Source organism: Emys orbicularis, chromosome 9, assembly GCF_028017835.1.
Source record: "Emys orbicularis isolate rEmyOrb1 chromosome 9, rEmyOrb1.hap1, whole genome shotgun sequence".
Taxonomy (NCBI): Eukaryota; Metazoa; Chordata; order Testudines; family Emydidae; genus Emys; species Emys orbicularis.
The window spans coordinates 23,802,850-23,874,938 of record NC_088691.1 but is presented as its reverse complement, the minus strand read 5'-3'; the positions used below and the strand labels follow the sequence as shown (position 1 = coordinate 23,874,938).

The 72,089-nt window shown below is 44.2% G+C and overlaps 1 protein-coding gene across 1 annotated transcript; it reads right to left on the bottom strand.

The window, feature by feature from the left end:
- Window positions 1-31,680: 31,680 nt before the first annotated feature.
- Window positions 31,681-44,480, bottom strand: LOC135883830 (G-protein coupled receptor 83-like). Its single transcript, XM_065411086.1, has 4 exons — window positions 44,091-44,480; window positions 42,675-42,800; window positions 41,772-41,905; window positions 31,681-32,275 (listed from the first exon to the last, which is right to left on the bottom strand). Exons 1-4 carry the CDS (start codon window positions 44,478-44,480, stop codon window positions 31,681-31,683), a joined length of 1,245 nt encoding a protein of 414 aa, XP_065267158.1.
- Between the last annotated feature and the right edge of the window lie 27,609 nt (window positions 44,481-72,089).

The following is a 72,089-nucleotide window of genomic DNA, read 5'->3' as shown; positions in this document are numbered from 1 at the left end:
TGTTTCTAAACTGCATCTCTTATTATTCATGCCAGCACTTCCAGTTTATATACAACCAAGCCCATGCCATACTTGTCAATGTACCCTGTGCTCTTGGGGTCATCTGTCTCTACTTGACCTGATTGAGAGAGGGTATAGCCTTTGATACTTCTTGGCTTTTCTCTGCTCTGTGAGAGAAATGCCACAAAGCTTGAACTGTTTCATGAGCAGATCCCCAACCACTTTATGCACACGAGTTCTGCTCCACAGTGTGCAGTAAATCCTGAAGAGGGTTTAATTTGAATAGGGGTGACCCTAAATACAGCAGAATATAAACTCACTGAAGCTAGCAATAGGCCAGACCTGCAAAATGTGAGTCTGGATTTGTTTTATGTTCCTCATAATACATATACCAAACTGGGAGGGGTTGCAAGTGCTTTGGGGGATAGGATTATAATTCAAAATGATCTGGACAAACTGAGAAATGGTCTGACGTAAATAGGATGAAGTTCAATAAAGGACAAATGCAAAGTACTCCACTTAGGAAGGAACAATCAGTTGCACACACAAAATGGGAAATGACTGCCTAGGACGAAGCACTGCAGAAAGGGCTCTGGGGTCATAATGGACCACAAGCGGAATATGAGTCAACAGTGTAACGCTGTTGCAAAAAAAAGAGAACATCATTCTGGGATGTATTAGCAGTAGTGTTGTAAGCAAGACAAGAGAAGTAATTCTTCTGCTCTACTCCATGCTGATTAGGCCTTAACTGGAGTATTGTGTCCAGTTCTGGATGCCACATTTCAAGAAGGATGTGGACAAATTGGAGAAAGTCCAGAGAAGAGCAATAAAAATGATTAAAGGTCTAGAAAACATGACCTCTGAGGGAAGATTGAAAAAATTGGGTTTGTTTTGTCTGGAAAAGAGAAGACTGAGATGGGATGTGATAACAGTTTTTCAAGTAAATAAAAGGTTGTTACAAAGAGGAGGGATAATAGTTGTTCTTAACCTCTGAGGATAAGACAAAAAGCAATGGCCTTAAATTGCAACAAGGGAGGTTTAAGTTGGACATTAGGAAAAATTCCTAACTGTCAGTGTGGTTAATAGGGTGACCAGACGGCAAATGTGAAAAATCGGGACGGGGGGTAATAGGAGTCTATATAAGAAAAAGACCTAAAAATTAGGACTGTCCCTATAAAATCGGGACATCTGGTCACCCTAGTGGTTAAGCACTGGAATAAATTGCCTAGGGAGGTTGTGGAATCTCCATCATTGGAGATTATTAAAAGCAGGTTAGACAAACACCTGCCAGGGATGGTTTAGATACTACTGCCATGAGTGCAGGGGACTGGACTAGATGACCTCTCGAGGTCCCTTCCAGTCCTATGATTCTATGATCCCCAAAGCGTATGGGTGTTCAGATCTGGGATTTTGATTTGTCCTGATCTTTAGATAGAGGCCAGATGTTAAATTCAGTATATGTTCAGCTTCCAGCCATCTCCCCCCTACCCACACATATTTGGGGATGTTGGGAGACTGCATTTGAACTGGCATTAGAAGATCCTGAATTCTAATCCTGGCCTTGCCACTGACTTGATGGGTGGCCTTGGGCAAGTTACATGGTTTCTCTGTGCCTTAGTTTCCACATCTGTGAACTGAAGAATTGTACCATGTAAGTGAGATCAGAATCAGGCCCACAGAATACAATTTTAAATCCCAAAGATAACAGAAGAGGTGTCTGACACTGAGCCTTGTACCTCTCTGTTTATTCCCTACATCAATGTTGGGGATAGGTAATAGTCACAGAACCTTATCATTTCAGCTGTAGCCACATAAAGTGGTAATCGTAAACCTATAATCCTCCATCTTCACACACAAAATATTTTACAAGGGCATCAATTAGTTTCTAAACAACTTAAATTTGCTCTTGGCAGGGATTGATGGATGAGGAACATGGTGACGTCTGGGGAATTCTAATGCCTTGAGCCAAACAATTTGAATGTTTATTTCAAACATGCTTCAGTTGAAAAGTGCATTGCTAAATATTCATGGTCATTATTAACTGTGTTAATCATTGTGCTGTGCCCCTGGAGTATGAGAATAACATTTTTTGCATTATATGCTGCAAACTGTAGGGGACAGCATAGGTCTCCAGAGAATGCCAGTGTTTTCCATTAAATACAATGCATGAGCAATTAATATGTAGGGAAAAAATGAGGCATCATTGTAATCAATTACTTTAACTGATAGAGCAGTTTAACTGTGCAGTGATATTCTGACACATATGGGAACTTGACTTCAGCGAGCTTTTGTGCCCCATCTGTAAAATGGGCTGAATAATCCTTCCTTTATCCGTCATGTCTAGATTGTGAGCTCCTCGATGGAGGGATTGTTTCTGATTGAGTCTTTGTGCATTGCCCAGCATAATGGGGCTCAGATTTCACTGGGGTATCTAGGTTTTAGCTGTGATATAAACAATGAAAGGGGGAAAGAAGTTCAGGGTCCTTTCATTCACACTGTCTTTAGTGGCTCACAGACATAGGTGGTCTATTTAGGGGGAGTCATTCCTACCCACCTCTTATATGGTCTATGTTTTTGTTTGTTTGTTTTGTTTTTTTCTGTATTTCTTCTCCCTTATTCTTCTGTAGCTAAGAGTATTTGCATGACAAAAGGATCTGTTCCATGAGAATTCTCCTGATCTGATGCTTATAACTCCCCACCACCACCAGACAATCATAATGTTCTTTTTAGGAAAATATGAATTAATTTACTTTATTTTTTTTTACTTGAAATAGCCTTCTGAGATCTGCACCTTGTTCTCATTAGCTACCCAAGAAGGAAGCAATTTTGCTTGTTACTCCAGCATCTTTCAGTACAGCACAAGCAATATAAATGGAGATGCTTCATTCAAGAGAGCAGACAACAGAACTGAAACAATTACAATTTCCATTTATTTTACACTGACAAGACTTCTCCGTAATAAAAGACGTGCATTTCTTTTTCTTTTCTTTTCAAACCAGATGATGCAGGTGCCTGTTTCAATGGGACAGATACTTTATTCCAGTCGTCTGGGGTTGTTAACCCAAAAGCCTCTCACATAGCCAGCCTTAGCTCTAGGCACCTTAAAATGAATAAGTAAATTGATTGAAGGGCATAGTTGCAGCCTGCTTTGGAGAAATTTTGGACATAAATAACATTTGTATTGAGCAGTAACTAGTGCTGCCTTTGCTCAGAGAGACTAGCATTATTTACTGTTATTCTTTACTGAAGCGCTAGCAATGGTTTGGTGCAATACAGTATACAAAATGAAGATAGTCTCCCCCCAAAAGACCTTACAAATGAAAAGACAGATATGGAGAAGAGGGGATGCACTGTTAAGGGAAACCTGGGAAAAGGAATAGGTTGGAATTGGATCACTTCTTATGAACATTTAGGAGGAAGTGAGTTCTAGGAGGCACTTTAGCTTATTAACTTGAATGCAAAAGGTCATAATCCTGAATCGGTGTTCATAAGAAAGTGCAGACTTCCAGAATAAGTTCATTCTCTCTGCTATGCCTTCTGAGGCACTTAAATGTACAGTAAGCCCATCATTCACTATGGGTAATACCATAACTAGTGGTATTCTTCCACTCTGCTTTCTTGGAAGTTCATCATTACTGGCATCCAAAGGAGGGCTAGGTGTGTCCCAAGACTGCTGAAAAACATAATCACTGTCCAATGAGCTTATAAACTCAGGCCTGGATGCTGCAAAGTACTTACCTTTTATGTACACGAGTTATCCCAATTTAAATTTGCTGGGATTACCCATGTTTATAGTTAAACTCATGCTTAAGTGCTTTGCAGGCTCAGGGTCTTAATCATTATTGAGGAAGTTTCTATAACTTGAGAAATGAATCAAAACCAATGGTCTTTCTTTTATTTAATTTTAAAAAGTACCTCATTGGAATAGAGCCATGCCCCCAGTTTGTTAAAATCTGACTGCTGGTGATAGCTCAGGGCAAGGATGAGGCACTGTAGTACAACTTTATGTCAGGGTGTGTGTGTGTGTGTGTTATTTGTAAAATACTTGGTTGTGTGTGCGTGAGAGAGATCAAATTTCCTCCAGTGGCTTGGCCCACAGAGAGAATAGAGAATTTTATTACTACTATCAACCACTTTAAGGAAGACCTCCTTGTTGTAGAGCAGGGGTTCTCAATCTATTTCTTTCTGTGGCCCCTTCCAACATACTATAAAAATGTCATAGTCCACCTGTGCCACAACAACTGTTTTTCTGCACATCCAGTAGCTTAAAAGCCAGAGCCGGCATTAGGAGGTAGTAAGCAGGGGCTCCATGCAGCTAAGTTGCTCAGACTTTGGCTTCAGCCCTGGGCGGTGGGACTCAGGCTTTGGCTTCAGCCCCAGGCAGCATGGCTGGGGCTTCGGCTATAGCAAGTCTAACACCATCCCTGCTCTCTGGTTTATTTTGGCAGACCCCCTGAAACCTGCTTGCAGCACCTCCCTCCCTCCCCCCACATGCCCCTGCCCGGACCCCTGGTTGAGAACCACTGTTGTAGAGGATCTAGGTTTTCCTTCTGATGGAACAGTGTTCTGTGGTTCTAGTTGTGAATGTTTAGCGCTACTACTCATTATGGCCACTAGGGGCCATATAACAAGGAGGTAAGGATCTGCGTAGACCTTACCCAGCTCAGTGGGAATGTCTGTCTGTAGAGAGTGACATGTAGTCCTGTCGACTGAATGCATCCTCGGACAACTTAATGAAGCAAAAGTCTTCTCATAAGAATGGCCATACTGTGTCAGATCAAAGGTCCATCTAGCCCAGTATCCTATCTTCTGACAGTGGTCAATGCCAGGTGCCCGAGAGGGAATGAACAAAACAGGTAATTGTCAAGAGATCCACCCCCTGTTGCCCATTCCCAACTTCTGGTAAACAGAGACTAGGGAGACCATCCCTGCCCATCCTGGCTGATAGCCATTGATGGACCTACCCTCCATGAATTTATCTAGTTCTTTTTTGAGCCCTGTTATAGTCTTGGCCTTCACGACATCCTATGGCAAGGAGTTCCACAGGTTGACTGTGCAATGTTTGAATAAATACTTCCTTTTGTTTGTTTTAAACCTGCTGCCTATTAATTTCATTTGGTGACCCCTAGTTCTTGTGTTTTATGAGAAGGAGTAAATAACACTTCCTATTTACTTTCTCCCCACCAGTCATGATTTTATAGACCTCTATCATATCCCCCCTTAGTGATCTCTTTTCCAGACTGAAAAGTCCCAATCATATTAATCTCTCCTCAGACGGAAGCCATTCCATCCCCCTAATAATTTTTGTTGCCCTTTTCTCGACCTTTTCCAATTCCAATATATCTCTTTTTGAGATGGGGCAACCACATCTGCACGCAATATTCAAGCTGTTGAGTGTACCATTGATTTACATAGAGGCAATATGACATTTTCTGTCTTATTATCTATCCTTTTCTTAATGATTTCCAACATTCTGTTAGCTTTTTTGACTGCCACTGCACATTGAGTAGATGTTTTCAGAGAACTATCCACAATGACGCCAAGATCTCTCTCTTGAGTGGTAACAGCTAATTTAGACCCCATCTTTTTATATGTATAGTTGGGATCTTTGCATTTATCAGCATTGAATTTCATCTGCCATTTTCTTGCCTAGTCCCCCAGTTTTGTGAGATCCCTTTGTAGCTCTTCGCAGTCTGCTTTGGACTTAAGATAGTTGAGTAGTTTGGCAACCTTTGGCATGTGGCCCATCAGGGAAATCTGCTGGTGGGCCGAGACGGTTTGTTTACCTGCAGTGTCTGCAGGTTTGGCCAATTGCAGCTCACACTGGCTGCGGTTTGCCATTCCAGGCCAATGGGGGCTGCGGGAAGTGGCGTGGGCCGAAGGATGTGCTGGCTGCTGCTTCCCGCAGCCCCCATTGGCCTGGAATGGCGAACCACGGCCAGTGGGAGCTGCGATTGGCTGAACCTGTGGACACTGCAGGTAAACAAACGGTCCTATCCTGCCAGTGGATTTCCCTGATGGGCCGTGTGCCAAAGGTTGCCGATCCCTGTTTTGTATCATCTGCAATTTTTGCCACTTCACTGTTTACCCCTTTTTCCACATCATTTATCAATATGTTGACTAGTACACCGCTATTTACCTCTCTCCATTCTGAAAACTGACCATTTATTCCTACCCTTTGTTTCCTATCTTTTAACCAGTTACTGATCCATGAAAGGACCTTCCCTCTTATCCTATGACAGCTTACTATGCTTAAGAGCCTTTGGTGAGGGACCTTGTCAAAGCCTTTCTGAAAATCTAGGTACACTATATCCACTGGATCTCCCATGTCCACATTCTCAAAATCGGATGCCCAGTCTCAGTTTTGGAAGATAACACTTGCTTCAAAATTTGCACTACTAATGGCCTTCATTGCACAGTTTAGAAAGTTCTGTTTCTATCAACTACCAATTTGTTCTATTCCTAGCTCTACATATACATGTAGTTTATCTAGTAATTGTGCCAGCTGTTTACTGTATATGACCTAGACTCTGGGTCCTACAGAATTATTCAGAGACCAGAAATTCATCACGAACTTGTCTAGACTTGGTAGCTGTTAATTTTTATCTCTTTCTTTGAGAAGAAAGCTGGTCAGACCTTCCTTCATCAAAATAACAGTGGACCTGGGCTTGGGAAAAAATATTGATTCTTCACAGAGCAGAAACATGAATTGCTGAGTCAATGCTGTCTTATATTTGTAAAATAGCTTTCAATAAGAAAGATCTCAACCAAACTGATATATAATATTCTAAAAAAAACCATGGATAAGCACATGGAAATTACTTCGCCCACCATTTTAGTGTAGCCATCCACCACTTGGGTGAAACACAACAGTTTGCCAGCATGCAGCCACACAAGTTTAGAAGAGAGGAAAAATACTGTATCTGATTGAAACTGCAGGGAACATTCCGGCGAGGCAGAATAAAATAGCCCATGTAAGAATTTGGGCACATGCTGGAATTTTTACTCCAATTCTTGTGGAAAGTGCTTAGGTAGTTTAATAACTGCAAATAGTTAACTGAAATACTGCAACCAGTTCTGATGTCAACATTTTAAAAAAGGATGTGAAATATTAGAGAAAAGAGGGCAGAGAAGAGCTACAAAAATGATTTGAGGGCCAGAAAAAATGCTTTTCTGCTCGATTCTAGGAGTTCAATCTCTTTAGTTTAACAAAAAGAAGAGATGAGCTGATCAGTGTATTAGTACCTTCAGGGGAAGAAACATATTAGGTATTAAGGCTTTCCAAAGAAAGGCAAAATAAGGTCAGTGTGTGGAAATTAAAGACAGCCCTACTCAAATTAAAAATAAGGCACAAATATTTAATAGAGAGGGTGATTAATCATTGGAACAAACTACCGAGGGATGTGGAGATTCTCCATCTCTTGAAGTCTTCACATCAAGACTGGATGCCTTTTGGGAGCTATGCTTCAGTCAAACTCAAGTTATTGATCTCAATAATGGATGAATTTCTATGGCCTGTGTTATGCCGGAGGTCACGCTGTATGATCTAATGGTCCTTTCTGGCCTTAACATCTATGAATCTTTAATCAGCACCTGCAGTAGCATAGCACCCATTAATAATGTGCTGGAACACTGTTTCACTACTGACTTGGAGAGAAGAGTGCCACCTATTAGAACAGCATATCCTGCTGCATTTGGATTTTTTTGGGAGGTCTCTTGTCCATATACTATCACGGTCCATCCCCGCTTAGCGGAACTCATCAGAAATGGGGAGGGGGAGGCAGCTTTTTTTGTGAAAATGTTTGCAACCAAAAAAAGTTTTAAAAAATTTCAGCCAGCTCTAGTGCTTTACAAAGTGACAAGGCCTCAACCCAAGGTGATATTGCTACAGGCATAGCTCTACTAACAAGCCATGTAATTTAAATCAAGGTGCTAGCCAACAATCAGCGTGATGATGGGCTGTGCATGCTTTAAATTGGATGAAACGTTTGCTATTTTACCATTTTAGTCCCGCTTCCAGGAGCCAATCTTTCAGTGTGAATTCAAAAAATGAACGATCAGTTTCCTTATGGAAATGTGCCATATACTCACAAGTAATGTCACTTAGCAGTCTAGCCTTCAGTATGTCTCTCCCTCCCACTCCTCCTGCCCTCGAAACAGTTGGGTGCATTTGCAGAGTGACGATCCATTAGCGACTTTTGTATTGAGGGGGAAATTATGCATATGTAATATGACAGTGCCAAACACAAAGTGCTACATTATTAGTTAATATATGGAGTTTTAGGACTGGAAAATGTACTAGTAAGGATGAACAAATGCTATAGAAAAGCTGTTTAATTTGCATAAGTTAGGCTGACTGGGTAGGTAAAAGCAGGAAAAGATATTTTAACAAGCAATCTATGCAATGGCATAATTCACAGTGGCTTCTCAATTCCGATCATCACCTTCAGGCTATTATTGGATAATTTACCTCATGAATCCTTATAAATTCAAGGGGACAGATGATAGTGACAGGGATCAGTTCAGTAGCATTTCTCCTATGGAGATGTTAGTTACCATATAAGAGCCTAATTCATTGTGTCCCTGTGACTTGTGAAGTCATTTACGCCAATATAAAAGGGGCAGGGGTTAAGCATTGCGAAAACAGAATGGTAGCATTTTATACCCACTTCACATTCATTTTGCTCGGGTGCAAATGAGCAAACACTAGTGCAAGGCAATGGAGAATCAGGCCCTAAATGTGGTGAGCAAAACTACATGAGGTGAGCCAAATTCAGAGCAGGTGAAAGTGTGTTCAACTCTGTTGACATCAGTTGTTTTGCATCTACTTACACTTTATTATTTTTTGGCTATTATTATAGCAACAACTCCATGTACGCACTTTACAGACATGTAGAAGAAAAAGTACCTAGCCACAAAAACTCATGATCTAAATAATATACCCACTCTGCATCTGGCTCATTGTGTATCTAGATTTCAATAAGGAAGAGCACATTTACATTTTTCAGTTAGAATCAATTAGAATCTGACAGTTTGCCACCTCCCCAATTGTGTTAGCATTGATGGCTGTAAAATATACAGGTGAGATTACACTACAGCATAGCTCCTACCATCTCAGCCAATGGGAGAGCAGCTCTCTTTAGAGCAAGAGGGTCTCATATGGATTCTCTGCTGGGTTAAAGTACAAACAGTAGCTCCTGCCATTGGGTGGGGACTGCGCTAAGTATGTCCAAGTGTCTGGTCAACGGATGTATAGATGTAACAAACTCCAAAAAGAACTTAAGTTGGAGAGACTGCCCCTCTTCTACAGTGATCCGTGGAGTTGCTTGAACTGGAGCTCCCTCAAAGCTGTGGACTGTTACTTAAAATCCCAAACTATGGTATTTGTTTCTCTGCCACACTTGGTCAGACTGAATCACTCACCTCCCAGTAAATACAAGTAAATGTTTTGGATTTTGCGTCACATTTTATCCAACTCCCGGAGTTCTGATGGACATCAGAATCTGGATCAGATTGAGGAGCTTTCCTCTTTCTGCTACTTTAGTCACTCCGTTTGTCATTTAACAAGGCAATTCACAGAGACCGATTGCTCATCTTAACTGGAACAAAAGGTAAATCTCATTACCTAGAAACAAATGCTTTCACACTGTGACAGAATATACCCCTGGCTTCACACCCTATAGGCTATTGTATTAACATTTGTATAAAGCAGGGGTAGGCAACCTATGGCACGTGTGCCGAAGGCAGCACGCGAGCTGATTTTCCGTGGCACTCGCACTGCCCGGGTCCTGGCCACCGGTCCGGGGGGCTCTACATTTTAATTTAATTTTAAATGAAGCTTCTTAAGCATTTTAAAAACCTTATTTACTTTACATACAACAATAGTTTAGTTATATATTCTAGACTTATAGAAAGAGACCTTCTAAAAAAGGTTAAAATGTATTACTGGCACGCAAAACCTTAGGGTGAATAAATGAAGACTTGGCACACCACTTCTGAAAGGTTGCCAACCCCTGGTATAAAGTATGCCTTATGAGGAATCATTTAAAAACCAAATAATTTGATGATCATTAATAGCATGGCAAAATGCACGTAGGTGTGTTACATGTGAAGTTATAAACATGAGCTGAGATAATGACTAAACGTATCTTTTTCCAGATAAATGTGGGCAGTGGCCAAACACATTTCTCAGAGACAAAGGCTGATGGACCATTACCTGCTAAGTGGCCATTATTTGGCAGGAAAGGGGTAGGGGCATAATCTACATCTTAGCAAAGAAACAGCATGGAGTTTCCTTTCACGCAGACTGCCTGTCTCATTGCTCCCAACTGGGGAAATGCTTCTCAAAGGGGGGGGACAGGACTATAATAGACGTCTATAAAATCATGACAGATGTGGAGAAAGTATATAAGGAAGTGTTACTTACTCCTTCTCATAACACAAGAACTAAGGGTCACCAAATGAAATTAATAGGCAGCAGGTTTAAAACAAACAAAAGGAAATATTTTTCACACAACGCACAATGAACTTGTGGAACTCCTTGCCAGAGGATGTTGTGAAGGCCAAGACTATAACAGGGTTCAAAAAAGAACTAGATAAATTCATGGAGGGTAGGTCCATCAATGGCTATTAGCCCGGATGGGCAGGGATGGTCTCCCTAGTCTCTGTTTACCAGAAGTTGGGAATGGGCAACAGGGGGTGGATCTCTTGACAATTACCTGTTTTGTTCATTCCCTCTCGGGCACCTGGCATTGACCACTGTCAGAAGATAGGATACTGGGCTAGATGGACCTTTGATCTGACCCAGTATGACTGTTCTTATAAAAAGAAGTGGTAGTCACTCCAAGAAACCTCTCTCTCTCTCCCTGCCCATCACATTCTCTGCACCGGAAAAGACAAAGGAAGCAGCTGTTGGACTCTGGGGGAAGGGTCCTGACCTAAAGAGTTCGGTCAGTAAGACTGCCGAAAGCATGTGGTGACAAAACTTTGCTCTGAAGGCTAGGAAGCTTTGAATCTAATATAATTTTTAAGTTAAGTACCAGTAAGCGTTTTATCTTGTAACCATTTCTGACTTTTACGCCTCATTACTTGTACTCACTTAAAATCTGTCTTTGTAGTTAATAAACTTGTTTCATTGTTTTAATCTAATTCAGTGTGTTTAAATTGAAGTGTCTGGATAACTATTTAAAATAATAAACTGGCATATTATTCCCTTAAAGGAATAACAGGCTTATTATATTTGTACTGTCCAGGAGAGGGCTGGGCAGTACAGGACAAACATTTCTGGGGGAAGATCCAGGACTGGGGGTGTATTGAGGTCGCCCTGCTGCATAACCAAGGCTGGTGAGAGCCAAGGTATGACTGGCTGGCTGTAGTACACAGACATAGCTGGGAGTGACTTACATGCTGGAGGTTGTTTGTGAGCAGCCCAGGTTGGAGGCTACAACAGCAGAGCATTATAAAGGGCACCCCAGGTTACAGGGCGTGGGCGACACAGTCCCCCCCACTAGTCTGGATTGTGCCCCAGAATGTCTCAAACACATAAAAGGAGATTGTAGAGTACTTTCAATCCAACATTTCACCTACCCTCCAACTGTTCTAATTGGAAAGGGTAATTTTACTTTAGATTCTAAGGCTGGGCTTTTCAAAGCAGAGAGCCACCCCACTTCCACTGAAAATCAATTAGGTATCTACTCCAATAGGATCCTTTTAAAACTTCTCATGACAGACATCATTAAAATGTGTCAGAAAATTCCAGTGAAAATAAACATCCATATTAATTTCAGCCCCATTTTCAGAACACAAAACTGGGGGAAATTGTGTGGCAAATGTTGAATTTTTAATGGCATACACTGGATATAAATTTATTCATTTGAAATCACCCATAATGAGCCATAATTTTGCTAGAAAATGTCCTGTATGGGGCAATCCGGACTTGCGCCTGGGAGCTGAACTGGGTGATCCCACAGTTTGTTCGTTTTTTTCTTCCATCTGTAACTTTTAACATTCATAGACAGACTTAGGGATGTGACATCTTTTTATTCATTTCACATAATACATACAAACTTTCTATTTGTTCTAAGGCCCATTTCCTTGCACAATTTGACCAACGAGGAACACAGTTTATTTATTTATTAACTAAAAATCCCAGACTAATGATGAGGAAACATTTCCAGGAACTTTGAACATCAGCTGGGTTCTTGCTGTGCCAGAAGCTCCATGCCATGATGCCCCAGTCACCAAGAGGTAACTAGGAAACATCACACAGTCATGACAGCAAGGAGATGCAGTAAATCCACAGAACAGACAGGATCCTGATGCTTTAATCTCCATCGCTGGCTTTTGAAAAAATAAAAAGTTACATCTGGACAGATCAATAACTCAGACAAGCACAAGACCCTTACTGGAAAGTGAAGGTTAAAGTCATAATAAAAGGGAGAAACATCTGCTTCCTGCACAGCTCCTGTCAAACATTTTTATAAAGTTCTAAATCATTTCATTGTGATTTGTGAAAAGGTCCAAAAAAATCAGGGGACAAAGTGAGGAGAACTTTTGAAGGGAATCCCTTGCTCTTTTTATTCCATTTATTTCTCCTCCTAATGGGTGCATCTTTTTAGATTCTCTTCCCTCCTCTCCAAACCCCATGATCAAAAATGTAATTCTGCTCTTTGATCTCGCCAGTGCTTCCATTGAGTGTTGCTTGACATGGCACTTCCCACCAGAGTTGCAAAATTCATTCATCCTGAGTGAGCAGAAAATAAAAGCTGAAATTGTTAGTGACAAATATTCACGGTTCCCTCCCTCTTCTTCCCCCTTTTCATAACAAGAAGACCATATACATAGATTCAAGAACAATACAGACAGGTGAGTTGACAAGTGTTTAGGCTATTGATTAGTTATTGAAATTCTCTTGGCGGTGGAGGCCAAAGACCTGGAGGGTAGATATACTCTTCTCCCAGCCATCACTTCTCAGTGAAGCTGTGAACTCGAATAGCAGTCATATTGTGCACACGGCTATCACTGAAGCCCAGAGGTTTACAGGACTAGACATTCTGTACATATAACAAGAGCCTCCAGAGATACACTAGATAGGATATAAAATTTAGAAGGGATATAAACCTTCATGTTTCAGGGCATAAACCAATCACTAACTTAAAAAACTTAAGACAAAACTTCCTTTATGGGCAGGTTATTCCATAATTGTCACTTATAGGGTTTTATGCACCTTCCCCTGAAGCATCTCATACTGGCCACAGGAAACCAGAATAGATAGACCACTAGTCCTATCTGCTATAGACTCAATAAAGCCTGTCCTAGAGATCAAGCAGTCTTTAAAAGAAACCAACAGTCTCTTAAATAGACAGATTTTACTATCACAAAGCCAGACCCACATTTTCTATCGGGTTCAACAAGAGGAACTTATTTGTGTGCACATATAATATTGGAAAGCTGCACTTGAGGGTCAGTTCTGTGTTCCATGATGACACCATGTTGTGCAAGTAGTTTGGTTCAGGTGAAATGGGAAGCAGAGGTCAGGCTTGGCTAGTGGGAGAGCAAATTGCAAATATTTAGGCCAAATATTGTTTAAATGTATTAAATGCATCTTCATTTCTACATAAGAAAGTGCAAGGGGTGGTGAGATAGATGTGTCTTTTTGTTTTAATTTGGGGGGAAATTGTGGTGTCAATTTAAAAAAGGGGCTAACAGCAATGACTTGAGCCAGAAATAGATGCTATCCAAGCTTTAGACAGATGATATGCAAATTTCCCTCACTCAGATCTTCCAATAAGCCTCAGTTCTACTTAATCAAATTTAGCCCATGGCATTTCTATTGTGACAATCAGCATGGTTTAGATGCCAATTCTGCACCCCTTGTTATTCCAGTCCTGGTCACACACCATTAGCACTGTCCGTGAATCTCACTGCAGTTAAGTTCTATTCTAATCCTCAGACCCCCTACACAGCTTTGCCAATGCATCTGTCATAAAATATCTCTGAAATGACTAAGCACAGGCTGCTAATCATGGCAATCTGTGGTGGTTTTGTTACTGGGAAAGGTGTCCACTGAGACTAGATTGATAACCAAACTCTCTGAAGTGTCCTAATGAATGTGTGCTGATGTCTGCTTCAATCAGAGCTGGGGTTTGGGTAGGAGTTATTATTGAAAGTGAACTAAACCCTCTTACAAGTTTCATAAGAGCATAAGAATGGCCATACTGGGTCAGACCAAAGGTCCATCCAGCCCAGTATCCTATCTTCCAACAATGGCCAATGCCAGGTGCCCCAGAGGGAATCAACAGAACAGGTAATCATCAAGTGATCCATTCCCTCGCACACATTCCCTAGACTATCAATCTAGTCTCAGTGGACACCTTTCCCGGTAACAAAACCATTTCCTGAAAACAGAGAATAGGGACACCATCCCTGCCCATCCTAGCTAATAGCCATTGATGGACCTATCCTCCATGAACTTATCTAGTTTTTTTTTTAACCCTGTTATAGTCTTGGCCTTCAGAACATCCTCTAGCAAAGAGTTCCACAGACTGACTGTGTGTTGTGTGAAGAAGGGAAGAAAAAAAAAAAAGCTCCGCTTATTACAACTTTGATAGCTAAGTGCCGAGCATGAGCACTGCCAGGTCAGATCAGAGTGGCACTGCTAAGCTCATGAGAACAAACAGTGTTCTGCTACAGGGCTGGGCACTGGGGCTGTCCAGCCATCCGTTATCTAGGTGGGAAAAGAGAGTCTTGAACCATGGCAGAAGGACCTCCCAGTAGCTGGTATTAGTCAGCAGAGAGTGTAGTGTTGAACTCTCTCTCTCTCTTCCCCACAGCCTTCAGTGAAAGCAGGATTGCGCCCAGATACTGCAGTCAGTCCATCCATCCCTGTGTCAGACAGATTTTATTTTTCTCAAGGCCTTTTTTAGTTTATTTTAGTATCTCGGTGAGCCTGAAGGCCATGAGCCCTCTTCAGGGAATAGATGCTAAAGAATACAAAGAAACAACATCTACTGAGTGTGTAACAAAACACCGCTTCATAAACAACCTGGACTGAATGTTCTGACCTGTAGCTGGGCAAGCTGTCAGAAGTGGGTCCAAGAGAACTCCCTCCCCTCCCCCAACAGGCTGTATCTAAGCCCTTCACACACTAGTAGGAGGATTAGGCGCTGAGGCAACAATCAAGAAGACAAGAATATGCTTTATCTTCTGTCGCAGCCCTGGACCGGGTGATGAAAGGTAAAATACTGGATTAATAAGCAAACCACTGGCAAAAAATATCTGCTGTCAAAAGAAAAAGGAGAATGCCAAGGCCTGGAACGATGTGCAGCAGATTCAGGCAGGCAATGTGAGAGAAGAATGAAAAGGATGGAAGGATTTCAATGGGACAAATTCAGAAAGAAAATAATGACACTTTATTCAGAAAGCTGGGACCATATGCCATAGCAGTGAGTGAGGGAACAGGCTTTGTATGTGTTCCGCTCATCTGACTTTCTGCTATATCTGAGCCTTCAAAGCTAGCAGACCATCCCATAGAGCTTAGCTTCTTTAAAGAGTGTCTGAAATAAATTACATTTGGTTTAATAAATCTGCCTTTGTGTCCTTCAGAGGTTTCCAACTGGGGTTTCATCCGAAATGTAGGAAGTTCAGAAATGTAGCTTACCTGCTGAAATTACGCCTGTGTCATTAAATATATGATGTGAGGGCAGGGCCGGCCCACAACATTTTGGCACCTGAGGCGGGGAGCTCAAATGATGTCCCCATACCCCCTCGCTTGGGCCAAAACTTTGAAAGGTCTCAATTCTGCCTTCTTCCTGTTCTACTCCTCTCATGGTACTGCTCTGCTACCTACCCCAATAAAGAAGAACTAACAACTTAAAATGCCTTGTTCAAAAATTTTAAGTAACACTTAACTTTCAAATGCCTGAACAGCAAATGTAACTTTTCTTGTCTGCATAGTAAACACTGCCATTTTTATCTGTTTGAATAATCAAAGTGGTGCTTTCCGTGCCTTCTTGGTTGCAAAGATTTGAACTGCTTCCTGCTGAAGGTCTACAGTCTAGGCCAGCTCATGCTCTATTGAGATGGTTGCAAGGCCGACCAGCCTCTCCTGTGTCATTGTGGAGCGTAGTTGTGTTTTTTATTAACTTCAGCTTGGAGAAGCTGCGTTCTCCATTGGCAACTATTACAGGAAGTGTTAGAAGTATGCACAGAGCAACAAAAGCATTTGGAAAGAGGGTGGTCATCTTATTTGTGCACATATATTCCAGAATAGCCTTTGGAGTTGATCTTGCTGAAATGTATCTTGAAAGGGCTTTCAGTTCATCACCTAAATCACTTGCATCAATATTGCGCATGTCATCATATGTCAACACTGTCTCTAGTGTCCTGCATTGCTGGTGTAGGTCTTCTTCAGGTATAGTGAGGAGTTTTGGAATATCATGCAACATCCCAAATATACTGCTGTGTTCCCTGAGCTGCATGAAACGTTCTTGCAACTGACTGTATTGCACAATCTAGTATCTGGTTAAAGAATTCAACTTTGAATTGTTGTTTGGGGTCTCTTATGGAATTATCCCGTGCGTCGTAATCAAAATGTCTTCTTTTCGGTGACTTTTGTATTCTTGAATGTGTGGGAAAATAGCTTCAGTGTGAAGTTCCTCTGCCAACTTCTGTGCACTCTTCAGAATGTTTTGAAATCCCTCATCTGACCAGTAAGACTGTAGGTATGACTTTGCTTTGTCCAGTTGTTCCATTGCTCCAGATATATCAAGGTCAACACCTTGGAGTCTCTTGTTTACAACATTTATTTCAAACAGTATGTCATGCCACAACACTAAGCCACACAGAAATTTGAAGTTATGTATGTTTCTGGTGATTCCATTTCCCTCTGTCACTGTTCTCCCATGAACAGTTCTTGTCATAGCATTATCCTCTATAATGGCAATTATGGCATCATCTATCTTCCCAATTTGGTGTTTGATAGGCTTTATCACCTCCACTTGACTTTCCCATCGTGTGGCACTCAGTGGTTTCAGTGTCAGACAGGATGTTCCCAGATGTTGCTTCAAAATTTGCCATCGATGAGTTGATGCAGAGAAAAATACACAGATGCTTTGAATTACATTAAAAAATTCATCAGCCTCACTAGAAGCTGATGCTGTATCACTGACCACCAAGTTCAATGAATGAGAACTGCATGGGACAAAAAAAACCTCGAGGGTTTAACTCTCGGATCCGTGTCTGCACTCCTCTGTTCTTTCCTCTCATGTTGGCACCATTATCGTAGCCCTGACTTCTCATGTCAGCTATCGCAATTCCCGTATCTTCCAGCTTTTTAAGAAGCACATTTGTCATACTAGCTCCTGTAGTATCATCAATGTCAATACATTCTAGAAAATGCTCTCTGACAGTCACCATTGCAGGGACATTTTCACTAGGTTCTGTTGTTGTTACAAAATGCACCATTAAAGTCATTTGTTCCGTATGGCTGATGTCAGGTGTGCAGTCCAGAATAACAGAGTAATATCTTGCTGACTTCAGATCTGCCACAATCTTCTGTTTGACTTTTGTTGCCAGTAACTGTATGATCTCATTTTGAATTGTTTTTCCAAGGTAGTGGTGTGTGTACATTTCTTGGGTGGTGACTCTTCTTAGATGCTCCGGGAGTACAGTATCAAACTCAGCCATCAGCTCCACAATTTTAAGGAAGTTTCCATTGTTTGGCACATACAGCTGATCTGAAGTGCCACGCAGTGCTAGGTTTTGGGTAGCAAGCATTCTCACAATGGCAATGAGCCTTTTCAGAACATTTTGCCAGTAAAGAGACTCTGATGCAATCTTCTTTTGATGCTGATCATCTATGGTGGCCTTTAACCTTAGTCTCATCTCAAGCTCTTTCCACCTATGGAATGCTCTCTGGTGATTTGCTGCCTTCTCAACGCATGCCAGATTTCTAGCCAGATTTTTCCAGTCCTTTGTTCCTGTAGAACCCAGTGTGGCTGGAACATTAGACTGGAAGAGTTTGCAAAAAAAATAGTATGCAGCATTCTGGGGTTTTGAGTACATAAGACCTGGCCTCTCCACTTTGTCACCATTGGGGATTTCACGCCAGTAATGTGTTGGATGGAAACTTCTATTTTCATTGTCTTTGGGGAACATGAAGTTTTTCACTTGCTGTGGCTCACGCAATACAAGGCAGTCCCTCAGGCTACTACTCAAGTGGGTCCACAGTCCTGGATCATCTAGACTAAAGGAACTAAACTCAGCAGCATCTGTTTCTTGAGCCTCCACCACACTCTTCTCTGATCTACACTTTTCTTCAGGAATGTGCATGGTTACACCATTTGAGATGGAGATATGGATGCTGCAGTAGTTGCCAGGTCACCTGCACTCTGACTAACTGGAAGATCAGGCTTCTCCTCACCAGTCACATCCTCACTGGGGCCGGAAGGCTCACCATGAACATTTGTGTCTATGTATCTCAGGAGACCTCCTTCCTGCTTAGATAGAAAAGCTTCCTTTGCTTGCTTTCTTTTTCTGAATGCTGCCCCAGAGGAGCGTTTTTTTCTTTCACTCATGACTGCTGTTCTGTGCCAGCTATAGTGGCTCTCAACACTCAATTGAAGGGGACTGTGAGGGCTTGCGCCTCTGGTTACCGGGTAATATGGCCTAGTGGCCAGAGTCCACAGAGTCACCCCGGGTTGCAGGGCACTATGGCCTAGTGGCCAGAGTCCACAGAGTCACCCCGGGTTGCAGAGCACTATGGCCTAGTGGCCAGAGGCCACAGAGTCGGCCCGGGTTGCAGGGCACTACGGCCTAGTGGCCAGAGGTTCTCCCACTCCACCGGGTCCCGGTCTCTGGCCCTAACCGCGGCGTAGGACCTTGCCCCTGGTTCAGCGGGGGGTTCCCACCGAAACACGCTGAGTCTTGCCGGGGGAAAGGTACCAGTCCATCACACACACACACACACCCGCCCCCGGGGTCGCTTCCTACCGGCTTGAGCATTGAGGTCTCCCACGAGTCCCTAGGTTCCCTGCGGGCCTTTGGGTCAGTCGCCTCCCCGGGTTCCTCTGTAGTAGGGCTTCGAGCCAGCCTGGAGAGGCTTGAATCCCCGGCGCCTCCGCAGCTGGTAGCTGGTCCTCCACAGGAGCTTCCCGGTCAGGTCCTTCCCCTGCGGCCGCCAGCCCAGACTGAGCTGGGCTCCCTCCTTTTATACTGCCAGAGCACTTGGAGCATGCCCAGTACAGACGGGGCGGGACTTCCGCTGTCAGTGCTACCGGACCGACGCTGCTGGGGCTGGTGCGGGGCGGTGCTGCCCCGTCACAGGGACAAATAAGCAGGCTAGAAGCAGGGCCTGAGTGAGGGAAGATATCAGCGTCTTAAGGGCCTAACTGGCTCCTACCACTTCAGTTGACTGCCTGTTCTCCTCAAGTGGGTTCAGGGAAGCAGCAGGAAACAGGAAGCTCCCTGAGAAGCTGGTGTTAATCAGTCCAGGCTCCTGGAGGTGCTAGAGTGGTACATAAGAGGCTCCTCCTCCTCTCTCTCCCTGCAGCTCCTGCTGCTTTCTGTTATTCCCTCTCACCTTTTCTCCTGCCTGCCTGTTATGTCTCTTGTGCCCTCCTTCCTCCAGCACAGCACTCCACCATCTCTGTGCATCTAGAGCAGAGAGAATACATATGCAGCAGACACAATTTTCTACACTCTGGGTCCTACTGGCGCCCCCGCCTCCCCACAGTCTGGCATCTGAGGCGGCCGCCTCAGTTCGCCTAATGGTAAGACCAGCCCTGTTTATGGGAAGCAGACATGTTACCGTTCAGCCAGTGAGCTGTAGAGCAAGTTGTCCTGACCTGAGAGAAAAGCTTTTACTTCACTCTCTGCTGCAGCGGGCACCAGGGCTGTCCTTAGGCATATGCAGCATACACAGCTGCGTAGGGCACCATGAAATGCCCCAAATTTCATGGTGCCCTATGCAGCTGTGTGCTGCATACGCGGCAGCACCAGCCCCGGTGACCAGCCCTATCCCTCGGCTGGCCCCCCCCTGCAAGGGGCAGGGCCTTCCCTAGGAGGGTGTGGGGCCTCGGACAACTCCTTCCGCCCTGCCTCCTCCCCTTCCCCCCTGCTCCGCCCCCGGCATGCCCCCATTCCACCTCTTCCCCCAGTGACCCCGCACTCACCAGCAATGGCGGGAAGTGGAGAAACCCGGCCCCAGCTTGCTCTACTCCGCCAGCTCCCAGCCACGGTGCTCCGCTTCCCGCCGCTGGTGAGTGTGGGGAAAGGATCGTCCCCCGCACTCATCAGCAGTGGCGGGAAGTGGAGAGATGCGGCCCCAGCCCACTCCACTTCCCTTGCCCCAGCCCCAGCCATGTTGCTCGGGTTGGGGAAAGGATCGCCCCTGGCTCTCACCGGCGGCGGGAAGCAGAGTGCCACGGCTGGGAGCTGGCAGAGTAGAGCGGGCTTGGGATGGGCTTCTCCGCTTCCAGCCACTGCCGGTGAGTAGGGGATCCCTTCCCCCAAGCGCCCTCCCCCGAGCGCCACAGCTGGGGCCGGGGCGAGGGAAGTGGAGCTAATCCCCTGGGCCACTCTGGGCATGTGGGGCCCCCAAAAGTGGCCCCCCACAGTTCCTGCCTCCCAGACCCTGGGGGGGGGGAGGCCTGGGGCCCCACACAGCCCCCCCATGGGGGGGCTGCGGAGGGCACCCAAATGGCTAGGGACGGCCCTGGTGGGGACCTATTTATTTGAAACAGTGATTTTGGCTCTTTGTAAACAATATCTTTGCAGTTTGCTTCTGAACTGCTTGTCTGTTTGCTTCCCCTCCTCTGATCTTGGTGGGAACAAATCTAAGTATGGTTACATTTGCACCTTCTTCTAGGTCATTAATGAAAAATTCAGTGTATTTTCCTATAGTGACCCCTGTGATACTTGCTACACTTGGGACTTGAGTCAAAGCCCATTGAAATCAATGAAAATCTTTCCATTGACATCAGTGGGCTTTGAATCAGGCCTTTGGTACTGTTTCACATTCGAAGGGCTACGATTAATGATTATATTGTTTCTCCTTCATCGGCTAATTTCTAATTCATGGTGGGTTATCTTTATCTAGCTGGCATTTTTCCTGCGTCTTTGTTCGCTATGTAGTGTGACCGTATAATGTGTTTCTGAAATTCAAATATCCTCTGCAGCACATTCCCCATTATCTATTTCATCAGTAATTATGCTGAAGGCCATTAGATTCATTTGGCTTGAGCTAGTGTTAATAAATCCATGTTGTTAATTGGTCATTAGACACATCTCTCCTGAATCCTCACATATTGACTATCAGCCTGTGCTCCAAAATTTTCCCTGGAACAGACATTTCACCAAACCTTCAATGTGACAGGCTTGCCTTCTAGTGAAAATGGGGTACAGGAGAGGAAGTTCTGGGGTTTGCTTGCCAATGACTAATTCACCAAATCACCCATTTGCCTAGATGATTTATCATTGAGAAGTGTCAAAGGTACAGAACTCAGAACTATATCTACAGAATGTGAAAAGGTCAGGATCACACAAACCTCCTTGAACGCCTCTCCCCGCCATCCCAAAACTCCACTTTAAAAGCCTAATAACTATGTTACAGAGCTGCCTGCTTCCCTCAACGTCTATGCCCTACTGCACTGTATCACCTAGAAAGAAGCTCTGTCCCTTGGCCAAGAAGGGGCCACTTGTACTTGGCCCAAACTGGGCACTCAACTCTAAATGAATGGCAATCATGACCAGAGAGAGTTCTTGGATTTGTGTCTCTCCATCTTCCCCACCTTAAGTAAGTATCCAGAACGCTATCCTGAGAAGTAGTGACTGTGAAATAGATTTGGGCATCATGGCGGATAATCAGGTGACCATGGGGTCACAGGTCGACACTATGGCTAAAAGGACTAATGCAATCCATGGATGCATAAACAGGGGAATCCTGTATTTGGCACTAGTGTGATGGCTGTTGGAATACAGTGTCCTGTTCTGGTGTCCACACGTAAAGAAGGACGTTGACAAATTAGAGAGAGTTCAAAGAAGAGCCACAAGAATGACTGAAGGATTAGAAAACTTGCCTTATAGCAATAGACTCAGAGAGCTCAATCAATTTAGCTTAACAAAAAGAAGGCTAATGGATGCCTTGATTAGTCTATGAGTACCTACAAGGGGAACAAATAATAATGGGCTCATCAATCTAGCAGAGAGAGATATAACATGATCCAGTAGCTGGAAGTTGGAGCTAGACAAACTCAGACTGGAAATAAAGTGTAACTTTTAACAATGAGGGTATTTAACCATTCCGGCCTTGGAATCTCTGAGCATGGTGGTAATGCCACAGCACCCCCATCTCAAGTCACTGGAAGTCTGAAAGAAAATATCTAGTAAGGGGGATTATTAATACCAACGGTAAGGGGAGATTATTATTGTTATTATTAAACATTTATATATGGTAACGCCTACAGCCCTGCCAATTTGGAGCCCCATTCTGCTAAGTGCTGGACAAACATAGTAAATGACAATCCTGGCCTTAGAGATTCACTTTTGGGTCCAACAGTAGAGCATCTTGATCTTTTATAAAAGTTGCTTAAGACCCCAATTCAATAAGGTACTTAAGCACATGATTAGTCCCTCCGAAGTCATATGCTTAAATGTTAGGCATGTGTTTTAAGTACTTCGTTGATTCAGGTCTTAGTCTGTGTTCTAGCAAGGACAGATTACATGTATTTTTCAGAACTTTAGACCAATAAAAAGGATACATACATTATTTTAAGAAGTCTAGTGCATGCAGATGCTGGCAAGTTAAAGAAGTATGGGCTGGATGAATGGACTATAAGGTGGATAGAAAGCTGGCTAGATCGTCGGGCTCAGCGGGTAGTGATCAATGGCTCCATGTCTAGTTGGCAGCCGGTATCACGCGGAGTGCCCCAAGGGTCGGTCCTGGGGCCGGTTTTGTTCAATATCTTCATTAATGATCTGGAGGATGGCGTGGACTGCACTCTCAGCAAGTTTGCAGATGACACTAAACTGGGAGGAGTGGTAGATACACTGGAGGGTAGGGATAGGATACAGAGGGACCTAGACAAATTAGAGGATTGGGCCAAAAAAAACCTGATGAGGTTCAACAAGGACAAGTGCAGAGTCCTGCACTTAGGACGGAAGAATCCTATGCACTGCTACAGACTAGGGACTGAATGGCTAGGCAGCAGTTCTGCAGAAAAGGACCTAGGGGTTACAGTGGACGAGAAGCTGGATATGAGTCGACAGTGTGCCCTTGTTGCCAAGAAAGCTAACGGCATTTTGGGCTGTATAAGTAGGGGCATTGCCAGCAGATTGAGGGACGTGATCGTTCCCCTCTATTTGACATTGGTGAGGCCTCATCTGGAGTACTGTGTCCAGTTTTGGGCCCCACACTACAAGAAGGATGTGGTAAAATTGGAAAGAGTCCAGCAGAGCGCAACAAAAATGATTAGGGGGCTGGAACACATGACTTATGAGGAGAGGCTGAGGGAACTGGGATTGTTTAGTCTGCGGAAGAGAAGAATGAGGGGGGATTTGATAGCTGCTTTCAACTACCTGAAAGGGGGTTCCAAAGAGGATGGATCTAGACTGTTCTCAGTGGTACCAGATGACAGAAAAAGGAGCAATGGTCTCAAGTTGCAGTGGGGGAGGTTTCGGTTGGATATTAGGAAAAACTTTTTCACTAGAAGGGTGGTGAAGCACTGGAATGGGTTACCTAGGGAGGTGGTGGAATCTCCTTCCTTAGAGGTTTTTAAGGTCAGGCTTGACAAAGCCCTGGCTGGGATGATTTAGTTGGGGGTTGGTCCTGCTTTGACTAGATGACCTCCTGAGGTCCCTTCCAACCCTGATATTCTATTATTCTATGAGTTTAGTGTAGATACAATTTCTTGCCGCTCTTCTTTGCTAGTCAAACCAGCCGGCATACCCTTTTTCTATCACACATTCTATCATTTACCTAAATGTGAGAGAATTGCTGCTATCGGTGTCTTTTTTGTTTTTTTTCTGTATTAATGGGGACACCTTCAAGTGACACAGAAGCCTCTCGCAATGTGGAAAGCCTGTTGGGTTCTGAATCTCATCCAGGCGTCGATAATTACTGTTACAGACTGCAAAGTAATTATCATGATTTAACAGAGCCAGCGATTAACATATGCTCGTCTAGGGAAGCAATCTCAGCAATGAAAGAAGAGCTGACCTTGGCAACAGATCCAGGGAAGAGGTGGCCAAGTGTAATGGCAGAGAGCTGGCAAAGAAGAGGGAAACAAAGTAGACAACCCACCCGTATGAGGAGGGGTATGTTTTTCCTTCAAAAGTAAACATGAAGCAATTCAAAAAGAGTAAGGAATATCAAAAGGGAGCAAGAAAATAAATTTAGAAGAGGCATCAAATGTCTTCCAATACCCATGCAGCTGACAGTGATAATAGAATAACTTGCATTCCCATAGAATCTTTTCAGATGGAAGGATCCCAAGTCATTTTATTGACTCTGTATAAGGATTACTCACTGAAATAGAAGATGTTTCTGGGTGGACCACAGCAGCCATTCTATACCAGCAATATTGCCTAATAGTGTCAAGCAAGATTAGTGAAGAATAACTTCAGTAGTTTAAACTACAAGAGGACTTTAGGGCAGGCACAACATAATCATGGGAATTTGAATTTGATCAGAGGACTGAGGCCAACACCCCACTGCCTACAAAGAGTGCTCATATGCTCTTTTAAGAACCACAACTAGTCAAATCCCCAGTTCTATATTTCACATGAAAGATGTCAATATTTGTGGTGTTGCTATGATTATTTTATAGTACCCCAAAGCATGATAGGAACTTTTACAGAACATATAGAAAGAGATGGTCCCTTCTCCAAAGAACTTAGATCTCATATTAGATATAATGTGATCAGTGGGGATAACAAACTGTAGAGAGGGATGGGGAAAGAAATGACAACGGTTACAACAAGGTGCTCAGATACCAAGGTTACCCACTTTAGGCAGATGCGCATCTTGGTGGGTTATTTTAAAGGGTATCTGAACATATTTAATAGTCATATATTAATTGGCTTTGGGGAGATTTTCAAAGGCACACATGGTAGTTAAAATCTCAACTGCCATTGACTTTTGGCTGTTGTGACACTCTACACCCCAAGGGAGCACCCTATAGCCCCCATATTCATCATTTGTATAGAACTGTGATATTGCATATAAAGCATGCCATGTAAGGTATCATGGGAAAGGTTATGATCTGCTGAAACCTACTGTTCCATCTAAATATGTATATCATTAATCCATATGAAGTTTTGAGAATGTGTTGTATGGTTGTCACTAAAATATGCTGTGAGTTGGGGAATTGCCCAGATATTAGATCCCCAGAGACTAGGACATGAGAGTTGGGGGAATTTGGCTGGTGCCTTTCTCTGTGTGATTCATGAGTGGCTCTGGGAGCATTCATGCAATCTAGCTGGGTGTGGGGCTCCACCTGTGGTCGTGCTGAGTGATAACAGCACCTGGAGGGGTTTGCTGCTTGTCACTAGCAAAGCATTGTGAGAGACAGCCCAGTCTGGAAAGTTAAGGGGGTACTGCAGTCCCACAGTCCCAAGCTGCACCCAGGGGATCCCATCACAGTTGTTTGTGAAATGTTTGCTTAGATTAGTCTGTATTCTAAGTCACACCATCTTGTTTCTGTGCCATGATGGAGAACTGAAAATTTTTGAAGCAAGACACTAAATAACAACAAATAATGAACATGTTTGTCAGGTATGGATTTTCAGAAGAATAATCCTGTGTTAAAATCAGCAAAATGTTCAGGATATGTAAATGTTTTCACGTGGTGGTCATCTGAATATTTGTAGTAATAACAAGACCTCATTAATCACAGTGAACCCAAACTTCTTGCCTACATCAACAAAAATATTCATTAACTGGTATTTTTATCATTCAATTAGCACTGTGTCCATATCAGAAGATAAAGGAATATTCTGTGCTTTAGTTGTAGGTATGGTGCACCTCAGTCCCTCCTATTCTCTGCTTGTGGCACATAATGGTTTTGTCTCCTGAAGGCTTGGTTTAATTTCCATTTTGGATTTAGCACGCACGTGCTGTGCAGTGTTGGTGGCCTGGGATACAGGAGATCAGACTACCTGATGTGCTGGTCCCTTTTGGCCTTGAATTCTATGACTCTGTGGTGTGCAAGCAATGTTGTCCGCTGGGATCCAGTGATCTTAGACCTTGCCTTCCAAGGAGTTCTTTCAGGTCACGCTTGAGAGAAAATACAGATGTTCCTTCTAATTTTACTATTGCAGCATATGGCAAAAGCCCCTCCCTTTGCCTGTTGGGAAAATATTCTTCCATTTTGTTTTCAGCTATGACTTTGCATTGTGATCAGTGAGGTGATTAGTTTGTGGTGTGATAGATTTTATACACAACTGGGCAGTTGGGCCATCCCGTGAACTTTTCTTCTGGGAGTTTAAAACAAACAAAACTATCTTTGCTAATATAAAAACACTATCTGCTTCACCCTCTATCTGCCATACTCTCCTTTTTTAATAACCCTTCCTAATGAAACTCTCATTCGGGATTTATAATTTAGCAGATTGCACTTGAAACCTGGGCACTTCACTGATACAATCTTGAAGGCTGTTTATTAAGAGTCTTCAGCAGGCAGACTTACTAAGAGGGAGAACAAAGATGAACTGCCATTTAAAGAACCTTGCGCAAGAGATAGATGTTGAGCCCTGTCACTATCAGCTGAATTAAACAGCCCCAAGGCCTGTGATAAAATATATTCCCAACCAGAGGACTATGATATGGGGGTCAGCTACTGGAAAAGGATTCTTTGGACAGTAGAAGGCATTTGCCCAGTTTGGGGGCCTTAGAAAAGCTTTAGGTCAAATGCTTAAGGGGGGGGGGATCAGTTTTCTAGTTCTGGCTCTACTCTTCCACTCTATTACCTGAAGAATCCTCATCTACTTTCTCCATCTTTGGTTTTAAACCACCCATTACCATATCTTATCTGTCACTAGAGCAATTTCCTTTGCTGATTACATTGTCAAATTGGTCAAATGATATATGACCTCTGAAGGCTCCAAGCTAGTGGATTCAAACAATAGGTTTTGCAGGGTGTGATTTCAGAACTAGAAAGATAACTTTTTTGTTCTATGGTTACAAATTAAATAGATAAGAATCAAAAGGAGAAAAGTCCCCAGGTTTGGAGAATGAACTGGTGTCAGGAAAACAGAGCCCTCTCCAGATATTCTATGTATCTGTCTCTAGTTAGCATTGTCCCTCTCTTCTACCAGTATATTTCATTCTGTTCCCTACCCTTCCCCAATCTAAAGGGAGAGGCTTCTCCTTCCAAAAAGAATTGCCTTTAAAAATATTTCTGATATACCCATTGGATGCATGCGATCCACCATACATTTTCAAGCCGTGAGCTCAACTCTGATGCTACTAAAAATTGAAAGCCTGTTTATTAGAAGTTATCTGTCTGGTTTATTGCAGGGGTTGCTCTCGATCACATTCCAGTTCCAAAGTCAAGAAACAGGGCAATGGCAGAGCTTGGATTAAAACTCAGGTCATCTTACTTCCAGGGATGTACCCTGTCTATCCACTGGACCATACTGCCTCCTCTGTGGTTACAATACATTACTGGCTAAGGCTATGTCCATGGAGGATGCTGTGGTTCAGATTGATCTGCACTTTTTGGCCTGGTACAATATAATTCCCCCATTATTGCCTTATTGATACTAGGTAAAATGGGATGTTTGCCAGAGAAAGTTTTCAGTTTAATGCACTTCTCTACCCCCTCCTTGAATAAAAAGTTCAAAAACGTATTCCCAGTAGTTAACAGAAGTGAATTGGTATTTGCCAGCGTAAGTTTCCTGCTGTGAGACACTTAGTTTACTGCAGCCTGTCTTCCTGCTCTGTTGTCTGCTAAATGAGTCCTTAATGTCGTTTTGAAATGTCTTAGTATTTCTTGGAATAATTCTTTTTTCACTGACGTTCACATAAGAAAAGCATCTCTCTCTGAGAACAATGTATTTCTCTGAGCCTAGGGACTCGGGAACAGAGCTTAATTGCCTCGGGCGGGGTTTATCTGCATTGGGCAGTAAGTATTTGTATGCAGGACCCAATAAAAAAAATTACCCTTAATACCTGCCTACACTGAGAAAAATGTCTATTTATTATTGGTACTTAGATACACTATGGTAGTGCCTAGAGGTCCCAATCGAGATCTGGGCCCCATTGACAAAGGCACTGTATAAATGAATAGCAAGGGACAGTCCCTGCCCAAAGAGCTTGGAGTCTAAATAGACAAGACAGACAGAGTCATAAAGAGGGGAAGTCCCTTGCCTGAGGCCAACTAGCAGAATTGGAAATAGAAACCAAGTCTCCTGAATCAGGGTGCAGGGACCTCTCCGCTGAACCACGCTGCCTCTAGGTGTCAGACAGGCAAAAATGTTTTCCTTCTTTTTGAATGCTCTTAAATCTTTTTCTTCTTTCCTGACTCTGTCACCCTGTGTCTCCCTCTCCTTTCCTGTCTCTGTAGCTCCCTCTAGCTAATGGAGTTGCTTCAGCGTAGTTAGATTAATCTTTCCAAGGAAAAAATAAAATCCTCACTGTTGCTGTGCTCCTGTAAACTCGGCTGTTTAACTGAGACTATGATATAACAGGCAGTAACGCTATAGAGTAATATAACTGTTAAGTTAATAAATGCTACAGTCCTGAGAAAACATTCATGGCCTCTAGCTTAGTGCCAGTGTAAATCCATTCACTCAATTAATGTTGTTATAAAAAATCCCAAACTATAACAAATCAAACTAGGACCTGATATTAAAGTGCAGTTCCACTCTGAAAAGTTGCAATGTAATAATGACCCACAGTCCATGGACGTGCTCACTCTGTGTGTGTGTTCTGTGTTATATCTGCTAATGTTGCTGCCAAAATCAGTTCTGTCTGCTTTTACTCTTGTTAGATATGCAGAGCCAACGTTGCACTGGGAGAGTGAGCTGGATTCATAGATGTGAAGACCAGAAGGGGCCATTAGATCATCTAGTCACCTCCTGCATAACACAGGCCATAGAAATTCATCCATTATTGAGACCAATAACTTGAGTTTGACTGAAGCATAGCTCCCAGAAAGGCATCCAGTCTTGATGTGAAGATTTCAAGAGACGGAGAATCTCCACTTCCCTTGGTTGTTTGTTCTAAGGAAGTGGCTCTCAAACTTTTGTACTGGTGACCCCTTTCACAGAGCAAGTCTCTGAGTGCGACCCCCCTTATAAATTAAAAACACTTTTTTATATATTTAACACCATTATAAATGCTGGAGGCAAAGCGGGATTTGGGGTGGAGGTCGACAGCTCCCGACCCCCCATGTAATAACCTTGCAACCCCCTGAGGGGTCCGGACTCCCAGTTTGAGAACCCCTGTTCTAATGGTTAATCACCCTCTCTATTAAATATTTGTTCCTTATTTCTAATTAGAGTAGGGCTGGCTTTAACTTCTAGCCATTGGCCTTGTTATGCCTTTCTCCACTAGATTAAAGAGCCTTTTAGTACCTGGTATGTTTCTCCCCCTGAAGGTACTCATACACTGATCAGTTCATCTCTTGTTCTTCTTTTTGTCAAACTAAAGAGATTGAACTCCTTGAATCACACAGAAAAGCATTTTTCCTGCTCTCAAATTATTTTTGTGGCTCTTCTCTGCACTTTCTTCGTTCTATTATTTCAACATCTTTCTTAAAAGGTTGACACCAGAGCTTGTTGCTGGATTCCATTTAACTATTTGCAGTTATGAAAATACCTATGCACTTTCCACAAGAGTTGGAGTGGAAATCTCAGCATCTGCCCAAATTCCTACACGGCTTGGATTCCATTCTGGTTCCTGCATCATCAACACATTTTTAAAGTCAATTCTAATTGCAGGGGTAAACTGTCCTCTTCAGTTATACCTATTGGAGATAATGCCCAAAGTCACACAGCAAGTCAGTGCCAGAGCTGCTCAGGGGTCCTTGATACCTAGTCCTGTCTTCAATTCACTGTTGCATTGATGTCCTGGTGAAATTCTACCTCAGATAAATATATCCTGGTTACCTAAATTTCCCTGCAGTTTCAATGGATCCTTCCTCACTTTCTGGTGTAACCTGTTGGCAGTGGTGTTATTAGCTGTTAAATGGCTGCCATGTTCCATCGCAAAAGTGGCTGGACCTCAATAGTGGGTGAAGTTATCCATATAATATGCACATTTCTGTTAGCTTTCAAGGTGCTTAGAGATCATTAGACATAAAAAAACAGCATATAATGCTATTTTATTTGTCAGGATTGTGACATGGATATCTGTGGCATTGTATGAATAATAAATGTATTCATGTCAATAGCAGATACAAGACATAGCTTCCTATTTCCACAGGAGTTTGGCCAGGCTCTGCTCTGTCACCATCATTGTTTAGTATTAGTATCAATTGGTTGATGGAGAAGCTTGAGGTAGGGGTGCTGGAATGGGGGGGGGGAGGGAAGGGGCCATGCCCCGCCCTTCCTCTTCCCCTCGAGGCCCTGCCCTCCCTGGCCAAGCTGGAAGCCAGAACTAGGCCGGGGAGCCCGGCCCCTCCACCTGCCCGGGGTGGGTGGGGTCCGAGAACAGCCCCTGGCCTGTGTCCCTGCCCCCGGCCTCCCCACCCATGGCAGATGGAGGGTCTACAGCTCCCCACAGCTGCCCGCATGGCTCTTATCATGGCCCAGCTGTGCTCTTCGGCCCCCAAATCCTCACCCCCAGGCCAGGCCGGAAGCCAGAGTGGGGTAAGAGCCATGCGTGCAGCTGAAGGGAGCCACAGACCTCGCGGTCCCCGCACTTTTAGGAAGCATCCGTCGCCCCTGGCTTGAGGAGGCATCTGTCAGTGGCAGTGAACTGAACACCATTCTGCTTCAAATAGGAATGGAGAATAACTGGCTAGGCAGTGATACTGCTGCAAAAGACCTGGGGGTTATAATGGATCCAAACGGAATATGAGTCAATGTGATGTAGTTGTGAAAAAGGCTAATATCATTCTGGGGTGTGTAACCAGGAGTATTGTATTTAAGACACAGGAGGTAATTGGCCCGCTCCACTCAGTCCTGGTGAGGGCCTCAGCTTGGAGTACTGTGTCCAGTTCTGGGAGCCACACTTTAAGAAAGATGTGAACATACTGAAGAGAGTCCAGAGGAGAGCAACAAAAATGATAAAAGAGGAAAGACTGAAAAAACTGGGCATGTTTAGTCTTGAGTCAGACAAAGAAGCTCCTCTCTTGTCCTCATTTCACCACACACTCTCCCCTAGACAAAGCAAGGAAGCCTTTGTAACTCACCTGGCGGCTCCTGATTGGCCATTGCCTGACCCTTCAAGCTGCTGGAGGATCAAGTCTTGTTAGTATCTGAGCCTGAGTGGCTTATCTAGACAGGGGGGTGCCAGGCCAGTGATACCCACAGCAGGGGACAGTGAAGGCCTGGCATACCCCATCACATCTCCCTTTTCATGTTATGCCTCTGGATCAACAATATCCATGATCTCTCATTTCCTGGCATACTTAACTCCTCTACTAAAACTCCCCTCCCAACCTGTTGACGCGAATGATGCATCATAAATAAAGCCCTTTGCCACCAAACCTTTTGAACTCACCTTGAATGTCCAACTCACAAATCTGTGTTGACTGTCTGCACATTTGTGGTGGAGCGAATGCTCTGTGAGGAAGGCCTCTGCTTGTACCTGGCTTGCTCGATCCATGCCTCTCGATAGGCCATGATCACAGCTGGCAACACATTGTCTTGTGTTTGTGGGACCTTCTGGCACATGCTGAGTAAGGACTTGAGCTCTGAGCGGAAGCTCTCGTTCAGCCAGCAGTAAATGAAGGGGTTATAGCAAGTGCTGCTCATGGCAAACCAGTGCAGAGCGAAATAGAGGGAGTTTTTGGTCTTGATGCCAAGGCTGGAGATGAGCACTACATAACAGTTGAGTGGGAACCAGCAGACAGCAAAAACCACCACAACCAACACCAGCATCTTGATACTCTTCTTCTTGTTCTTGTGGTGGGTGATGTACTGCTGCGTGGTGATGTCCCCAATGGCATTGCGCAGCCACAGCTTCTTGGCCAGGTGTGCGTAGGTGATGGTGATGATCAGAAGGGGCAAGAGGTAGAGGAGGAGGAAGGTGGAAAGGTCCAAGTATTTCCACACCAGTTCTGCAGGCTCAGGAAAATCAGGAAGACACAAACTCCGGACAGTAGCTTCCCTTTCAAAACAAAAAAGTATTTTTTATAGTATGTGGCCACAAAAACCTTCATGCAAATTCATGCATTTCCCAAACCAGTGTGGGACTTTCAGGCCACAATATAAATGGCCTGTCTGCTGCACTTGTGGATATCAAAGAGTTAGTATTGCCACCACTGCTTCCATAGGACCCAAATCTGCTATCCTTGTGTACATTGAACCATACCTTAATATGCAAGTAGCCTCATTGCAATCAGTGTGACTACTCCCATAGTAAAATACTACCATATGGAAGGATGGCAGAACCTGGCTCATAGTAACTAATATCCTTCAAGAGGGGAAGAAGTACCTTCCCACCTCTGTCTTTCATGTCACCCCACTTCCAACCCCCTCCCCCAACTAGAAGAAACAAATAAATTACAGATGTGACTACTCATAGATACTGTAACAGTGTAACTGCAAGATGTTTGTGTGCATTCTTTATTACCCCGCCTTATATTTGTGACACTTTTCCTTCTCCATATCCCCCTCTGTTTGTGTGTATGTGCCACTTGTGTCTTCTTTTAAGCTCCTTGGGACAGAAAACATGACTTTGTCTGTCGAACCTCTTGCACTTACGAGTGCTGTAAATAATAAATGATAATTGAGGGGGGGGGAGGCTAACTGTGCAGGACAGGTTATGAAACTGAATATACAGTATGCAGAAGTGTAAAAATAGTGTGTGTTTGTGTGTATGCACGCGCACGTGGAGGGGAGTGCTGTATAATTTTGATTGTGGTATGTTTGGGTGGAGCTGCAGAAAAGTAACAAAATGCTACTTCTCTAAGGCTTGGTCTACACTAAACCCCCAAATCGAACTAAGGTACGCAACTTCAGCTACGTGAATAACGTAGCTGAAGTTCGAAGTACCTTAGTTCGAACTTACCTCGGTCCACACGCGGCAGGCAGGCTCCCCCGTCGACTCCGCGGTACTCCTCTCGTCCAGCTGGAGTACCGCAGTCGACGGCGATCACTTCCTGGTTCGACTTATCGCGTCCAGACAAGACGCGATAAGTCGAACCCAGAACTTCGATTCCCAGCCGCCGAACTAGCGGCTGGGTGTAGACATACCCTAAGGCTTTGCAGCCAATGATCTCCAAGCAGATATTAATCAAACCCTCATCACCAGGGCCGGCTCCAGGCACCAGCGAATGAAGCAGGTGCTTGGGATGGCCAATGGGAAGGGGCGGCATGTCCGGTCTTCGGTGGCAATTCGGCGGCGGGTCCTCAGTCCCCCTCGGAGCGAAGGACCCGCTGCCGAATTGCCGCCGAAGACTGAAGCGGTGCGGTTGAGCTGCTGCCTAAGTGCTGCCGATCGCGGCTTTTTTTTTTTTTTTTAATTTCCTTTGCCGCTTGGGGCAGCAAAAAAAACCTGAGCCGGCCCTGTGTTAAATGAATATAACTATCCCTGTATTGTAATTCTGTTTATGAATATTTTACACTTCTATAGGCCTCTTTCTCCATCGCTTTCAAAGTGCTTGGCAAAGCTGGGTAAACATGATTATCACCATTTTATAGAAAAGGTAACTGATACAGAGAGGCTAATGGGGCTACATAAAGAATTAATATGGCCCATGCTGCTTAATTAAAATACAGGTCCATATATGTATCATACATGTGTAAATTAGTATTATTAAGCACAATAATAATATTCATACTATCTCCTTTTACACTAAGATAAAAGTGCTAATGGTGATCTATGGTGTAAACTGATTACTTGCTGGTGTCACAGCATAGTACTGCACACTAGGACGTTTATACTTTCCTCTGAAGCATCCACCATTGGTCACTATTGGATGGGCCATTAGTCTGTTGCATTATGATACAAAGGGAGGGCAGTTCCAGTACAATCATTCCAGTGTTTGCACGAAGTGGAAGATGTTAGGTTCTCATCCTGACCAAGGAGAGCAGCATTTCAGAAAAGTGTTAGACTAAATCAGGTCCTTGTATCCTAATGGGCTTTTTTGTCATCATGGTGCGCGCTCCCTTGTATTGAGGTCCACATTCCTGTTGTCAAGAGTGAATGACATGCTTTGTGTGAGTTTTTTTCTGAAGTATTGCATTATTCTAAACAAGAAAGGCCTATTAACGAAAACTGAAATCTTCTCTTGGAAGCCGTTGCTGAGAAACGGGCAGTTTTGTTTGTCATGGCATGAGATGGGTCCTCATGTCCTCTCAATAAGGCAAGAGAAACTCTTGTGACCCATTTTTTATGAACAAGATATCAAAGGCTGTCTTAAAGCAAGTAACTGCAAAGAAAAGAGAGTTCCCTAAAGGAAGGACAAAGGAAGGACAAAGCCCCATCAGACCATTCTTAGGAACACTATACAACCCTCCTACTCATCTCCCCCACACAGACCCCAAAGGGACAAACAGAAGGCAGGAGTGTCTCTCTGTAATATCCCAAGCTGGGGGCTCCACCTAATGACTCCCCATGCTTCCCCAAGCTCACAGGTGTTGCCTGTTAACCTGACCCTATATGATAGGCAACTATCTATTAATATAAGTTAAACAATTTCTCAGAGCCCCCCACCAGAAGGGACTGAACATTCCATAGACCAAAAATAAGTAGATGTAGCTGGAACTAATGAACTATTAAGGGAGGTGGTGACACACACATTTATTTCCTGGGGGTGTTTTAAACCCATCTTTTTCTGTCTCTCTCCCCTTCTGCTTTGTCTCTCCCTACCCATCTTCTTCCTACCTCCGTCTGTACTCAGCTGCAGTCACTGCAGACTTCTTAATCCCTGTCAGATGACTTTATTCTCCACACTTTGATTAATATCTTTAATATCCTGTTGTCAACCTCCTGCATTGACTATTATGCCATTAATAGAAGACCCTCCAGAACTGATTTCTGTGAATGTGGGATGACTGCAATTCTCAGGGGAGCTGACAAATGTCAGGTGTGTAACTAGAAGGATTTTGGATTTTTAGGACTTGGAAACTTTTGATAATAAGGAAGTAGATGCAAATGAAGAAAGCAAACTTTGAGACAGAGAATTTAAGGCCAGAAAGGACTGTCACGGTTTAGGGCAACTGCACTCACAGGTGCTGACTTTCCAATGTGTGAGGGGTGCTCAACCCCAGGTTCTGCCGCAGGCCCTGCCCCCACTCCATCCCTCCCCCCAAGGCGCCACCCCTGCCTCTTCCTGCCCTGCCCTACCCACCTCTTCCTGCCCTGTTCTGCTCCTCCCCTGAGTGTGCTGTGTTCTCACTCCTCCCCCTCCCCCCTGAAACAGCTGATTGTGGTGGGTGGGAGGCACGGGGAGGGAGCAGGAGGCACTGAATGGTGCGGCCCACCAGCAGGCAGAAGGTGCTGGGGGGGAGAGGGAGGTGCTGATGGAGGGCTGCCGGTGAGTGCTCAGCACCCACCATTTTTCCCCATGGGTGCTCCAGCCCCAGAGCACCCACAAAGTCAGTGCCTATGACTGCACTTGGATTCCCCCTCAGTGGTCCTGCCAGGGCATCCACTCTCTGCTTCCAGCTCCCCAGGTGTTCTCTCTTGAGTGGAAACAAGCGTGTCTCTCCCTTCTGACTGGGGTTTTCCCAGGCTGGACAGTTCCATTGCCTTCACTCTGTCATTCCCAGCATGGACAGGTTACCTTAGGACACGTGCTTGCTTTCTCTTCAGAGATGGACAATACTGTAATTGCTACAGACATAAGTTACCACACAGTTCTTTCTAGTTAAGCCTATTTTATTCTTACAGTACAAAGCATTACAGAGAAAACATATTAAAATAAATAAAAGGACCTAATAAGCTTACTAGAGTTCATCCTAACTTTATAAATTAAATTAATGGAGATATCCTATCTCCTAGAACTGGAAGGGACCTTGAAAGGTCATCAAGTCCAGCCCCCTGCCTTCACTAGCAGGACCAAGTACTGATTTTGCCCTAGATCCCTAAGTGGCCATCTCAAGGATTGAACTCACAATCCTGGGTTTGACAGGCTAATGCTCAAATCACTGAGCTATCCCTCCCCCCTTTCTTTTGGGCTCTGACAAGTGCATCTTTTAATACCCCACCCTAGGGGCATCCTTGTTGTTACAAGTTCAACAGAGCTTCAGCTCACAACAAGTCCACTCAGAACACGTTCAGTTCTCTTTTTATACAGTTCAGAAGTCTTAGAACTGGAGTTTCTGGAGGCAGCTAGTAAGTATACAAAGGATCTCTCCCTCCCCAGGGCATATCTTCAAAAGGTTGGCTTCGGAGGGGAAGAATTTGCATTCCTCTCACCTCAATGTATTTCCTAAGGAAATCCACTTCCAACACATTGTTCCAAAAAGATCTTTGAGCTTTCTCATACCTTCCAGAGATTGCATTAATCTTGTCCTTCTGCTAAAGAAGTTCCATACAATCTCACAACAGTACATAAACATTTGCATTTGTAATACAACGAACTCCAGAGGTGCTAACTTTAATTCAATAAGGTTTCACTTAATTCAGTAAAGTTTCTCTTAGTTCTGTAAGGCTTGTTCAGAATATTACAGGCCATTATCAATTCATATCATTAAAATGGGGTCACGACCCACTTTGGGTCCCAACCCACCGTTTGAGAACCGCTGATCTAGTCTAACCTCCTGCATATCACCACCACCACCCAGCAGCCAAACACTAAACCTAACAAATGAAATTAGACTTAGGTATTACAGCCCTCAGGAGCCTAAACTATTATGTGCCACAGGCAGAGATGATCCTGGAAAGCAAACTGCATGCCACACTTCAGAGGAAGGCAATTTCCCGCCCCCCAGGTCACTGCCAATTTGATCCAGGGAAAAATTCCTTCACAGCCCCACATTTGGTGATCAGTTAGACCCTGATCATATAACCCGTATCTGTGCTCTGACCTACCTTTCTTACAGATACCACCAAATCCATTCACCAGCAGCTGGCACTTATACAGAACAGTTATGCACATCTGGAATTAGCACTATAAATAGCCAGGTTTATCAGGCAGTCAGCGCACAGAGCAAGCACCCAACCTGATGTCTCTCCTGATAAATATCCAAATCTGCTAGTGAGAGCAAGGGTGGGGAACATCAGTTGAGGGAAGCAGGAGGTTCGAATTGTATTGTAAAGGAGTGTGAGGTGGGGTTATCCCATCACAAGAACTCTGAGATGGATGACTATCCTCATAGTTCACAGTTCTCCGGGTATTATCATCCAGGTACTTATCTCCAGGGATTTCTAGAAGGATGCAGGAATGCATAGTAAAAGGTTGTAGACCCTTTGTGAAAGAGCTGTTGTGAGAGCAAAACCAGCAAAATACCACAGTATTTTAATAAATCTATGGCCATCAAGGAACTCAGTGGTTCCCACAGTGCTGCACACTATGGCCACTTAGAACTTGCTGTTGACAGAACTTGTATCCTGCTCCAAAAACCTAGCCCACTACCACTTAAGAATCTCCAGAACTTGTTAGCAGTATATGTCTGCGACACATAGTGGTGCAGTTCTGATTCTGTCCAATGCCATCCAGAGGGCGATGATGCACATACTCCCTAACCAGTTCTTTACACTATCAAAAACTCCAGTCCCAACCCAAGGCAATGTTTCCCCTCGCTGAGCTGTCTAATGTGTCAATGGAAGAGCAGAGACAGGGGCAAATGTAACAGTCTGAGCAGCACTTGTTCATTCATAAGCAACATATTTATACATTAAACATAGCTGCAAAGCAGTGCAACCACTGAGGTGATCCAGCATTCTGTTTGTGTGGTCTAACCAGCGAGGACATTGTATAAATCAGTAAGATACTGCCCAGGCAAATAAAATGCAAGCACAAGTAAGAAAGAGAATGCAATACAATATACTACACATTAATTTTATATATCATCTTAAATATGAATTCCTCCCTCCCCAAAAGGGAGTGAGAAATTAAGAGGCGAGGCAAGGGAAAACAAATGGGCACTTGTATTAAAGGTTTTCTAGACAACATTCTTAATATAATAGTTTTGATGTAATAGCATTGTGTCCTCTCTCTTTTGCTGTCCATTCATAGGAGGGAAGTAGCTGTGAGCCAAGGAAGAAAGCCAAGGCTATCTTCTGTGGTTTTTGCACAGATAAGTCAGAGGGCTCTGTAAGCAAGATGAAAATCTTTCTAATGCTGATTACACTGGTCTACAATTTTTGAGAAGTCGTCTGCTTCAGAGATAAAATGTGCTATTTATTATGTATTTTGATGTGCTGAATTCAAATATGACAATTAAAACAACTGATTGGCTACTGTTTCTAAGATATTTAAGTTTTTACATTTTATGTCTATGTATATTGTGTAGATAGTAGAGTTTTAATCATACATTGTAAACCTAGGTCTTTTCATGTGTTTATGGTTGCTTTACATGATAATATTTCACCTGTCCTGTTTATGTAACACTTTAAAAATCAGCAAAAGGGTTATATAAATAAAATTTATTATGAAACAAAAGGCAAAAAACTATTCTGTACATAGTTTAGTCCTATTCAGTGTCTACTCGGCGCTTCTTGGCTTGTCTCTTGTATTCATTAAATGGAGCATCTCTTGTCACTGTCCAGCAATAGTCTGCAAGCATTGATGGGCTCCATTTGCCCTGATTGCGTTTCTTCATTGTTGCAATGTCCTGGTGGAATCGCTCGCCGTGCTCGTCACTCACTGCTCCGCAGTTCGGTGGAAAAAAATCTAGATGAGAGTGCAAAAAATGTATCTTTAGTGACATGTTGCAACCAAGGCTTTTGTATGCCTTGAGGAGGTTTTCCACCAACAACCTGTAGTTGTCTGCCTTGTTGTTTCCGAGAAAATTTATTGCCACTAACTGGAAGGCTTTCCAGGCCGTCTTTTCCTTGCCACGCAGTGCATGGGCAAATGCATCATCTCGAAGAAGTTCACGAATCTGAGGACCAACAAAGACACCTTCCTTTATCTTAGCTTCACTTAACCTTGGAAATTTTCCACGGAGGTACTTGAAAGCTGCTTGTGTTTTGTCAATGGCCTTGACAAAGTTCTTCATCAGACCCAGCTTGATGTGTAAGGGTGGTAACAAAATCTTCCTTGATTCAACAAGTGGTGGATGCTGAACACTTTTCCTCCCAGGCTCCAATGACTGTCGGCGTGGCCAATCTTTCTTGATGTAGTGGGAATCTCTTGCACGACTATCCCATTCGCAGAGAAAACAGCAGTACTTTGTGTATCCAGTCTGCAGACCAAGCAAGAGAGCAACAACCTTCAAATCGCCACAAAGCTGCCACTGATGTTGGTCATAGTTTATGCACCTCAAAAGTTGCTTCATGTTGTCATAGGTTTCCTTCATATGGACTGCATGACCAACTGGAATTGATGGCAAAACATTGCCATTATGCAGTAAAACAGCTTTAAGACTCGTCTTCGATGAATCAATGAACAGTCTCCACTCATCTGGATCGTGAACGATGTTGAGGGCTGCCATCACACCATCGATGTTGTTGCAGGCTACAAGATCACCTTCCATGAAGAAGAATGGGACAAGATCCTTTTGACGGTCACGGAACATGGAAACCCTAACATCACCTGCCAGGAGATTCCACTGCTGTAGTCTGGAGCCCAACAGCTCTGCCTTACTCTTGGGTAGTTCCAAATCCCTGACAAGGTCATTCAGTTCATCTTGTGTTATGAGGTGTGGTTCAGAATTAGTAAAGTTTGACTACATTTATTTCAGAAGCATTTTGGCTGTAGAGCAGTGTTATTATAGCCTCCACATTCTTCTCCTTGCGACTGAAATCTCAAGCAGACAATATTGCTCGCTGTGATACTATCAATTCTGTCTTGCTCCAGTGGGGTTCTCCTGGATATTTACTGACCAGCAGTATTGAACGAGAACATGGGGAAAAAATAAACCTGGTTTGTTTTCATGCATCTTACATGGCTGCATCTATCCCGAAGAGACCTTCTTTCTTTATTGGTTAGGAAGAGAGTCTCATTAGCTGGTGCCACAAGCTTGCTGTCAATAGTGGACTAAAGCAGTACCTATGATCTTGGCCCTGCCCCAGAGCACAATGATCCCTGGATCCATCAACCCATCCTGCCCCCATGATACAATGTTTTGATGTCAGGATCCTAAAACCACAAGTCCTCAATAGCTTCTGCCCATCTATGTTGGCTATATTGCAGGTATCACCCTGAGTTTGATTTACATGCCTTTTGCTGGCACTGATCCATGCTACTTTGTGGGCACTGGGGTCAGAAGATATCTCATATAAAGGGAGAAGAAGTAGTTTAAGGCTTAACTAAGAAGAGACAACTGCTGAGTCTGGGTTTCCGCATGGTAGACTAGATAACTATCTTGAAATTGGATGCAAGATAGCTGTCTTTGGACTCCCCCCTTCCCTTCCCTCCCCCAATGGAGCAAGAAGAGAAACATTATGGATTTTGCTATGCCAAACTCCAGCTCAGAATCTTCACCTTCTTGTGGAACTTTGTGAATCTTCCTCTGAATGTGACGTTTCACTCGATCTCCTTCACGTTTGCCAAGCAAACAGCACTCTTCACCTCCTCTTCACAGCAAAATAACCAAAGCAAAGTGGCATTAACAAGAAAGGTTTTGTTTTCCTGCAGAATCACCAGACCGCCTTAAAAAGCACCGCCATGTGTTATGGTGCTGCTGCTTCTATTTTGATGTATTGTATTTAAGTGTTTGTCAGAGGTGCCTAACGTGTTGAGAGAGGCTCCTCTTGTTTAGATTTATCAAACAAATAAAACCAAAGATGCTGAAGTGAGATGATCTCGCTCACTGAGTAAATCAGCTCCTGTGGCTCAGTTTGCAGAGGTTTGCATTCCTGTTGATCAGCAAGGGAAGTCTTTGTTGTGTAATGCAGTGACCCTAGATAGCTCTATGCATGGCTTAGACACGTATAGCTTTGCCTATGTAAGTACCAGACGTGTGTGCTGTGGTTTTGAAAGTTTGATTCCTGCCTCTTTCACCTTCCCTCACAAGAATATAGGGTTGGTTGGATGGCAGGGGTGTCCTGTTTATGAACAAAAAAGTGAATGGGGAAAACAGTTGCATTCTAGCTAAAATAGCCTTCCACGAGTGAATCTAGTGCTGAGAGAAACCACACAGTACCTCGAAGTCTTTTAGAGATGATAGAAAACCATGGCCCTGAGCACTTGTGCTCACTAAAGTTCCAAAGACCCCAAGGTTCACAGTGGACCAGCTGTCTTGACCAAACTCCATTTTGTGTAATCACATTGGCTCAGCTCCTCAAAGGTATTTAGGTACCTAACAACCATTAAAATCCATGATAGTTAGGTGCCTAAATGCCTTTGAGAATCTGGGCCATTCTGTCTATATAAAACTCCCCGTGCATTGTCAATTGGACACAGTGATCGTCACTTCTTGGGCTAAACTATCCTGCTTTATGTCAGCTGCAGCTTCCCACCTGAAGAAGTAATTACATTTCAGTAGTAAGGGAAGTGATTCTTCTAAATGACTGTGTAACGTGCCATGGGGGCAGAGGAGCAACTTACCGGTAGTTGTACTGGAAAAGCTTCTGATAGATTGCATGGGGCAGGGAGAAGCAGGTTGCCATCAGCCAGATAACAGAAATGCTCAGCGCTCCTCTTGTTAGTGACATCCTTTGCTTTAGTGGGTTCAGAATAACCTGCAATGGAGACTTCACAGTGACCATCATCTCACCGGGAAAGAAAAGTCCCTTCATTGTTACCTGTGACTGATATTTTTCTTCACATGTTCCAATGCTTTTAAGAAAATCACTGAATACTTACAGAAATGCCTAACTAATTAGAGTGATCTAGAGAAAACTGAAACGTAGAACTCTACAAATGGTACCAAAGAGTACCTTCAAGTCAATTTTTTTCTGGTTTGTCTTGAAATTACGTCATACCTTAAACCATGACTGAGCAGTGACAATTGTGTAAGATTATCTCCACTTGAAAGGATGTTTATTCTAAATAAATCAAATTAAGAAATGCCTCACACTGTAACTGAGGCAACAGAGCACACCTGGCTTGGGTAATTTGAATTTTCACACAAGGTGAACTGAGCTCTTTATTTTTTGACATTATTTGTGGAGAATTTCAGGGTCTGAAGATCACTAATTGCCTGATATCAATGGAAGTTTTCTACAGGGAAGGGACATCGTTTGTATGTTCCTATTTTTCTCTCTCTACATTTTGTAATGAATGTAGTGCCCACAAAAATGACAGGCTGATACCAATGGCTGTAGGCCAGAATAACACAAGCAGATGCTATGTAAACTCCCCTCTCAGCTCTGACAATGCCCCCTCTTGTGACACCCCATTTTATTTCAGTTCTGGACTCCCCTTTGCTTACCCATGGTTAGATAGGGGATACAGTGGTTTGGAGCATCTGTGCCAAAGGAATCTTACACCAGTCTGGGGATTCTGTACCTGATGTCTGTCCAGAGCTATGGCTGTCAGGGTGAGTGTGGAGACATGAAGAGAGCAGTACTGCACGAAGCGGCTGATATGACACATGGCCTTTCCAAAGGCCCACGTGCTGTTCACAAACCGAACCTGCAGGGAATGTAACAAACCAGCAAAACCATCAGCAGGGCACAGTGGTTCATGTACCCGAGCCAAACAAATAGAGGCGCTCTTGAGACTGCATCTGGAGAGCTCATGAACATACATAGCCTTATGGTGCCCTCTGTCACTTGGGGCAGGTTTCCTTTGAAGCCCAAGAAAACTATTGTCAACTTTAGACATTGAAACTCCTTGGTAATTGTTTATAAATAAGACTACGACTTAGAGACAGAGGTTGCGGAAGTCATGGAATGCGTGACTTCCAGCGACCTCTGTGACTTCAGCCTGTGGCGGTCGGGAGCTGCAGGGTCCCCCGCCACCCACAGGGGCCGGGAGCCGAAGGGGTACCCCCCCACCTCTGGCGGCCCCTGGAGCTCCAAGCTGCCACAGGTGGTGGGGGTACCCCGCATTTTCTGGCTGCAGCAGGGGAACCCCCGGGCTCCTGGCTGCAGTGGGCAGTGGGGGCCCCCAAGCTCGCAGGTGGCGGGGGAACCCCTGGGCTCCCAAGCACTGTGGGCCCCCAGAGCAGCGGGCGGCAGGGGCACCCCGCAGCCCCCAGCTGCTGTAGACGGTCGGGGCCCCCCCAGCTCTCAGTCATTGGTGGTGGGGGACCCTGGTGCTCCAACACCCAACCCGCGGTGGGAGCCCCCCAGAGCTCCTAGCCGCCCCATAGCTGCCCCGCAGATCCCCATTTTGACACACATATTTATAGTAAAAGTCACAGACAGGCCATGGCTTCTGTTAATTTTTCTTTATTGCTTGTGACCTGCCCGTGACTTTTACTAAAAATATCCCTGACAAAATCTTAGCCTTATTTATAAAGGTTAAGACAAATTCCAGACATTTTGCCAAATAGCAACTTCTAGGAGCTTCACATCTAGTTTAGAGCCTTCTAAAGGCTTGAGCCTGTAAATCACACCCCACTTGTGAATACATCCAAAATAATTCCAATGGAGGAGTCTATACAAGCACTCACTCCATATCGCATGGAAGCTCTACTGCACTCTGGTGGTTCAATGGCAAGGACTAGGAGGTGATGTTGTTGGAGCTAATTTTGGATTTGGAAAGACTAAGTGGGGAGTGGGGGGGGGGGAAAGACCCCTCTTTTGCTTACCTGGCAGAGCTGCTGTCTATGGGCCATGACTCTGCCCAGTTCAAGTCTTAGCCCCAGAAGCATGCACCGAGTGAGTGCAGCCACCAGATGAAGCACTCTGCTGGATGGCCAAGCCCATGCCTAGCTCCGTTTTCGGCAGGCATAGCAGCATGGCTTGTGGCACTTACCAGAGTGAAAGGAGTGTTGAGCAGAGTGATCATGATATCGGACACTGCCAGGTTGACAATGAAGAGACTGGTGGCTGAGTGCGTCCTCTTGTTCTTGATCACCACGTGGCAGACCAGCATGTTGCCAAACAGGGATATGATGATGATAACTGAGTATGCCACAATTAGAAGAGCTTTCACTGTGGGCTTCTGGGACTCTGGTTCATACTTGGCCAGCTCAGCAAACTTCTCCCACTCAACAATCCGACTGTCTGTCCAGTTGAAGGCTGTCCTGTTGGCTGCCTGGTAGATTGACATGAGATTGGCCAAGGAAGAGCTATGGTCAAACTCCTCCAGAACTCCTGTGACCTGGGGAAAGTAGGGAAATGACTGATGCAGGGGGTGAGTCATTGTGGTTTCCAACTGGGTTAAGCTAAGAGCAGACACAGTTTAAGTTGCAGCTCCAGGAAGCGTGGTTAGTGATTGTTTGACTTTGGAGACGCTGCTTCTCTATGAGGCTAGAGGGCATGCAGTCAGCATTAGTAAAGCCAGCCTTTAAAATGTAAAGTTAGGGCACAATAAATTCTTCTGTGCAGTCAGAAAGGCAGTAGGGTCTTGTTTAACTCTGATGTGCAGCGTGGAAAGGAGTTGTGAGGAACTGCAGACTCTCATAACTCTTTCATGTGGTAAAAATTGCATTAGCCACTAAGACAGGGTGGAAAAAAATCCAAAACTACATGAAGCAAACCTGTAACAAACTCTCAGGTCAATGCTAATCTTGGATAGCATTTGGCACTGTCCTACTCCCACTTCAGCTTCTCTCCTTGTTCTCAGCTGTACTTATGGTTCTTTCACCCTTCTGAGATACTGTTGTGTTCATCCTCATTTCTTTATTTCTAACCACCTTACTCTTTTCTGTTGAAATGAAATGCACAGCCATTTCCAGGACTGTCCTTAAGTGCACAAATAGCTGTTATCTTCATCTAACCATGATAATTGTCCAGAGGGTATTCAGAATCTGTGAATTATATCAGAAGAACATTATAGGCTATTTTCTCTTCCACACAATAGCTGTGCATTCTACTTCCACTCTTTCATTTTTGATGGTAAATGATCTTTTCAGCTAGAGGCCTATTCATATCATATACAAATAAACTATTATGTAGACACAGAAGGACTTGAACATTCCTCTAGACTCAAAAGCTTAACTCCTAATACCTTCTGAGCTCCCCTCTAAGAGTACATCCAGATATTTTTGGCAACTGACCTGCAATTAGCAGAAAGCAATACATTTTTTGTATGCTACTGACTAACAGGGGTGGCATGGCATAAAGATGTTGTTAGCAGGAATTACTTAACTATATCCCACCATCATGTATTATGTATATGCTATATATACACATTAGAGAGCAAAAAGTGTTACATGCTGTGACAGGTTGGACCCCTTGGGAAGTCACCTGATGTGCTGAGATACCACTGAGTCTACCTGTTCTGCCAGCATGGGCCCCCTTTAACTGGTCTTGCTGAGCCAGGCTCTTAAAACCTTCTCTAACACACACACAGGCAGGGCCATACTCAGCTGCAGATCAGCTCAGGGAAGACTCAGCTTAAGGGACTTGCTCCAGCACTCAGATGTCCACCTCCCTTGGAGTACAAACCCCAAATTATATGAAATTTGCCTCTTCCCTCAATGTGGAAGAGGGTGTATACAACTTCTCCCCCCCCCCCCCCCCCCAGTTAGAAATTACATAAACCGGGTTATATTATAAACCAGAAATAAATGTATTAACTATAACAGGTGTATTTTAAGTAGTTAAAGAGGTTGCAGACAGAACCAGGCAGATTACTAAGAAAATAAAACAGAGCACATACACTAAGCTTAATTCACTAAAGAAGCTGGTTACATATAAATTCTCACCCTAAATGTGGTTCTAATAATCTTCTTCACAGGCCAGACGCCCTTCCAGCCTGGGCCCAGTTCTTTCCCCCAGTTCAGTCTTAGTTGTTTCCAGCAGTCATCTTGGGTGGGGTAGCAGGGGAGAACTGATGACCTTGGATTACCTCACTATACTTTGTTCAAAACAAAACAAAAAACATTTTACATAAGTATTCAAAGTACCCTTCATTAAAACTTTAGAAAAACAAAAGTGTGGAAAGGCAGGGGCAGAGGAGGGGGAAAGAGGTGGAAAGAAACCAATTAAGCCTGTCAGGTCAGTTTAAAGTACAGGCTACCAGCAGCAAATTAAGTAAACTGAGAGAAAGGAGAAGGAAAAGAAGAAAAGAATATAGTTAGCGCTGAACCAAGAGTAGGCTCCCCGGGTTGAAACAGTTGGGAACCCATACTCCCAGGTTCTCATCCTGGCTCTGGGAGAAGAGTGGGGGTTGTTACCTGCTCCTGCAAACCCTGCCATTTTTTACTTTGAAACCTTTTCTTTTTTTCTCCACTTCCCCAGGACCAAGTCCCAGCTCCTTTCTCTAAAGGTGGTCTGTTAACTTTGCTTTTGATTTTAAAACCTGTTGTGCCAAAATATTTTTAACCACCCCTAACTACTTTACAACCCTTCAGCAGCCCTTGCTGAAACAGCACCAAACTTGAAAGATTACTGGCAGCTTTCCATAATGCTGCACTTACTTTAAACCTCTCACAAGTGGACTGAAGTGCCTCCTTTTCCTGGAAGCCATTCAGTCCCAATGGGGAGGGACCTTCTTTTACTACCCATATACCAAAGGAGGGTGGGCTCCTTAGCCACCCCCCATCCCTCTGGGTCCCCTAACACTTCCTCCATTTTCTTTTTAATCTCATCCCAGGCTGACCCCTGCACCTGGTATGGGCCCTGGTTCTTCCTTATTCATTTATTCAAAAAATCCTTTACCCTGGCTTGCCAGAACCCGCAACTACCATCACGAGAGCTGCGTGGACTGTTGGGGAGGGGGACTTACAGGCTGCCACTCACCTATCCGATGCGATGCATCCGAGTTAATGGCACTAAGATGTTAGGGGGCTTATTTTTTTACCCTCTCACTTTCCTGGTCCTTCTTGCATGAACAGAGAGCAACAATACCCAAAGTTCAAAGGTGCAAACAATTCAATGTTTATTGGGGTGAACTTTCAGCAAGCATGATTCCAGTTTCCTTCTTTAGTGTCTCCCTTCCCAGCTCTGACACCACAGAGCCTTGCCTGTGTCCCTGTTCCTGTTCCCATTCCCCTCCTTAGCAAAACATGATCCCAATTCCCCCATCCCCAGTCCCTGTTCCCATCCCCCCCCCCCACTTCCTGATTTGACTGCAAACTATATAGTAAAACTTAAGTTTTGCTTAGCTATACCTTAACCAATCATTTTACTGAAATTTAACTAACCAATCCTAACATACTGTAACATGGTTATTTAACCAATTATAGCCCACCACCTTAATTGGTTTACACCCAACAAAATTAATTATACAGCAGACAAAAACAATTACAGAACCAGTCAGAGATTATACAAACAAATAATAGAAAAGTAAAAACTACAGTAATAAAACAATACAAAAATAAGAATTTTACATTCCAGCTATTAATAAGTAAGTTCTTGCCAGACAGGATGCTATTAAACTAAGTTTCCTTTTATATCTTCTAGTCTCTTCCCTTTCTCTAAAGGTAATAGAAACATTAGGACAAAATTGTATTTCTAACAGCCCAATAGCACCTTATTTCCATGTAACTAGTTTAAAATGTAAAAATATAACCATACACTTCGCAGTTTATGGCTGGCCTCTGCTGCTTAGCCAAAGGCCTTAGCCTAAGAACCAGGCCTCAAACTGTCACACACGAAAAAGGCCCTTACACATACAAAAAGTAATTTAAATTCTCTTTTATACCTCTATAACTAGCTAAGTAATAAAAATACACCTAAATTCTTAAAGTATAGGCCTTTGCAAACAGGCCTAAATATCTATATCCTAACACTTTGTTTCCTAGTTTGACCCTCCTTCCCTTACAGTGGAAAGTGACAAGAAGTCCCAGGTAACGTTTTAGTATCAGGTGACAAGACCACCTGACTCTGTAGGGCCCTTGTAGCCATTCTCCACAGGCTGACCCACAGGAAGACTAAGCTCTTTTACAGTCCATTGTCCTTGATGATGGGCCATCCACCATGTCTGGCTTTTCCATTGTTGTACCTGAAGTGTTAGCAGTGGGCATCACCCAAAGTAGCACAGTTGAAATACAGATACATAGTCAATATCCCTAACTTCAGATACAGAAATGATACATGCATACAAATAGGATAATCGCATTCAGTAAATCATAACCTTTCCAATGATATCTCACATGAGCCATCTTGCATAAAGTACATCTCAGTTATGTCATATTCATTATCATAAGCATATTTTCATAAAGAATATGGAATGACACGTCACACATGCTACTTAAAAGCTGCATCAATGTTATTTTGCATATCCCTCTGCCTGTGAAACCAGATGCCTTCACTATTGTAAGTGCAACTCAACAGGCCTCAGAGGGAAAGGAAACCTTTGAAAAATTCCTAAAATAGCTTTTAGTACATTTGAATAGCACACTTTTAAGGACTGTACACCTCACAAGCTTCCGGGGCTAAGCCTTAAACCATTGGGCAAGAGAGGTTTCTGGCTTTCTAATGGTACAAAGACCAACTCGTGAACTTTAAACAGGTCACCTAATTATTGCCAGTGTGGTGTCAGGGTAACCTGCAAAGAAGGAAACACTTCTTTGGCAGGTTGATTTTTCTTTTTCTAAAAGTGGTAGCTGTTTGAAGCTGTTCAAAGGTTTGTAGGTGGGGAAATATTCTCTCTCTCTCTCTCTCTCTCTCTCTCTCTCACACACACACACACACACACACACACACACACTATAGCCCTATATTTTTTCAGGTGGGCTGGTAAGAGGCAGTAGGGTGAACAATTTGTACACTCACTGAATGATCCACTGCCCCAGCCACAATATACCAAGTTAGACATGCAGGTATAATGGGTGGTGATTTGAGTGAATTCAAATGGCCAGTCTCTATAGGTAATTCTCCCTTCCAGGTGGTCCTTCCATTTCAACCATGAAGCGGAGTGTGAGAGCAGTTCATGGGGGAAGTTTACACTGTGCTATATCTGCTTGGAGGATAAGCAGGTGATTCGGTCAGGCCTGCCAATCTGGCATCTTTCACCACCCACTGAACTCAGTGAAAAATGTTAAGGAGAAATGTGCTCCCACACAGACTGTAAATCTCAAATACAATCAATAAACGCCCGTGGAAAGCAAGAATTCTAAAGCTTTGCATCCATTTTGTTGTTTCCAATAAATGTTGCCCCTAGTTGGGTTGAGGGAGGGGAATTTATTGCCCAGTGTTTCTGACCCTTTCACCAAATTGACCAAACCCACAGTCTTGTATTTCTACTGTTGTCTGCCAGTGCTGGGGGACACCCCAATACCCAAGTTCTGTGTTGTTCCCAGAGGATGATATTTCTTGCTCATTGTATACGCTATCCTTTCAATGCAGCATAAGCACAGGGCACTGACTTACCCTCCTCCCCACCTCCCAGAACTGTTTTATCAGTAATAGAAATCACTGTGATAGCACCTTATATTTGCTTGGTGGTCTACAACTATGGACCCAAATGCTGCAAGCAGGGCCGACGAGAGGGGAGGGAAGCCAGTACAAATTACCGGGGCCCGACAGTCCAGAAGGGGGCCTGGGACCCAACTTCCCCCCCGCCTCTCGTCGCCTTACTGGGGCCCGGCGGTCCGGAAGGGGGCCCGGGGCCCGGCTTTCCCCCCCTCTCGTCGGCCCTGTTTAGCCGGTCCGCCCTTACTGGGGGGCCTGAAAATTTTTTTTCACCAGGGCCCAAACCCGCTCTCGGTGGCCCTGGCTGCAAGGAGCTCTACAGGGGCTGACCCTATGCCTACTGTGATGTTGTGTACACCCCACATAGGACTGGAAGGGGTTATGGTGGCCAGTGAGGCTAATTAACTTCACAGGTGGGGCCTGTATAAAGCCAGTTAGCTGGCAACAGAAGGAGGCTGCTGGGAAGTAGGATGTAGTCACTCCCTGAGTAGAGGGAATGGGGAGGCTGGCAAACGTAGAGAGGGGGGAAGTCATTAAGGTAGGTGAAGGCTCAGGGGACTAGCCACGAGGAATAGGAGTGCAGACCTTGGCTGCTGACCAGAGGGCCCCTGAGTTGGAACCTGGAGTAGAGGATGGGTTTCCCTACCAGCCACTGGGAATGTGGCACCAACTAGGCAGGGGACAGCAGATTGCCTGGGACAGTTTGTCCTGGAAAGACTTTGTTATGTGTTCCCCTTCCAGGGGTAGTGTATGGTGACCCAGCTAGAGTCATGAAGAGGAGGCTGCAGTTCCTAGAGTGAGGTGTCCCTAGAGCGAGGATATGACAGGAGACACACCACCAGAGAAGGGTTCAATACCTGGCCAGAGCTCATCCCCAGGATAACCAGGAGGAGGCACCACTAATGGTGAGTCACCTTATGGTACCTACACAGAACTCCATGCAGCATTGGGCTGGAGATAACAGGAGATGTTCCCTGCCCTGAAAAACACATGCTTTAAGCTAGATAAGACACAGGATAACAGCAGAGGGCAGGTGGGTTGTGAGGATTACTGATGAATGAAGGACTGCTGGAAGAAGTGCATTAGAAGGAGGGATATGAAAGAAGAACATGGAGGTACATGGCAGATGAGAAGAAGAAGACCCTCTAGCATGTGAGGTAACATGATGGAAGACAGGAAGCCAAGACTGGGAGGAGAGAAAGAATACAACAAGGCAATATTTGGGATAGTGTTAATTTTTCATGGTCCTGTCCCAGCTCCTAAAAGCCTAATCCTTGCAGGCTAGTTAAAGAGCCCTGAACTCCTTTTGGGTGTCATGGTACAGCATTAGGACACCGCTTGGGTGAATCATACACATTATCACAGCCAAGAAGAAAACCAGGACTCTGTCTTTTATAGGCAGCAGCTCTGCCAGGTGAGACAAGAGACAGTCTATCGTAGACTAACCTGGTAGGAGCTGTGCTTAGTCTCATCCAGAACTTTCCCTTTGTATAGCTTTCAGAACCAGGGTTGGACTGTGTTGTGTGTGGGGGGTGGGGAGGCTTTTGCTTGAGGCGCTCTGATGCACAGCTGCTTGGCCCCTCTGCCACTGAAGGACTGTATGTAATGGAGCTCTGTGTTGTCCTGTCCCACTCCTGGAATACACCCCCCTTCCGTGTGGGGTGGGGAAGTAGCTGGTAGGGAAAGCAGTAACACCGCAACTGCCAGCAGAAAGTTCCCCTATATGAGGGAAATTCCCACTGTCCTTTTCCAGCCTCTTGGAGGCCATGGCACAAACAGGCCTCTGTGGACTGGAGAATCTGGCCCTCAGTCTCTGCCAATGGTTTGACTCATGGATTTGTCAACAAGTGTGAGCTGTAACCAGGGCCCGTGCTACCATTAAGGCAAACTAGGCGGTTGCCTAGGGCGCCAAGATTTGGGGGCGCCAAAAAGCGGTGCCCCCAATTTTTTTTTACAGCGTTCCTACGTCCCCTCCCCGAGCACGCGGTCACCACTCCACTTCTCCCACTTCCCAGGCTTACAGCGCCAATCAGCTGTTTGGCGCCGCAAGCCTGGGAGGGGAGGAGAATTAGAGCGGGGGCGGCGTGCTCGGAGACGAGGCAGAGCAGAGGTTAGCTGGGGTGGGGAGCTGCCACACGGCTCCCCGGGCCGGGGGGGTGAGGAGCTGCCGCGGGGGTGCCTCAGGGCGGGGGGGGGGGAGCTGCCGCAGGGCTACCCACCCCAGCTCACCTCTGCTACGCCCCCTCCGCGAGCACGCCGTCGCTGCTCCACTTCTCCCTCCTCCCAGGCTTGTGGCGCCAATCAGCTGTTTGGCGCCACAAGCCTGGGAGGGGAGGAGAATTAGAGTGGGGGTGGCGTGTTCGGGGCGAGGCGGAGCAGAGGTGAGCTGGGGTGGGGAGCTGCCGCACAGCTCCCCGAGGGGGAGAGCTGCCGCGGGGGGGGGGGGCGCCTCAGGGCGGGGGGGAGCCTCAGGGCAGAGAGCTGCCGCAGGGCTGGGGGGGGGGGGGGGGGGCGCAAGATGGAAGTTTCGCCTAGGGCGCGAAACTTCCTTTGCACTGGCCCTGGCTGTAACATTCCCATTAGGCCTTGTAATAATGGTGAGGTCTGAAAATCCCACCCATAAGCAAGAGGGAAATTCAAAGAAGCCAGCTAACGTGAGAGGAAAGAGAAGCCGGTACTGCTTAGAAAGACACTGCCCAACCTCAGTCTTGTTCTCAGTGGCATTTATTATTTTAATAGGAAGGAGGATGACTAGCCCAGTGGCTGAACCATGAAACTTACAAGGAGACTCAGAGTGGGCCAGATTCACCAAAGGGCTACACTGGAACCTCCCCAGGGAAACAGGCTGCAGTAGTACAACTTATCTGCAACTTCAATACGTATTGTAGGGGCTCTGTATGGGTCCAGAACAGTGACAAAGGTGGGCAGTGCTGGCTGAAAAGGGGGCATGGCTTTCTCTACATGTCTGAAACACCTCCATCTTCCCTCTTAATCCCTTGATATCTTCCCCCTTTCTCCTTAGTGTTGGCCTGAGTTTCTGGAAAGTCTTTTAGGACAGTGTTAAGGATGGTCCATAAAACAAATGGATACAAATACAGGTCTTGGAAGAAAGTATCCAAGAGACTGAAGGAAGCATGAATCCTGAAAACAGCTCATTGAATGCACTTTCCCACCTGTTAAATCGTTCACAAGAGAGAAAGATGGGCTATAGGGGAAATCCAAGAGCTTTTAGCTGCTAAAGTACAGCAGGAGTAATCAAACAGAAAAAAACATCTGATTTTCTGAACACCGAAATAATACTGGGGGTGTGATTAGTCTTTGACTGTGGTGGTTATGCTTTTGCATGACACAAGAGCCAGGGCACATTCAATGAAACTGAAAGGCAGCAGATGCCAAACAGAAAAGAAGATACTTTTTTTTTTTTCTTCAAAAGGCACAATTAGCCCATGAAATTCATGTAACAAGATATCTTTGAAGCCAAGAGCTTAGCAGGATTCTAAAAGGAGTGGGCGTCTATATGGATAACGAGAATATCCAGATTTACATTAAGTAAGGATTTTACAGAGTGTGGAAAGGATATAAACCCTGTAGTAACTTTAATTTAGTCAATTCCTTGTTGTCATATTCAGCATCACTCTGCTCCCCTTTAGGCCACCACTATGTCTGACCTTTCCCTTCCTTCCCCATCCTCCTTTCTCTCTCTTTCTTCCCCTCTTTGAGAGTCTCCGTTACTCCTTCCTTTGCATTTCCATTCCTGCAGCAATTCCCAGCTCTTCTAGGGCTTTAGTCCCTTCACCCCCTTTTTCTGTTCTGTCTGCTAGAATGATCTGCCATGGAATGGTTAATGCTGATATTGAAGTATCATCACTGGGCTTTATAGCTGATGTGTCAAATTAGATGAATGGGGAGTGGGTTAGTTCACACCCCTCAGAGCTATCTTATCAGGCTCTCTGCAGACTCAAGCAGACATCACTGTGTCAGTTTACACTGGTTTAACATTTGGAAGGTTTTCTTTGCAACCATAAAAGATAAAAAGTTCCCTTTTTTTTTTTTTTTAACATGAAAGCTGAGTTTCTGGAGAATGTGGCTAGGTCATGTGGGCCGCATACATACACTATGTGGGCCAGATCTGGCCTAGGGTGACCAGATATCCCGATTTTATAGGAACAGTCCCAATTTTGGGGTCTTTTTCTTATATAGGCTCCTATTACCCCCCATCCCCTGTCCCGATTTTTCACACTTGCTGTCTGGTCACCCTAATCTGGCCTGCAGGTCATATGTTTGACAGCCCTCCTGAAAGTGATGGGGGTTAGGAGGAAACTTCCCCTGAGGACAGGTTATTCTATAAGAATGGAATTTTTAAAAGTATCCAAGTGATTAGGCACGTGAGCCCTACTGAGTCAGTAGCACTTGGGTGTCTAATTCATTTAAGTAGGTTGGAAAATCCCACCCTAACTGGCCATTAGAGAGTCTCTTCCAGTGTCATTTGAAGTAACCAGTACTGGCCGCTGTTGGAGACTGCGTACTACAGGTCTGATCTGGGATGGAAATTCCTATTTGTGTGTGTTTAAACTAAACCTAGATTGTGCTCCTGTCATAACTGAAGCGTTCTGTTTTTATGTCTGAAGGGAGCTTGCGTAGCAGGCAGGTTTTTGTACATTAGCTCATAGTTCTATAGATTTATATATTAACTGGAGGAAAACTGAAGTAGACAACTTCAGATAAACTTTTACATGTTTCTTTTATGGGGCATCACCATCTCTTTTGAATGTATCTCTAGCTGTTTAAAAACATCTTTTCTGTTTAACAAGCATCTTCACAGTCACAAGCTGCCAGTTAAATCCCATTCTGAACATATAAGTATTACTGAAGCTCAGCTGTTCCTCCATTGCTTTGTCAACCCAGGATAAAAGCAAATAAACTATTTAATAAAATCAGATATTAAAAGTACAAATTATGCACAGACTACAGGCAAAATCTAATTAACTAGGAGAACAAATTACCTTGTCTTTAACTTATTTCTCATTCTGCCCTCCACTCACATTTGCTTAATTTTGTACAGAAATCCCCAAGAATTACTACGTCAGCTTTAAAAGGCAATTTCTTTAAGTACTGTCACAAAAGTGTCTCGAATTCAAAAAATAAGGGCAGCAACAGAAATCCTCTAACAATCACAGCACTATCTCCTGGATTTCTCTCTGTTTCCATTTAGGAATTTATATAGGGATCTGCAAAGAAGCGATCAGTGATCTGTTTGTATAAAACGCTTTCCATTCAACGGGTCTCTTCAGAGAGCATAGAAAATTCACACCCAGGGAAGTATTGCAATCTAGTGACATACACACTCTCTCTCTCTCTCTCTCTCACACACACACACACACACACACACACACACACACACACACACACACACACACACACACACAAGCCTGGATAGTTTTTGCAGTCTAGTCACACGCACACTCACAAAATGTTACAATCGAGTGAAATGCCGGCCAACACTCCCGTGTGAACAGTGCAATCGAACCACACACAAACACAAACCCCTCGGAGATTGCAAGCCAGCGGCACACACACTGTACATTTTTTTAAAGTGTGGGATAAAAATGCCGACTGACTACACGAGAAGCTAAATTCACAGAGCTGCTGCACTGAGCCAAGTGCAGCAAAATAACGTTCGTCCTCCCTTTGCTCCATTATTTAACTTCGCTTCTTTACCCACCTGCTGCAGCGAGAGGTCTCGCAGCCACCCCGCAGCTCCTTCAGAAACCAGCCGCCTGGCCGGGAGGGGCGGCTCTCCGTTGGTCCTGCTACTTTGCAAGAGGCTCGCTGCATCCCAGGGATTTCCCTCTTTCCGCCTTGCCCGCAGCCTCCGCGCTCGCCCGCAGCAGCAGGCTGGAGGGGACCAGCCTGTTGCACTCACACATGGTGCCTACCGCCCGCTCCCCTTCAGCGGGCCCCACGAGCGACGCTGCCCGGCCAATCAGAGGCAGCAGCGGGCAACTAGGGTGCGGGGGGGATGACTGCTCTCATTCACAAAACAATTGGTCTGGTCCCCCGCCCTGGGTGGCACTGCCGATCTGCAGCGCCCAGCTGAGCTGGCGGTGCGGATGCCACAGCAGCAAACCCAGCCGAGCAGATTGCAGCCCCAGGGGCACGTTGAGTGCCTTGAGCAAGGACTGATGAGAGAGGCTATACCGATTGCCAAGCTGCCTGCCTGTCCCGCTTTCTCGCTACCTTCTCCTATGGAGCCCATCAATATGGCATCTCGCTGCTTAAATTGCATTGACCTTTTTTTTGGATGGGTTATTTAGGCAGGTCGCTTTGCTTCTGCATGCCTCCGTTTCCCCATCTGTGCTAAAGATACTCACCTTCCTTGGTAAAGTGCCTTGAGATCTGTGGATTACATGTTCTGCATAACAGCTAGGTATTATTAGTTTGCAAAATCAATCCTACAATCAACCCCTGGAGAAATCAGACCATAACCAGGCCCTGCCTCCCCCCTAAAGTGAATAGCTCAATTCCAGTTTGCCTGGAGATGGGCATGCAGAAGTAACCTTCTCAGGCAGGTAAAGAAAGAACACAGGGAGGCATCCGAATCACATCATTCTGAAGGAGGTGCTGGAATCAAGGCAGGAGGAAGAGACTGCCAGTTGGACTGTCTTATTCTGAAGTCTTCAAACTAGTGATAAAGCACTACCTCCAAGCAAAGGGAATTGGATTGAAATGCAAGTCACCATATGTTCTCTTTTTTTAAAATAGAGATAAGAAAATCCACAATGTAGCTCACTGTACGTGCAATATACACCAGCTAGAGGTGATTTTAATACTGGTTGTATTAGAGTTCTTGCTTGTAATATTACATTACTTATGCACTTCTACTCAGCCTATGGTTGTATTTTTCAGCTAAACACCAAAGGAACCAATCTATGTATTTAACTAAAAATACCCATCATCGTTTAGTGATTCTTTTGTTTGTTTCAGTGCCAGATGTCTGCATAGTGCTTTATAGACTAATAAAGACACAGCCATGTGCCAAGGAATGTACAATACGGGCTTGTCTTCCCTAGCAGTTTCACTAGAGTCGTGGCCCAAGTGTTCCTGTTAATGTTTGCACAGCAATTTGCCAATGCAAGGTGCTGTCTAAATGCTCAGTATTGTTATTATTATGTCATCATAAAATGTACGGATTAGAAAATGAGAGATTAGATACACCTGCTAACACAAACAAACAAATCTGTACTGTAGTTCCTTTAGAATCTGAATTTTATTGGGAGTAAGGGATGCTAAGCAGAGGAACAAGAACTGAGTGCTCATTTCAAACAAGAGATTTGATCTCTACCAAAATCAATGAAGCCACATGAAACAAGTGATACCTTGGTGCCCTTCTGCCAAGAGGTGCCAGATCAGATATATCCCCTGATGCTGATGGCAAAGGATTGATCTGTCCCACCGATCAATTTAAAAGCCACGGTTCTCCAAGCCCAGCTAATATGAAATGTAAGCAGCTGTGTTGCTTATTTGAAAGGAAATTCTCTAAAAGCCTGATTCAAAGCCCAGAGAACTCAATGGGAATCTTTCCATTGACTTCGCTAGGCTTTGGATTGTGTCCAAAAACAGGAAAGTTCAGAGTGATGTGAAAAATTTAGTTACCCAGCTAGGAGTCTGGGTTATAATCATAGTGTTGAAAATTGCCAGCAGCAAAGATTTAGGCAACACACTTCGAGGTCAGATTGAGTGGGCTGTTAGCCTAGAGTGTTTTGTGATGGTGTGAAGCACTTGTGTTATATAGAAAACTTGGAAACACAATAGGAAAAAAACCCTTCAAACCTAGCCTAAACATTTTGGTTTAAGACCTTTAGTGGACATTTTTTATTTTTAGTTGCAGATTGTTCCTACTCCTAGGAACTCATTTTCCTGTTTCGGAGGCTCCTGTTAACTGATTCTGGTATCTGAATAAAATAAAGTCTAGACAAGGATTTCAAGAGGCAGTTTGAAAGTGGTGGTGCTTTTCACATTTTCCTTCCTACCATGTGCATTTTTCTTACCTTTGTCATAACTATAAAGGGAAGGGGAACAGCTCTCCTGTGTACCGTACTATAAAATCCCTCCTGGCCAGAGACTCCAAAATCCTTTTACCTGTAAAGGGTTAAGAAGCTTGGGTAACCTGGCTGACACCTGACCCAAAGGACCAATAAGGGGACAAGATACTTTCAAATCTTGGGGGGGGGGGGAAGGCTTTTGTTTGTGCTCTTTGTTTAAGGGGTTGTTCGCTCTTGGGACTGAGAGGGACCAGACATCAATCCAGGTTCTCCCCATCTTTATAAACAAGTCTCTCATATTTCAAACTTGTAAGTAAAAAGCCAGGCAAGGCGTCTTAGTATTACTTTGTTTTCTCAACTTGTAAATGTACCTTTTACTAGAGTGTTTATCTTTGTTTGCTGTACTTTGAACCTGAGACTAGAGGGGGGGTCCTCTGAGCTCTTTAAGTTTGATTACCCTGTAAAGTTATTTTCCATACTGATTTTACAGAGATGATTTTTACCTTTTTCTTTAATTAAAAGCCTTCTTTTTAAGAACCTGATTGATTTTTCCTTGTTTTTAGATCCAAGGGAGTTGGCTCTGTATTCACCAGGAGCTGGTGAAAGGAAGGAGGGGGGAAGGGTCAATTTCTCCTTGTTTTAAGATCCAAGGGGTTTGGATCTGTATTCACCAGGGAATTGGTGAAAGGTTTCTCAAAGCTTCCCAGGGAAGGGAATGGTGGCAGCGGACCAGATCTAAGCTGGTAGTTAAACTTTGAACTTTAGGGTACAACTGTGGGGGCCTGCATGAGGACTTCTAAGTGGGGATACAGCCTTGACAACGTTGATATAGTTTCAGTGTTCTATATGATAGCCCAGTTCATTATTTTTACAAGGCTACTACGACGGTATAAATTTATGGCTGGCATTAGTACTGCCTATCCTTTCTTATTTAGTACCATATGATACTCCTGATTTCACTACAAACTTGATCCCCAAAGCTGTTCAGTTTCACAAAGGGAACTGAAAGATGACAATCCCTTTCCCTCTACAGCACAAATAGCCAAAATATGGGAAGGTGCTATTCGACAAGCTACAAACATGGATTTGACTCCTGGCAGGATGGATAAGATGAGTTGTAGTGCCTTGGCAAGTGACCTTCTGGGGAACACCAAGTGAAAATGGTGATATTCTTCCATAAGACACTCGGATAATATAGATGGCTATAAATCCTTGCGGCCAGTCCATGCTTGACATTGTTGGCAATGGATTTTTCATTGTACCTACAGTCTCATTTAGAAAATACAGAGTCCAGAGAGAGGATAAAAAAGAGTTTGTGTGTTCCAAAGTGTCCTAAGACTTCATTTTCCTTTGACAAATTCTGCACCATTCCCAGCCAGCCAGCTGGATTCCTTAGGGCAACAGTGCTAGCTAAACGGATGCAACTCCAAAGTAGAAATTGGTCAATTGTCTTTATGGTTAGCAGCAGATAATAAACACTCCCACATGGAGAAGTGTTAATATAACTCATTAAAGAATGGGGCTGTGAGCCCCTGAAGGGCTGCTAGATTTCTCTGAGGAGAATCAGAGCTACTGAGCTAGAACTAGAGTGCAGGGCAGGCAGAGTGTTTTCCTTTAAAATTAGTATTCCATAAGTGACTTTGGTGTTGGTGAAATGTGCTGGTCTGATGTCCCTATAGATCTAAGTCCTTTGTAAATCTTTACTGGAATATCATTAGTTTAAGCTTCTCTTGCACTATCTCCAGCCAATATTCTTCATCTTGACTCTGGAGAGTACCTCTGTGAGTAGGCAGGTCTCCAGCAAGATCGGTTTCCAGCCTCATTCATGTTTTTTATATAGGAATTGAATTAATTCCGTATCTGACAGGTATAAAGAAGGCAATTTGTGGGTTTATCATCTCAATGATATTTTTGGTTAGTCTTTTTTTTTCCCCATCTGTTCTCTGATTGTGATATTCAAGGGCATCTGAGTACTCCATTCATATTTTTCCTGCCTACTACATTTCGCTCTTAACATTCTAGAGGTTTATAACCATGTGTAAATTCAGGGGTGAAATCTGAAGAGTTCATAGTAACCAAGTTACAACTTAATCCCAGGCTGTCTATCTCTAGGAGCCATTATTTAATTACGTGTGTGTGCTCTGGCACCTTGTGAAGCACACACACAACACTAACTATTTATAAATTAAAAACCCATCTATTAAAATCAGTGCATCTTACATTTCTTGGTACCTTACTGGTTTATGAAATTCATTTTCCCCCCAAACTGGGTACTCTTTGCTGAATTGGGGCCTTGGTATCTAGAAAGTAGCTACCTTCGCAAACCGCAAGCCAGGGCAAGATGATATTTCAAAGCACTTAATCATGCGCTTAACTTTAGAGCGCTTGTTTACATTCCATTCAAGTTAATGCTTAAGCATGTGCTTAAGTTTTTTCCTGAATTGAGGGTCTACAACTGTTTGCAATCTCAAATAAGGGAATAAAATCCATTTTAATCAAGGTAATAGTCAAAGAATGACCAGTTTGAGTTCATGTATCCTTTGAAATGATCTGATCTTAAATGAAACACTTTCAATTGTATTTATGCAGTGTTGTTGTAGCCACGTCGGTCCCAGGATATAGCTTGTCTCTCTAACCAACAGAAATTGGTCCAATAAAAGACATTACCTCACCCACCTTGTCTCTCTTAAATTGTATTTGGCTTTTAAAGTTCTGTTGAAATTAAAGGGTGTGATGCTGTATGATTGAAATCTGACCATTTATATCATTAAGATTGCCGTTGTTAGACAATTGCAACAAATCTTGTACAAACCACATCATGCAAGGTGTCAATGGAAAAGTTAGGATTTGCTAAGTATGATTATCCTGTTTATATGCATGTATCATTTTTATATCTGAAGTAATAAATATTGACTATGTACTGGCATCATTCATATGTGTTGAATTCCTTGGATAACAACCATCAGGTAAAATCTACATTGAAGCCAGACAGCTATGTGATTGATGGCCCATTAAAGACACTTAACTCTCACAATGGGCTAAAGAAGAAACTCATCCTTCCCAGTACTCTTCCTGTGGATGCCTTACCACGGATATGGGCAATGGCTGCTCCTGTGAGTCAGCAAGCCATGTAAGGACATGTGATATGTTCATGTGACCCTGGACTCCATATTGTCCCAGTAACTTTCCACAAACTGGGCTGTGAGCTTTGTTTGAAACAGAAAATTTCCAGGCACCTGGCCAAGGGTATAAAAGACCCCTGGAATGACTCCTTATTGCCTCTTTCCTGCTCTGATTCTCTAGACTGTGGATTTACAACTAAAAGGAGCATATTGAACTATGGACTGAGTACCTTCGAATCTTTTGGAAGTTACCAGAGACTTTACAAGCCAGCAGTCTATAACATCATTTCTACAAACCGGATATAAGAATATTGCAGTCATTGTATGTATATGATCCATTAACCATTTAACTCTCCTTCTTTTCTTTTATTAATAAAACCTTTAGATTTTAGTTACTAAAGGATTGGCAGCAGCGTGAGTAGGATCTGAGTTATATATTGACCGGGCTGTGTGGTTGATCTCTTGAGATCAGAACCCTTTCTTTGATGAAATTGGTTTTCAGTAACCACTCATCATAGAGCCAGTGTTTGGGTGGTGAAAGTAGGGATGGAATGCCTAAGGAGATTGCATTTTTGACTTCTTGTTAACCAGTGTGGTGACACAGAAGTTGTTACTGGCTTGGTGTAATCTTATGATAGAATAACCTTCAGTTTGTGGTGAATCTACCCTATTTCTCATCAGTTTGTCCTGAATCTGGCATCCTCAGCTGTGACCCACCAAGGCACGGTGACAATAGGGAACTATCCCTCTTTTAAATGGTAGCTGAATTTAATTTGCAGATTTAAACTGAATAATTTCTGCCTTGATGGATGCAAAATACCTCCCTCCTCTTCTCTTTATGCACTCCATGGAATATTCTGTTCATCAGTCTACCCCATCTTTGCTTTCATTTTGACTGCCATTTGCCTATTTTATTACCTCTTTGAATTAAATACTCATTTCTGGGGCTTCCAATGTATCTTGTTACTGAGCAGGTTGGTTGTTTTTTTTCCCCCCCCAAGTAAAAAAATTACTTGGTTGTCTTTTGTGCATATTTTGTGGGTGTTGCTCACAGTATCCACCTGCTTCTGTGGAGCCTTTGCAAACCATAGATATCAAAGTCATCCAGTAGTTACCTTCATTTGTTGTTTTAAACTGTCGTGCGTATGGGTGATTAGATACTATAGAGAAGGGTGATTAGAAATACCGCAGATACATAGATGTTATAGTTTGGCGTTTCAAGAGGGCTTTCTTTTGCACCATAACTTTGAACTTTAAAATATCAGTATCATCATCATCATCAAACAGAATTCAAAGTGTGTAGCTAGCAAACTAAAATGTGTCTAAATGTACACCTATACACTCTGACTGCATGCAAGGGACAAGTAGGGTGACCAGATGTCCCAATTTTGTAGGGACAGTCCCGATTTTGGGGGCTTTTTCTTATATAGGCACCTATTACCCCCACCCCCTGTTCCAATTTTTCACACTTGCCCTCTGGACACCCTAGGGACAAGTGATCTACCAGGGGATCATTATAATCCCCTTTGAGGTGCCCCAAGTTGGGCACCCAAAGACTGAGGCACTGAAAATCACTAATGAAAATCGGACGAGTCCGAGTTCACACAGGAAATCAGTGGCAGAGCCACACAATGACTCCATATCTCCAGAACCCCAAGTCAGTGTCTTCTCCACAAGACTATTTTCCTTCTGGATCTTATTTCACCTGAATTTAGATCACTGAGTTTAGATTAAAAGCACTTGTTACTCATTGAAAACTGATCAATGCAATCAAACCAGTTGTAGCCATGTATTTGAATGGGAACAGTGCCTTTCAACTCGCTATTTCAGACTGAAGTCTGCCATTAGCATATATTTTTAACAGCCTTTATATTGCTCACTAGGGAGTAGGAGAAGGGGTCAATTTCAATAGCCTTCAAACAAGAAAAGGCAAACAATAAAATAGCAATTATGCTTGATTTTCTTTGGACAGTTTCAATATGTGGTTAGTATTCAGAACACAAGTGACAAATGTGATTGTTTGCTGCCAATAATGGAACATCAGAGAGGATGGAAAAGAATAGCTTTGAAAATGGGCTAGAAGTCAGAGAACTAGTGTACTTTCAGATAGATCCGCTGTAGATCTGCTCCTCATTCTGCGTTCTTTCATTCTTCTTTCATTGAATGCCTGATCCTGAAGACACTTGTGCATAGGCTTAACATGATGCTCTGGAGCAGCCATATTGAATCATATGGGACTACTCACATGTGTAGGTATTTGCAGAACTGGGGGGGTCCTAATTTTCTTTCCTCTATTGTTTAGATTTCTGGGGTGAAATCTTGGGAGTTTTGCAATGACTTCAATTCAGTTAGGATTTCACCACTGAAACTTAACCTCAGATCCAGAACTCTGTGCTCGGTCTGCATAGCTGGTCTGGGCAGATGCAGAGAGGAATAGAAATTTGCCTTTCTTTCCTATTCTGCTTTGTGGTTGTTATCGATAAAAATGTTGGTAAACATACACACAGACCCAGATACAATACCAGTGTGAAGAAAAGGACAAAAACAAGAAAAAATTACAATGCCTTTTTTTTTTTAAATCAAACCACTAAATAAATAGATCAGGAAAAATAAGATTCTCTCCTCAATTCAGACTTCGCATTTACTGTTCATTCAAGCCCTACTGATCACTGATATCTTTCATTTGTAAAAGTAGCTGATGAACTTTGACCACCATGAAGGAAATCATCATTTTGTCATTTATTTGATATGTGATTCTCATAAGAAGCTTCTCCTATGAGGCTTTAATAATCAGAATGTTGGCTGTTTCCATCTTCTCCAAATGAATTGCTTTGCGTGTGAAAGAGCAGTTGCAATCCCAGTGTGGATTCAGCGCTGGCCTTAGGGAAAATGGTACCCTGACCTGTGTGAACTTTTGGCGCTCTTTCTTTGAGTCCAGATGCACAGGGGTTGGGCAAACAGGGGAACAGCTCCCCATATAGTGGCCCCTCCCCCTGTGGCTGGGGAATGATGGGGCAGGAAACTGTGTGTGTGTGTGTGTGCACGCGCACGCATGCACAGAGCTTCCTGCAGCTGAAGGAGGTTCCCGGAGGTGGGTCTGACCTGGCCCCGGGAGCAGCCCATGCAGGGGAAGAAGAAGAAGAAGTCCCATTCCTCCTCAGCCCAGCTGGGATTAGCAGCTGGAGTACGACACAAGGTACAAGCTCCCATCTGGGGCACCCCCAGCCCTGCCCCTTTCCAGCTCTGGGCCTAGTGCTCCCTTTAGGGGCTGTGGGCTGGCTGGAATGGGGGTGGAGTTGATCACAGTGCCCCCCTGACCATGGCACCCTGGGCAGTCACTCATGTCATCCACCCGTAAGGCAGCCCTTTGTGGATTTCTGTCTTTGTACCTTGCAGTGCTGTAGGATGCCATTATAAGTGCAGAGTGGAGATTTATTTCCCTGTCTGTAATCTAAGATGCAACATGTTGCTGGCCAGAATTTGAATATTTTTGGAATGAGTAAATAATTGCCCAAACATTCAGCCATGCACATCTACAATTGCCCATGTAAATATGAGTGGACCTTGGCCCTGATCCTGCAAGTGCTTGTTCATGGGCTTCCCTTTACACCTGTGAGTTATCCCATTGAAATCAGTGGGTCTAGGTGTATGTGAAATACCAGCTGAACCTCTTCTCAGGGGGGAATAAATCAGTAGTTCCATTGAAATTCATGGAGTTACACTGGGATAAAACTAGTGAGTCAGAGGAGAATCAGGCCCATTGACTTTAATGGAAGTCAGACAGATTGCCCCTTAGTGATACATGTTGCTTCCTAATCTTAGAGAGACAAGGCGGGGGAGGTAATATATTTTATTGGACCAACTCCTGTTGGTGAAAGAGACAAGCTTTTGAGCTACACAGAGCTCTTCTAAATCAAAGATATTATCTTGCCCACCTCGTCTCTCTAGTATGCTGGGACCCAGGCAGCTACAAGAACACTGCTTCCCAATCTTGTCTTGTTTATATTTTGTCTGCACAGGTAGCTGCTCTGCCTAGGCTCTACCTGCCTTCCCCTGTTCCGTACGTATCCGCTATTTCTGGGACAGCTCAGGAAGGTGTTAATGAAGGAAGAGGCAGACTTCCCATGGCTGGGTTCAGTTCTCCTGGGGGGAAGAAAAGGGAAAGCTTAGGCCAGCAGAAAGCATCAGGAGAGCATCACTAATTGCCAACTCTGTGTCAATAACTCCTCAGCCATTCCTCACTTCCTGTCTCTTAAAGGGCATAAGAAAAATGATAGGTGAGATCTCACCCCTCTGGACCTGAAGAGCTCCTGTCCTCCGGGCTGCATTTTTAATTCCATTGGTGAACAGCAGGAGATAGCTTACTCATCAGAAACTCAGGCAAATAGCTTCAACTTGCTGCATTATGAGCATGAGAACCAGTGGCATCCGGGAAGCGGCTTTCATCTACCTCTCGTCATTTAGACTTGGTGAGGGGAAGAAGGTGTGTGATTACTTGGCGCATGGTGTATAGCATATTGCAAACACCTAATGAGGAGGCCTAACATAATACAGTAAATCTGACTTCTTTCACAGTGTTGTTTACTTATCACAGCAGGGGACTAGGAACCAGGATACTTGTTTTCTGCTTCTGACTCTTCCCCTAATTCTCCATATAACCTTAGGAAACTCACATGGCTCAGGCAGAGGTAAAGAATACGTGTAATTTGCACAAATTGCCAACCCTCTTTACTCCCTTTTATTCTCCTAAAAACATACATTCTCCCATTCCTAGCATGTGTGGGTCCCATCAATGAGCTCCCCAGACTATTTCTATCATGGCGTGAGAACTAAGTAGGATACAAATGACAGAACAAAATCGTGTTAATATCCCTTTGTTCCTGGCATGGCTCAATACACACTGAATCCTTGCATATAGAACAGTTGCTGTTTATGAGAAGAAGGGGGGAAAACCCCCCACACCTTTCTTAAACCGTATAACTTCCTCTGTTCATGATTGTGTTTCTCAGACACGGGTCATAGAGAAGCCACCATGGTTTTGTTGCTCATTAGCATGTATGATTCTTTTCCTGGGAGGTTGCTGCGGAGTTTGATTGCTCTTAATTTCCATTTTGTAGCTAACAGCACATAATGACAGAAGGGGGCAGGCTTCTTTCAATAGTATATATTTGGCTGCAGAAGCTGTGTAACTATACTGATTGCCAATAACAAACAAAATAGTCAAATGAGTACATGATGTGCAGAAAGGGTGATGTTGAGTCATCTATATACATCAGGACACCCAGGGCCGCCCGGGGGGGGGGGGGGGGGCAAGTGGGGCAATTTGCCTCAGGCCCCGGGCCCCGCAGGGGCCCCGGCCCGGCGGCGGTCCGGGTCTTCGGCGGCGGGGCACCTTCAGTGCTGCCGAAGCTGCAGAGCAACTGAAGGGCCCCCCGCCGCCGAAATGCCACCGAAGACCCGGACCGCCACCGGGTGAGTACAAGCGCCGCAGCTCCCCCGCTTTGCCCCAGGCCCCCTGAATCCTGAGGACACCTTTCTGTTGCTGTGTGTGTTTCCTCACCCCAGAAAGAGCAGATCTGCAGCTGCCAAATTGTGTATTGCTTTCAGCCTTCCTGTGGCTGTGAAACCACAGAAACAACAGAGAACGAAAATTCACAAGTTCAACTGTAATCCAGTACCAGGGCTCAGTCCTACAAGGTGCTGAGTCCTATGGCCCCGAACCAGCAAAGAGTTTATAAGGGCCTCCTTAACTTTGTGTGCACGAGTAATCCCATTGATTTATGGGATTTCAACTGATTTCATGGAGATATGCACATGGTTAAAGATAAGCATATCCTTCAGTACTTTGCTGGACTCCTCTGCAGTGAAGACCGATGCAAAGAATTCATTTAGTTTCTTCACAATGGACTTGTCTTTCTTGAGCACTCCTTTAGCATCTCAGTTGTCCAGTGACACCACTCGCTGACAGGCCTCCTGCTGATCCTGAGATGCTTAAAAAACCTTTGCTGTTAATTTTTGTGTCTTCTGCTAGTTGCTCTTCAAATTCTTTTTAGGCCTGCCTTATTATATTTGACTTGCCAGAGTTTATGCTCCTTTCTATTTTCCTCACCAGGATTTGACTTCCAATTTTTAGAGCATCTCTTTGTCTCTAACCACCTCTTTTATTCTGTTGTTCAACCATGGTGCCCTTCTTTTGGTCCTCTTACTGTTTTTTTATTTATTTATTTAAATATGGGGTATACATTTAATTTGGCTGCTATTGTGGTGTTTTTAAAAAGTCACTATGAAGCTTGCAGGCATTTCACTTTTGTGGCTGTTCCTTTTAATTTCCATTTAACTAGCCTCCTCATTTTTGTATAGTTCCCCTTTTTTTTTTTAAATGAAATGCTACTGTGGTGGGTTTCTTTGGTATTTCCTCCCCATAAGGATGTTCAATTTAATTATATAATGGTTGCTATTACTGAGCAGTTCAGCTATATTGACCTCTTGGACCAGATCCTTTGCGTCAGTTAGGATTAAATCAAGAATTGCCTCTTCCCTTAGGGGTTCCAGGTCGAGTTGCTCCAAGAAGCAGTCAGTAATGGTGTCTAGAAATTTCATCTCAATTATTATTGAGTTTTCTGTTTTTGTTGCCTCTCTATTCTCTCTGCATATTTCATAATCACTATCACCATCCCATCCTGGTCAGGTGCTCGGTAGTATATTTCTACACCTATACTCGTATTATCATGCTAATAGGTTTTACAGTAAGTGTTCAGCTCTAAATGAAATAAGCTGTTACCGGAACTGTTCAGGGACATACAACAGCTATGAAAAAGAAAAAAAAAAGAATATGTACAAAAAATACCTTGAGTAATTTCTAAAACATAAATTCACTCCATTGTATATTCTCTTTGGTTGCTCTGGAAATGGGATCCCATACAGAGACCTCTTTCCAGCAGGACTGAGAAAAGGAATAGCTCTAAGGATACAAATTACAGAAGTAATGCCTAGCCTTCCTGTTGAACTGTGTGTTTTTAATAGAGATCTCTGAGACAGGAGAGGTACTATATCGAGATTCTTGTCCTATTGGAGTCCTCACCTTCCCATACTGGTGGTGATGTACAGGTGTTTTCTCTAGATGGCTCTTTCTTGCCTGATAGACTTGTTGACATAGGACTGGCCCTGTAGCTATTGAAAGCGCTTTCTTTATGTTTGTACAGAAGAAGGCTTGGTTTATGGCTAAGGCTCAAGATTGGGTGTGAGATCAGGATTCTGTTGCCAACTTAGCCGCTGACTCACGATGGGGCTGATCCAAATCCCCTTGAAATCAACAGAGTGGGCTTTAAATCAACTCCTCTGTGACCTTGGGAAGGTTACTTTACCTCTCTGTGCTGCCTCAGATTCCTCATCTGCAAAACAGGAATTTAAATACTTCCCTACCTCCGAAAGGATTAGTGTGTGGAAGGCCATGAGCTCCTTAAAGGGAAGACAATACACGTGGGTGAAGAATTACTGCTTTGTATTATTTTTCTCTCTTTATGCTCACCTGGATTAGTCTTTTATTTCAGCTGCCCTCTTCTTTTTACTTTTTCCCTGCCTTTCTCATGTGAACTTCACTGAATAGGTCAGAGAATGAAGTGGATTTGCTTGTATGTAAAAAGCAAAACAAACCAACCATCACCTCAGTTCTGTGTAGAAAGATTAATCCGCCGAGCTTTGGGAACTGTTGTCATTTATACACTTAATAGCCTAGGAAAGACACTGTTCCTCTTGGACCATCTCCACACTATCAACCCCACACATATCTGGGTTTATGGCTTTCCCTTCTTTTTTGTTTGTTTTTAGTACAAATCAAATCTTGAGCCCTGAAGGAGGTGACATTGATTTGGTGATAGAGAGTAATGATGATCATTTACATTTAGATAGCACCTATCTTCCCGGCAGACTCTACAGTGCTTTTCAGGCTGTAATAAAAGGCTTATACACCTGCCATGAGTGGCCACTCAGATCCTGATGCTCTACACCAGGGTTGGTCAACCTGTGGCTCCGGAGCCCCATGCGGCTCTTCAGAGGTTAATATGCGGCTCCTTGCATAGGTGCTGACTCCAAGACTGGAGCTACAGATGCTAACTTTCCAACGTGCTGTGGGGTGCTCACTGCTCAACCCCCTGCTCTGCCCCAGGTCCTGCTACCACTCCACCCCTTCCCCCAAGGCCAAGGCCCCTGCCCCTTCCCCCGAGCCTGCCATGCCCTCGTTCCTCCCCTCTCCCCACCAGAGCCTCCTGCGCACTGCAAAACAGCTGATTGCAGTGGGCGGGAGGCGTGGGGAGGGAGGGGGAGGCACTGATTAACGGGGCTGCCGGGGGGCAGGAGGCGCTGGGGGCTGAAGGGGGGTTGTGGATGGGGGGCTGCTGACATATTACTGTGGTTCTTTGGCAATGTTCACTGGTAAATTCTGGCTCCTTCTCAGGCTCAGGTTGGCCACCCCTGCTCTACACAATAAGGTTAGGATGCTAAATGAAAACTAAGGACCACAGTCTAAACCCCCTCCAGCCCAAACAGGACATGGTTCTGCCCTAGTAGGGAAGCAGAGGATTCTCCTTGCACAGGAGAATCCCAGGGTGGTGGAAAGCCAGCATTGCCAGCTCTGTGCCACCCATGAAAGGACCCCCCTACCCTCTCGCAATTCTCCAACACCATCTACCATGAAGAACTCAAAGAAGATCCCACACTACAATTTACCCAGGAATATAAGGATATCATCAAATCCTTCCCCAAACACCTACCTCATCCCCCATGAACCCACCCCAGGGGCCTTCTACATGCTTCGCAAGATACACAAAGAAGGGAACCCAGGCACACTCATATCTGGCCACAGCGCTCTTACTGAAGGAATTTTGGGACTCATAGAAACTATCCTCAAGCCAGTCATCACACAAAGGCCCAGTTTCCTCCAGAAACACGAAATACTTCTTCCACAAACTCTGCAACATTAGCAAACCTCCCTCAGAACACCAACCTTGCCACCATGGATGTCACTTCCCTGTACATCTTTCACAATGATGGCACAGTTGCCTGCCTCTCATATTTACAAGACAATGGACAACCCTCAGGTATCCACCCTAAGCACATTGCCAAACTCATCCATTTCCTTACCCATAATAATTTTACATTCAACAACAAACATTTTGCCCAAACCATGGGAACAACCATGGGTACTAGGATGGCTCCCCAATATCCCAACCTCTTCATGGGTTACCTTGAAGAAGAATTTCTGGACAAATGCACCACAAAACCAATGATCTACCTGAGATACATGGATGGTATTTTCATCCTTTGGAGAGCCAATATAAACTTCCTCAGATTTCCACCCTACTTCAACAACCACCACCCATCCAATAAACTCTCTCTGGAACACTTCCATACTGGCATTGACTTTCTGGACACCACGATCAGCTTCAACAAAGGAACCCCACAGACAACTATATAAAAGAAAACCACAGAGCACCACACCTATCTTCATAGATCCAGTAACCATCCCAAATACACCAAGAAATCTGTTATCTACAGCCAGGCATTCAGATACCACAGAATATGCTCTGAGGAGAAAGTCCGGGATATACACTTTAACACATTTAAAACTGCCTTCACCAAACAAGGACACTCCCCCAGAGAAGTAGATCACATCAAGGAATGGGCCACCCACATACCCCAAGATAACCTGCTTCAATATAGAAATAAAAACCCACTCCGACTGCACACCCCTAGTTGTCACCTACAATTGTCCCACACTGGAACCCATACAGTATATCACCAAAAAACTACATGGGGACCCCATCCTGAAAGAAATCTTTTCTGAACCCCCATTCTGGCCAGTGAACAACTCCCCAACCTCACAAAGCTCATCAGAAGCAAACTCCCCACAGACCAGGACACATCAACTCAACGCAGCACCATGCCCTGCCAGAACAACAGATGCAAAATCTGCAGACATATCTCCACTGCTACAATGATCAGCACCCCCTACAACAAATCTTTCAAGATCCATGGATCTAATCCTACAAATGCCTATCACAACACATGATGTACCTCATCCAGTGCACTAAAAGCTCCACTAACAACTAGGTGGGTGAAACCAGACAATTACTACGCTCTTGAATGAACTCACACAGAAAAATGCTAAAACACAAAAAACACTCTATCATCTGTGGGTAAACACTTCACAAAGCAATCACTCTGTATCTGACCTCTCAGCCTTCCATTCTCAAAGGAAATCTGCACAACACTCTCAAAAGTTGAGCCTGGGAGCTTAATTTCATAACTTTGGTAGACACTAAAAACAATGGCGTTAATAAAGACACTGGATTTGTTGCTTATTACAATAATCTGTAACCCACTATAACCTCTCTTTTTTTTTTTCTGTGACCACAGGGTATTAATGGGCTACTTCACCTTGAATGGTCCCTCAGAATATGTGCTAACTACTTCTGCTAAACTATCTATTTGATCTTGTATTTAGCTGTAACACTCCTAGGACCTTTCTCAGACGGAAGAAGAGTTCTGTGTGGCTTAAAAGCTTCTCTCTCACCAACAGAAGTTGGTCCAATAAAAGATATTACATTAGGCTGTCTACACTACCACTTGTGTCGGTATAACTTATGTCACTCAGGGGTGTGAATAAGCCACCCCCTAAGTGACATAAGTTACACCAGCCTAAGTGCTGAGGTGCACAGCACTATGTCAGCCACCCGTCATTGGGGGTGGATTAATTATGTCAACGGGAGAGCTCTCTAGTGTGGCGATAGCTTCCCCATCTTATCTCTCGGTTACCCTGGGACCACCATGGCTACAACAGCTTTGCATACACAGGGGGGTATGCCAGTGGGCACAAGTTACAGCCACCTCAGCACTGAGAGGACAATAAGGTGGTAGAAAGCCAAACCTCCTATACTTCCTCTTCCAGAGCACTGACCGCTGCTCAGCCTCACCTAAGGATCTGGCCCTGAAACTCAAATAAAATAAATCAAAGAGCCCATTTTTCAGCCATAGGCACAGAAGTTAGAGTACACAGCTCCTCATTTGGGTCCCTCGAGCAACAATTAGGGGACTAGATGAGGGATTTGAATGTACAATTCATCCTGTCAAAATGCCAGAATTTGAAAATTAGATCAACAAAAAACTTGTAGAGGCTACATTTAATGAGCCAGGCTGGAATTTTGTTAGGAAGTCAGAGCTAACATGCACACCCAGTGTTAAGGTTATCTTCATTAACCTCTGGTGGTCAAGACCTTGATTTTATGACTC

Bases quoted from the DNA above. Each gene is read 5' to 3' on its own strand.
- LOC135883830 (XM_065411086.1), bottom strand. From the start codon at position 44,480: ATGACTCACCCCCTGCATCAGTCATTTCCCTACTTTCCCCAGGTCACA. The intron at 41,906-42,674 runs GTACAGAATCCC...TCTCCATTGCAG, and splicing joins TAGCTCTGGACAGACATCAG to GTTATTCTGAACCCACTAAA. The intron at 32,276-41,771 runs GTAAGTTGCTCC...TTGTTTTGAAAG, and splicing joins CTTTTCCAGTACAACTACCG to GGAAGCTACTGTCCGGAGTT.